The 52,252-nt window shown below is 33.4% G+C and overlaps 2 protein-coding genes and 1 long non-coding RNA gene across 3 annotated transcripts in view; 2 read left to right on the forward strand and 1 right to left on the reverse strand.

Annotated features, from left to right (window-relative positions):
- Nucleotides 1–9,811: 9,811 nt before the first annotated feature.
- On the reverse strand, nt 9,812–20,694 carry LOC115446093 (JNK-interacting protein 1). Its single transcript, XM_037444180.1, has 8 exons — nt 20,573–20,694; nt 20,164–20,396; nt 18,521–18,775; nt 18,211–18,411; nt 17,732–17,849; nt 16,436–16,598; nt 13,883–14,064; nt 9,812–13,654 (listed from the first exon to the last, which is right to left on the reverse strand). Exons 1-8 carry the CDS (start codon nt 20,692–20,694, stop codon nt 13,582–13,584), a joined length of 1,347 nt encoding a protein of 448 aa, XP_037300077.1. The 3' UTR covers nt 9,812–13,581.
- Nucleotides 20,695–20,833: 139 nt separating this feature from the next.
- LOC115446096 lies at nt 20,834–28,320 on the forward strand. The gene is made up of 2 exons (XR_003938882.1): nt 20,834–21,008; nt 27,342–28,320. It is a non-coding gene; the product is annotated as an uncharacterized LOC115446096 (long non-coding RNA).
- Nucleotides 28,321–41,818: 13,498 nt separating this feature from the next.
- The window catches only part of LOC115446095 (tryptophan 5-hydroxylase 1), an 11,991-nt gene continuing 1,557 nt past the window's right edge, over nt 41,819–52,252 (forward strand). Inside the window, exons 1-9 of the mRNA XM_030172657.2 lie at nt 41,819–42,094; nt 42,211–42,364; nt 44,641–44,806; nt 46,786–46,836; nt 47,349–47,466; nt 48,667–48,830; nt 49,363–49,489; nt 50,037–50,269; nt 51,605–51,821. Of these exons, the coding sequence (XP_030028517.1) occupies nt 41,819–42,094; nt 42,211–42,364; nt 44,641–44,806; nt 46,786–46,836; nt 47,349–47,466; nt 48,667–48,830; nt 49,363–49,489; nt 50,037–50,269; nt 51,605–51,821 (1,506 nt within the window). The remainder of the gene's footprint in view (nt 42,095–42,210; nt 42,365–44,640; nt 44,807–46,785; nt 46,837–47,348; nt 47,467–48,666; nt 48,831–49,362; nt 49,490–50,036; nt 50,270–51,604; nt 51,822–52,252) is intronic.

A 52,252-nucleotide genomic window follows, 5' to 3' on the forward strand; every position in this document is an offset into this window, starting at 1 on the left:
TATTTTCCAAAATCTACTCCATTTAAAACTAGCGAGCGTTTGTCAACAGGCGCAGTAATTTGAAGTACGAATAGTCCAATTTGCTAACGAATAGCATACATTGATTAAGTCACACGGGGCTTCATGCTCAATGTGTTAATGGTGTTTTGCTTTGTACGAGTATATAATTTTTTTTTTCTGTTGAGACGAGCAAGTCACTCCTCTGATGTTTAGCGACTCTACTGCCCAGAGATAGAAGCAATACTATCCTAACTTTGAATTAACTTCGATTATTTAGTACATTATTCGTATAATTACAGGTATAATTATTTGTCAGTAATGACCCTCAAATAATTGGCTGCAATCGAATTTCCGAGGCCGCATGTACAATTAAATACATTTTATTCCAATTTGTGCAAAGACCAATAGCAATCAAATTCGCATAAGTATTTTATGCTAAAAATTTCAAGAACTAGAACTACTATAAGTCAAGAGACACCAAATTGACTCGACCAAAATATAAATTCATCAATAATCGTCAGCAATACTTCATACAGATATAAAGCTTGTTAACTAGTGGTATTTATAAAATCATTTTTATTTGAGTGTTATTTTCGAATAAAAATCTTTTCAGAATCAACAGCTCAAAGTAAAACGCCATTTATCATTTTACCAATAACAGTTGAATAATTTTAAGGTGTCAGTTTTATCATCTCTTTTATGCATAAAATGCAACCGATTTTCAGCCTTCCTCTTTTAAAAAAATATGAATTCCTAACGTCAAAATTGCCGGCAATACTACCGGCGACAGTTACAAAGTTTTAATGTTATTCGTATCTTGCACTCAGTTTTTTCATTTACTCTTAGTTGTGCAAGCAATTCTGCTACTGAGCATGGAGGAGTAAATAAAAGAAATTAATGTTTTTAAAAGTCTTCTAGGTTAAGGTTATGTAACTTTATTTTTCTTTTTATTATTGATATCAAAATAACTAGACTTAATTACAGAATGACAACGAAATATTATTTTATCTGTCTACACATGCGTTAAAATCTTTATTTTAATTTGGAAAAAGGCAAGTGAATTTCCTTGAATAGTCGCTAAAACTTTGTTATTGTCTGCCGATGGATAAATATATTTCTAGGTTTATATCGAAAAGCATCTTCTGAGTTAATCAGTAACATGTATAAAGAAGCAGTTAAGCAGAAAAAAATAAGAAGATAAATAAATAAAATTTCGGTATAATTATTGAACAAAGTCTTGCATCCTTGTAATTATAATTAGAGTTAAAAGAGTAATTGGTGATGAAGATCGATTGATGACTAATTAACTGTATTTAATGATTTACAACTAAAACAATTAAAGTCCAAGATATTTCTTGACATGAAGATACTGAACATTTCATTAGTATCATAATGTGGGGTAGTTATCACAAATTATTAGGTTTAACGCAATCATGTTGACTAATCTAGGGTGCAAAAATGCACGAGCCAGCAGCAGAATCGATTATAAAACGCTTAGAAAGGCTCCTAGTAATCTTCTTAGTGCCGGTTTCCCTCCTAGCATGATGTCTATCGGTTATTAAATTTCGCCTTGCCTTTAAAGCGGATAGTTTGTCTCTTAGCGTTGCTATTATACGACGAACTTGTTTAATCTGTCTTATAACGTGCTTTTAGTTTTTTGTTTATTTAATAACAAATGTATTACAGAAGAAAATCGAAAAATAATACATTAATTTCAATTACAACTAGAGATAACATGGCATGGCTACGCATGATGGGATAAAGGCGTGATACTATGTAATGTAAGGTAATGTACAACTAGACTATAAAATTACTATTATTAATCTAGTCGTCTAACAGTCGTTTTGAATAAACAAATATATCCCAATCTTAAACTCCAATCCGATTTCGAGAATGAACCAATCAAAATAATTCATTTGTGAAAAACCTTTGTTCTGATTTTTTAATTTTTGAGGTAAAAGGCTATAGCAATCGTTTATTGAAAATAGCGGTTAGTCTTACAATATGGACAGATGAGCTTTTAGGCCGCAATGAGTCGCAGATTCAGGTTACTTTAACTGTTTTTATAATAGTCCGGCGGCCATTTTGGAGCTGATGATAATAATAAACATAGACATCAATAAACAATGGAAACAGTTATAAATTGGTAAGTTAAGGTATCCAGAATTAAACGGCTTTTCCATCGGAATAAAACAAAATTAGCTGTGTATGACAAAAGCCAAATTCTCACATCGTACGAAAAAGAATTGCATGCAAGTTTCACGAGCGACTTGTTTTACGTAAGCGTTGTGAAGTGTTGCTTTCGTAATGAAATGCTGATCCTGTAATTCATTTGTTACGTTTAATACAATAAAGAAGAAGTGATTATCTGTTTCTTATTTTTATATTATGATTTCCACTGTTTATCAGTGATTTCCTTATTATTAAGTAATAATATCAAATATTATAATCGATTTTTTATGAACCAATAAGTATGTTAAGTTTCTAAGCAACATACACATCACACATTTATGAATGTGAATCAAAATAAAAACATAACTTGTGCAGCTACACTGAAACTATAATCTATATTGCATAAATAAATAGGTAAAAAGTAAATTGCTTGAAATAGAAATGCCGAGGCCCGTCTTTACATTCGCATCGGCTAAGCTTAAAACGCCGAGAAAGCTTTGCAAGAATCTTTCAAGTGAATAAAGGCGAAGCGGAATATAAAATTATTCCTGCAAAAATTCATTGCCAAGGTGAATTTACAAACAGCAAGTTCCCGTTTACTCAGTTAAAGTTAAACAATGCAATATAGAAAGCGACAACTCCGTCATTTAAACAGAAATTCTCTTTCACTTTGAAAGACAAACGTGTGCCAGTAGTGCTACTAAAATTAATAACAATAAGTGACCTTGGGCCGAAAGATGAAACGCATATAATATTATTTTTAATAACTTCAAGCAGCTTAAACAAATAACCTTGTTGATGGGTTGAGGGTAGAAGAATAACTTCGGCTACCACGGTTTACATTACAAGGTTTCTCGTCACTTAAGTGTGCTTAAATAAAAACAAAACTATTTCACCAAAAGGTGTACAAGCACTTTTGTATGCATACATCGTTGTCAGTAAAATGTCCAGGAATTGTAAAACAATATCTGATATTTCGAGATAATGAATGCGGTTCTACGTCAACTTTCTGACAGACGGAATTATTACCGCATTTATTCATTCAATACAATGAATTTTCATATTTGTTTTCATAATAGTTATAAAATATTTACGGGTCCTACGTATACTAGTACAAGTGCAAAAACACAACTTTACAGGAGAGCGATTTAAACATTGTAAACTTTGTAAATTTGTCATAATTCAACAAAAATCTTTGAAATTTTTGAAATATGCTTATAAATAATATTTTACAATTTAATACACTCGAATTATCATGTCAACGAAACGAAAACATTGAATTAATGTGTAATTATTCACCGCATATTTTCATAATAGTTTCGTTTTAAAGAGTCTGTTCACTACACTGATTCATATTTTAACCTTGGCTAAGAGTGTATTAGAAGAAAAGGAAAAATTATTTATTTTACGAATTAAATAAAATTAATTAATTGTATTAAAAAGTCTGTGATTATACTAGACGGTACCGCGACTGTCTAATGAAATTAGTACTATACTTTTCAATAAAAAAAATCACATATATTATTTTTAACCTGCCACGGTCATAAAATGCAATGGTATAATGGCAGACTTCTTTATATATGTACATGATGATGATGATATATAGTACTTAATATAATGTATATAAGTACGATATTCGGAATTCATCCCTTTCTTTCGTAAGAGACGAAATTTTGCAAGTGCGCATCTGTACTTATAATTGAAGTTTTTATTGGTTTCGAAGATGATTTTGTTACTGTTGTATACCAGGTGTTCCAGTTTGGCAAATATTTATAAATACAGAAAAATTTCAACACGAAATACTCCTCGAGTAAAATCATCTACCCTCAAATTCTTGGAAATTCAACGGAATTTACTAGAAGCGACATTCATAGAATCCGCACGGTTCTGCGGATATATTCCGTATTCATACGACCGTTATAGATAGGCGTAAACATTTTGATTGCTGTCTAAGTTTCACTTTGTGTTAAATGTATACATTTGAACAAGCTGTTAACAGTTTAGCGATAAGGAAAAGCGTAAGTGTGCCGTTGCATTTTAGAACGTATTATTTTTCTGATTCGATAAAATGTAAACTCATGATCCCATCGGGTGTATATTCCAATTATAAAATATGATTACCTGATTTATAAACCCAAAATGTTACGCTTTTAGTTGCCCGCCCTGGGAATCGAATTCTAAACACTAGAGTTCACAGTTCACAGCATAATTACGCTCGAAGAAAATCGAGGATACCAAGGTTAAACTATGTAGTACAACTTTATTATTACTATGACTATAGGGAACAGGGGTTTCTGGATTCGATTTTCAGATCGAACAACGTAAGCTTTGAATGTCGTGATTTAAACATGACACCTGTGTTGCCCGGGCTTTAGTATTTGAGCCAGACAAGAGGATAGGCAGCACTGCTCTATCACGTTAAGGGAGTTACATGTATATAAGCTTGGCGTATGTGAATGCATTAGTTGCGTCTAAAATAAAAAATAAAATAAAATACTTTATTTATCACGTAGGCGAACAAAGTTGCACTTATGATACGTCAGAACAAAGAATAAGAATAATTATTATTTCTAAACAACTATTAAAATTACTTATATAACTATGGACATTTTAAATTAGGGATAAAGTTTATACAAAAGACAAGGTACAAACCGAAGTAACCAGCTCGGGCTGGCAAGTAGGGGTAATAGAAGGGTAACGCGTCGCGATCCTCACTGGCGAGGACATGAGCCCTAGCCTAGCTAACCTACCAGCCTTTCACTGGCTATCGTCGTCTGTTTAATCCTTCCCTTCTCTGTGGATAGAGGTGAGAGTTTACCCTATGTATTACTTATGAGTTTTATTCACGTATCGCTAGTTAATTATTTTAGACAAAACATTTTAATGATTCTAATATTTAACTACATGGAGATAATAATTAAAATAACATAACAAGACCGATCAAATGAATCCACTTTGTCGCAATTTCCCGCTGTTATAATACTATCGATTCTTAAGCTCGTAAGTTATTTAGTTTCAAAGCACTACTTATTTCTCAGATGGCTTTCTGAGTGACCCGGCAGGTAGGGGCATGCTCCAGGCGATTGTAGAATAAAAGTGAAAGGAAGTAGTTCAAGGCCGACTCTGAGAGCTGGAACATTGTGTAGCTCACTTTATAGTACTAAGGACAAGCTAAATGAAATCGATTTAATACTGCAACTTTAAAATAAATAAACGTAGAGTTTCGATTGCCGTAGAGTTTTATCTTGAATTGGCTTTTAGTAAATATTTATCATTTGGAACTAAGAAATAATTCACCATAAAAACATAATATTAAATAAAGTAGTAAATATTATGGAAGTAGTTAGATCATGTTTTGTTCTAGAACGATGCGTTTTCGTCCATACCTTGTAACTAACGAGAAACATTTTTTTTTTATCGGTAAACATTTTTTTCTCTGTGTGAATAGAAACTGCGTCCTCTCACTTATCAGCTTGGATATTCAATGCAATTTAAAGGCTGTCAGGAATATAAAATTGTAATATTTATGTTTTTTTTTTATATCAATTTTAAATATTCTTTTGAAGCTTTTAAACGAATCACATTGGAACGCAGTAACAAAGTTTAAATGAATTTTAAACCTGTAAAGTAAAATGAAAATCAATTTCAATCGTCATATTTACCGTTCATTTAAACATCGCACCTCTAAAAGCAAAATTCGATATTTCGGCTTATTCGCGTCAGCTCCCGATTTTAAAAATCAAACGGGAAAAAAAATGTGCAGTGAGAAATAAAATTTTATCGCACTGATCTAAAAATTTGACCCAGTTTTAAGGTAGAGTTTTGATTTCGCCGTTCAACGTGCCGGAATCGAAACTATCGGCGAACTACGTACGCGTATCTAAAAGGCAAACACCGCAAACTTCATCAGCAAAATAGCATAGGCTGGCTTTTTGATCGTTCCACTCGCGCAAAAATGTTAAAAGGAAATATGTCCTTTTCAGAAACGAATTCCACTGTCGTTTTGTGAGGTATTTGAATGGATTCGTTTTTTGAAAAGGGAACGTTTTTACACGTGTGTAGTTTTTTTTTAATAAAGAATAAAGCCACAAACTGGATTCCGGTTGTGATAAAGACAAACTTATAGGTGATAAAAGCAAAGTTACCGACTCAATTATTTCTAACTACGCAATATTTAAATATACTAATAACTACTTCATTTTCTCGTAAGTTTTTAATCCTATAATCGACATAGAACTAATATTTTGTTGATTTGTAAAATCCGCGATATTTTTTGTTATTTTATTTTTTATTCTATAGTTAAGTAACTTTTGCTCGCGGCTCAGCCCGCGTGAAAACGTTTATATTTTTAGCGCTGTATATTTTCCCGAGATAAAAAGTAGGCAGGAAAAATGTAGCTTTCTATTAGTGAAAGAAAAATCAAAATTCGTTTTGCTGAAGGTTAAAGAACGTTACAATGATATTAAGTGATAATTTTTATCACCAGCCTATAAACTCATATTTCCAAAAGAACCAGAATACGTAAACCGCTCTAAAAATAAGTAAGAGATTAAACGGACTTGTTTAGTTGGATTTAGTTAAGGCTTCTAATAATCTTACCTATCATAAGAAACGTAACACGCTATTACTTATGATTTGAGATAGAGTCGTAGTTATATACAAGTTATATACTAGTCGTCGTTGAGATGAACCCAAAAAATAATATGGCATTAATGAACGAAATAAGCGAATAATTGTGTTGTACACGAAACATTAATGTTTTTATTCTGACTCTACCACTGCAATTTACAAACAGTAAACACCATAATTAAGATATTTAACACCAGTTTCTGTTTATTGTTTATCAACTGTTCCCACGAAGTGTGCGAGGACTTAGACCTATTTCTTGTGTATTCCCGCGACACACTTCCCATAACACTGTATCTTAAGCTAAGTTTAGTCTAGCAAGTTTTCTCATTATATTGCGCACGGACTTCCAGACACGTTTACACCAGCAATGATATTTTAATAATATTGTACAAACGTATCCGTCAATCGGAGCGTGAAGAAGCAATAAAGCAAGACGATAGAACTGTGCCTACCGGTCGGAGATAGCTCTCTCTTGTCAGTTGGGATGTTTTGGGACATCTATTGACTTACCACCAGGTGTAGTTACGCCATTTCTCGTGCCTCATATATATATAAAAAAAAAAAAAAAAACTCGCCACAATGTCTGCAGAATTCGCAATTTGCACAAGACAGATTGCCGCGGCTGTTTACACGGAGAAAATCTTTTACGGAAGATAACTTCTGAAAGTTTTCTTATTAATCTAAATGTCGCTGTATATTTAAGTCAAAATAAAGCCTCATATTTTTAACCGTCTTAAAAAAAGGAGGAGGTTCTCAATTGGTCTTTTTTTGTGTTTGTTACGCGATTACTCCGCCAATTGTGGACCGCTGTTTCGATACTTTTTGGTCGAAAGGCGATACTTTTAACGTGGTCCATAGTCACCAAATCAGGATCTGATGATTGGATCCTGGAGAAATTGAGGGCAATCCTCAAATTTTATAGGCCCATACATCGTTTTTCGCAAATTTTATGAAGTAACTTAAGTATTTGCTTGTGTTATAATTTTTATTAGGCACCGACTCCAAAATTGGTAACCAGTATATACCTAGGTAATGTTAAACAAATTTTTGGTATTTAGTGCTTTTTAAAAGGCGGTTTAATTTTTTGTTACAATGTTTTTATTAGTAATCATCGAATCTTTAGTAAACAGAGAAAGTGACGTTTGTCGAGTCAAACAATATCTCATAAATTGCTGTCTTACGTTACAATATCTATTCCACGCTTAAAAAGCGGCGATAGCCTAGTTGGGTGTGGAACGGCCTGCCAAGACGAATGTCCGCAGGTTCAAATCCCAAGGGCACACACCTCTGACTTTTCAAAAATCATGTGTGTATTCTTTGTGAATTTATCGTTCGCTTTAACGGTGAAGGAAAACATCGTGAGGAAACGTGCACATCTGAGAAGTTAGCTATAGGAATATCAAAGGTGTATGAAGTCTACCAATCCCTACTAGGCCAGCATGGTGGACTAAGGCCTAATCCCTCTCAGCAGTAGAGGAGGCCCGTGCTCAGCAGCGGGCAAGTATATAATACAGGGCTGATATTATTATAATGATAATTATTATATATTCTTAGTATCAAAAAATCTATGATTTGATTATAGTATAGATGTATAGAAAATTTATAGATAAATAAATTTCTTATTAGAAAACTATGTAACATTAGGATTGTGAAGACTTTAATCACAATAATTAATAGGTATTTAATTTTAAAACTACTTTAACTCACAATTGATGTGCATTAGTAATTGACAATATTTCAAAATGTAAACGTGCCTAAAACAAAAATTATTTTAATTTTTCTACTCTGAGTTCGATTATGTATTTATAATATTTTTTAGTACTTACTTAATTTCGAAGAAAAATATTAAGAACCGAAAAATGTTTGATGACGTTGTACATAATATTATGGTTGAGTGAACTAGTTCATTGGTCCACCTTACTATCGTTTTAAAAAACTAATATAATTTGTCAATGTCAAATGTCAATATTACAATAGGTTCGTCCACAAGTACGTCACAATCTCAAAGCAGTCACAGCTGTAATTTTCAAAGAATGAGAGAGAAATAAAAAAAAAACTTTCACTTCACTTCACTTTTTTACTGAAAAACAAAGGTCATTACGTCTTGAGCCGTATATATGACGTCATTTGGTGCTTAGGTTGTTTTAGAATAAAAAAAACCAAAGTGGAAAAAAGAATGAAAATATCTGAGTTTTGAAAAAAATATATGTGTCTCTTAATTTTAGATCTAATTTCATAAAATATAAATATTTGAGTATGTCGAAAAAATTAAATGTTGTCAATTGAATAATATTTCATATTATAGGAATGTTATACGAGTGGATAATTTATCTCTAAAACGAACGTCTTTTCCAAGGCCGTTCAAAACTTTTTTATAAAACTTTATATACACCAAAGTTTGTATCAACGCCATCCGTACCACAAATAAGGAAAGTATGACATCTGGTATCCAAGGATACCAACATTATTATGTTAATGGCGGTATTTTTAAATATTGTTGGTACTGTGAATTTAGAAGTATGCATTATGACAGCCTATTTCACTATGTAATCGGGGCTGTCTTGTAATGAAAATTTCTAGGGACACGTGTTAGTGGCATCCAGGTTCATTCGTAAGATGCTAAACTCTGAAAATGCAGTATTTAAAAATACCACCATTTAGGTAATGTTGGCATAATTGTATGTCATGAAGTGCCTTCTGTGTGATATAGATGGCGTTATTCATCAATGATATAGAAGCTTTAAAAAAAATAACCCGCTAAAACTATTTGTCTTGTTTCAATGTTGGCATATTATTTTTGCATATAAAATATATTTCTGTTTAACTTTAGCTGCGGGTAAATGTAATACATTTTACATGTATTACATTTACCCGCTATGTTGCCGTTTATGTTATTAAAATTGATTATGGATTACATTATATACGTTAATAATGTATTTTAATTTGAATATTTAATAAATTATAATTATTGCATAGTTCTTGCAAGAGTAGATAAAATAAAACACTCGACTCAGTCCCAAATAATATAATAATCGTTTAATGTCTTACGCAATTTGTGTCGAATATGCTATGACATTTATTGAAAAAATAAATAATTTTCACCTATATTTTTTCATATGTGTCACAGCTCATAGCAAGATTTGTTGATATAATAGCTTCTCGACCTTTATTCAGATTATGCCGAAAACGTCTATACTATTTACAATTATAGGCCGTGTTCACATTGCAAATATCGATAAATATATCTTTGTTATTTGTCACAATAAATTAAAAAAATATATTATTATATATTATGACAAATGTCATCGCTGTTTGTCATATGTGATTGAAACACACATTTTTTTGAGATTCTGATATTGCTACAGTTGAAATATATGATAAAAAGATTTTTTATAGGTACACGTCAGTCACAAAAAATGGTAAAAGAGTCAATTTTTTTTTAACGTCTTTTATTCTACACAGAATTATTTTGATTATAAACATGTAACTATTTGTCAGGCACGTCAGCTTTAACAGGTACCAAATCCAAATCTGTAATCGATGAATTCAATATTGATAAAAAGTTTAGTTGATATATTGCCGTATTTATTAGCATTAGTTTTGAATTAAATATTTTTGATAAAGTAAAGGTTAATTTCGAACAAAGCAAATAGTTATACGGAAATTTCGTCTAAGACACGAACTAAACTTGCGATGTGAACAGACCATTTTATTATTTATTACATCAAAATATTTACAATTACAATTCATAATAGCGACATACAAATAATATTACGGTGTAGGTATGTAGTACATGACAGTAAATATTGCCGAAGCATTCAACTAAGTATAAGTATGAGGTGCTGAAGTCTGTACATTCAACTATACTATCATAGCTGATACCAATAGATTAAGCACATCGATTATAATACTTACACGGCTGGTCTCAACAGAGACTAGCCCATCCAAATCACAGCGGAAGAGGATGTAAAATTACAAAAAATCTATATTATATTTGTAATTTTATACAAAAATATAGTTCATGACAACCACGAAAATGATCTTCAGGTTAAGATTGCTTTAGTATCGCGATGTTTTTTTAATGCGTCATTGCATAATCTTCTCCAACAGGCGTAATGAGAGTAATAGTAATTTTGATTACACGAATTAATGACTTGATGTTTAAATTGAAATCGAAAAGAAATTATACCTACACCTGAAACTTAATGAGTCCATATCACAGAGTTTGAGAATCGTATAGTCATCTATATCACACGAAATATTCAAGGTTCAGAGAGTGTGATATAATTTATCAGTAACATGTATTGTTAGTGATGCCTGTGAGTTGTAGTACAAATCTCATCTAAGGGATTGGATTGTATGAAATCATAATCGATTGGAGTTATCTCTACATGTAATAGTCTTTTTAGTGTGGTTGTCCTAGATATAAAGAAATCATGGTACATTCGTGACATATTACCCTGCCTTACTTTTATATCGACACTGGTTTTATATTTAAAGTGATAGACAACCAATAACCCATAAGTCGTATCCACAAACTAAAATCCATCCAAAATGGAATGTTCATAGATTTCATATTCAAATCTAATGATTATTAAACAAATAATTAAACTAAAGTTTAAAGATTTTTAATTAATGATACAAATATATAAAGTAATCAAACTTTTACATAATGTGATCACAATGATATATTATGGAATAATTTCTAAGAATGTCGCTGGGGATAACAGAAAGTCAATCAAACTGCGCAGTGGCGTTCCAAAAAATACATGTAACATTTTAAATCGCCCAGCCGTCACATCGAGCTCAAACAGGGGCTATCACCTGGTTGCCGACGCATGCTACAAGATTATGTAATTGTTAAAGTAGTAGTATTTAACTGTTTGTTTCATATTTATTTATTTCTCGCCACTAAGCCGATAGCATCTGTGCGAAGCCTAATGGCTTTGTATAGAAGTTTAGTAGACACCATACAAACAATAATTATTTAAAGTAGTGTATAAGGAAACATTTCTGTTCATTATTATCATTGGTGCAAATTTAACGATAGCATTATCACTGTATTAAAGTTTTTTACAACCATAAATGTATTTAACAAGATATTACAAAAATCTTTTGTTTCTAAAAAAAAAACGTTGTAAATCATATTTTCGACACCAAAAGTCACACAAATGATTTTCATTTAGGACATATTATTGAATTACTTGTCACATAGTTTCCTGTCTCTATAGGTTTGATCGTGTAGATGAATTCATATTTCTCTGCGAAACAATAACTATACTTATATAATGTAAGTTTTTACTATTCTATTTTTTCTATCTGATTCTAGAACTATAGCTCCAAAAAATTTCTCCATGAGAACATGTTTTGAGAAACACAAATAACGAATTGACTCTGTTGACTATTTCTGGTACTAAGAAGAAACATGTTTAGTATTTAGACTTACATGATAGTTATTGTATACAGTACTTAGATTTTTTTTGACAGAATATTTATACATCTAGATAAATTCTGTATCGCCCAAGATTGTTTTTGTAACGCTATTTTAATAGTTTTTAATCCTACGTTACTATTAGTTCCATGAATCAAAATGTGATTATTCATCCGATTTCTGATAATTATTTGAAAATCCAATTTCTAAAACAAATATCTTTAAAAAAATGTATTCGATTTGCAATAATTATAGAACAACATTATATTTTTACATTATTTTTCGTGATTATTATAATAAGTATTCATAAAATTATAATACTTTTCTCTCGACAAGACTCAGGAGTAAAATCGCTTGAGCCATTCCGATCACCGATACTTTATATGTATTTAAAGAGTTCCCTACATCTGAAGTACTAACATTACAAGGCTCTTTATAAACGTATCACTCTAATTTTGAATTATTCGGTGTTACTATACACACAGTTGTATTAGATACATAATATTTAGAAAGGCGGTTTGCGACAATGCGGCTGATGGTGTAAGTTTGAGATTCGTGTCACAGGCGTACATTTATATTTACATACGTTACATTAAATCAATTCCTTTCTCTAACATAGTAGACATGTACAGTCAGCCACAAAAGTAGCTGAACAAATTCAATATTTTGAATAGCCTTTACACTTTTGTGTCTGTATCAACAATATTATTTTGTTCACTAACATAATTTTTACTTTATTTAAGATCAAGAAAAACGAATATTTTGATTACAGTTAATGTGCAGAAACGTCTTGAATTTTTTAATTTGTTCACCTACTTTTGTAGCTGACTGTACATACCAGATTGAAAGATACTGGCACGTATTACTATAGAAATCAATATCTTTCGTACTGCATTTCCTAAGCCGATTTGGATATGCTTAGCATTAATTAATGTAATTAATTAAATTCTATATAATCGTGCTCATGCTCAAGAACTGCTAAATGTGTTGATAATAGCATAGCAAAGAGAATTGATGATACTTCATTGCCTTAACATGACTTATAAAACTTTATCACTAACAGTTTCTTGTATCTAGATACATATTTGTCCTGAGCCAAATTTTTAATTTAAATACTCTTTCGTACTTGTATATTATATAGTTTTATAATACCTTTAAAGCTAATAATCATTAATATATTGCTGTGAATAGGAAATTCAGATACATAATGGAATTGGAAAGTAAAATATTATGGTTGTCGATTACACTAGTAACTTTTCATAAAAATTGTTGTTTATTGCCCGTTACCAGCCTGCGGCTATAACTAAAAGAAAGCCGACACCGCCGTCGAATTTAATAGTTCTGCCTGTTTATTCTATGTATATGTCCTCAATCGGGTAAGCCGTCTCGATGAATTTTTGATAGAACCTTTGAAATGCTCTCCTGAAAGAAAGGATGTCACAAAATTACATGACAGATACAATTTTATATATTCTAATGATACAAATCGCTCTGATAATTTACAAAACAAGTTTTAGCCATAGTGACCCACGGAAGCGTTCCGGGATTAGCCTGTCAATAAGACTCCACTTATCATCAGGTGCACACACTGCCTGGCATGTATAAAAATCAAATCAAAATATAACATCAAAAGATATAAGTCAGTCATACCCCACGGCTTCGGCCACAGGCCTCGTCGATTCCTGGCCTCTAAACACGTGGCAAGCGAATCTCTGCAGCGTCGGGTGCTTAGTAATGAAGCCCAGGTACCGGTGGTCGCGCGGGTGGAACGCACAGAATGATACATTCTTCAATGAGTAGAAGTAATCAATGCACGGTCCACTCCGATTTCTCTGCGGGATATTAAAACTGTCTTAATATAGGTCGACATTCAACTTTTTGTTTACATTGTAGATTACATTACATTCAAAAATAAAATATTCGAAGATCAATATGCATCTTTTTAAAAAGATAATATCCACTATATAATTTTTTTCATCGCTAAATCTAAAAAAAAAATTGAAGAATTCTGTTCACTAGTCTCTATAGCTTAACGATAAAACTAAAAGGTGACAGTATTGACTGAACAGCAAACAATAACTATTGCCTTGCCAGAACTGGTTGAGTTACTTTAGCTGGATGAATGAATCCTTACTGGCCGAATTTCGGCCACGGTGGCCAATCTCAACGGAGATCAGCCTAGGTACGCAGGATATATTATAGTGCATAAGTGTGTGCGCAATACACCGGTGCACTCTCTATTTCTTCACTCTTATAGTCCGGTGAGATGGCGATCCGACATGACCGGAGATCGATTAGGCGCAGGACCAACGGCTTTACATGTATTCCGAGGCACGGGGGTATCACACCACCAACTTCGTGACTCCGAGCTGCGACTGAGTTATTTTTAAGGTGGAAAAACCCAGTCACCATTATTTTGACTCGACCCAGTATTTGAACCCAGGACTTTTCGCGGTAGTCGTACTTGTACCATGCACAATTAAGCCACTGAGGCAGTATACTTAGTACGAGTGCTATGAGTTACTTTAGTACTGGTATATGTACAGGATCATCAAGAGGGTGTTTAATAGACGTAACATTAAATTAATTCTACACGCGAATAGAAACGTTTAAAAAATCGATCTAATTGCATTTGTTGTTTGAGGTGCCGTTTGCATTATTAATTGCTAAAACAGAGACGCCATAATTGATGTTGGTCAACAGGTCACGTCCTAGATTAAACACGTTAATTATATAATGAGTTCTTAATTTTAAGCGAATGTAAGACGTTAAAATAAAACTGCATTACGGATTTTACCGCGGTTTTTTATATTATACTTTTTTCTTGACGTTTCGAAGACTTATAATTATTTACCTATATTTAACAATATTGTATAATTGTATAATATACGCAGATATTGTAAATTAAACTTTGAAAAACCAACACTTCCGTGTCCCTATGACCAACCATATGAAAATTTTAACACAAAAATCCCGCGATGATATCCGAAAAACAGCATTTAAACAGGAATTAGGTTAAAAAGTACACCAAACATATTCCGTAATTAAGTCATATCAATAATAGATAATCTATAAATTCAAATTATGAGATAGATAATTCTTCTAAAATAGATTGGTATGGTTTTAAAGATTTCTTATTGGTTAGTTGGTATATCAATATAGTTAATTCAATATGCGCGCATCGTCTGTTTTTGGATAACTAATTATGTAATATAAAACACCTTATAAAAATCAGCAGTTGTTAATATAATAAGATAGGAATATTACAAAAAATTTACGATACGCAAAAACTTCATAATCACTTTTTGCATAACTATAAGATACATAGTTTATTTTCTCTCAAATGATTCTACGAGTACATCAATAGCTAACATTAATACATATCTCATAGACTAGGCAATTTATAAAACATGAGGCGGTAAGAAACTAGAATATTTCAAGAATATTGATTTTGTAAACAAATCGCTCGCTTCGGCGTTAACCATCATCCGGGCATCTGCTTTATGACGTGAACATAAAACGTTTGATTGATTGTTTGACTGTTTGTTACAGCTGTACGTTATTAGAAGACCAGGCTGTTTTGGCTAAAGTTTCTGACATGCTTATAATTAGCGTTGCTTGTTTTACGATGGAATATCAAGGTTTGAGGTATAAATTAAGGGAAAGTTATAAATTGTTCGAGATGATTTTTGCACATTATTTCATGCAAGCTGTATTATTAATACCTCTAATAAAGCTTCTACCTAAGTAATATTTCTTGTGAAAGTGACATGAATTTTACCATGTTACTTGCTTAGAATATGTAAAGTTTTATAAGTACTCATAATATGTCGTATTCGAAATTCTCTGATAGTATTCATTAAAGTGATCTATTCACAAGTTATCTGCTTTATAAAGTGCCTACATTGCACCGTTCCATATATAATATCATCCAAAGAAAAATCTCGGAATTTTTGTTTTACTGGATATACACACACGCTAACCGTTGTTTACCACTTTAAGAAATTACTCATTGTTTTCATATACCATAAATTTTATTTGACGTTAGGATTTTGACCTTAGTCATTGACGTTAGACGGCCGGTCGAAAAACAAAGGCAACGCCCGTGAAATGTTTACGTCGATCACATATCTATATGGAATAGGCGCAAGGGGAAATAGATTTAGTCGTCAAGAATTTAGAGTTTATTTTTCATCAACTTACGTCAGGCTTCGACCGATCTACCATACGAAGACCCTGGTCTGACACTTCTAGTATACATGGTTGCATCGTGGGCTCAGCCGCATTTTCACCAACAATCTTCTTGACTGCTTGACACACCACACCCGTTCCTTTGTGAGCTAACGTCTCTACCGACCCCATGTATCTGCAACCAAGTCGTGAATAGATTTAATAGTTGGTCACACACTGTGCATGATCAGATCGGTGGGCACCAATGTGACACTAGGAAAAAAAACATGCGCACTATCCCATCGGTAGATTATATAATTCGTCACTGTAAGTATTATTTGCTAGACTATTGTATTTATTTATTTATACATTTTTTCTAGATAAATGTATCAAGGCGGACTTAATGCCGCATGCCTTCTATATCCGTCAACTTTAGGTGACGCAGAGATGAAAAAATATAGGTAGGTGTAATAAATAATAATAATATGATAAAATAGGGAAAGAAAAAAATATACTTATCGTAAATATAAGAATTTTAACTACACGAACATACTCCATAAACATAAAAAACAAATACAATATTAATATATAAACGCAAATGTTAATATATTGAATACATTTATCTAAAATAATAGAAGACGATTAGTTTGTTAAGCAAAAGCAGTCGAACTTTAGTTAGTTACCGGAATTGAGAAGATAAGGGAGCGGTTGAAGTAGGGAATGGAATGAAAGAGAAAAGTGTAGTGAGTGCCCGCAAAGAACGGCGTTGACGTTTATATACTACTAACTTTTGCTCGTGGCTTCGCCCGCGTGTAGGAGTTTTCTGGGATAAAGTCGCACTATATATTTTTTCGGGATAGTAGCCTATAACTTTCTTATACTATCTCCATACCAAATTTTGCTTTCTTATACCACGTCTTATGTCACGTCCCGTTCCCGTGGGAGCGGGATAAAAATCCTATGTCCGTCTCCTGGTTCTAAGCTACCTCTCCACCAATTTTCAGCCAAATCGGTTTATCCGTCATTGAGTTATAAATAGTGTAACTAACACATATTTCTTTTATATATGTAGATTTATTTTTTGACATAATACAGAATAAATAAAAATAAATAATATGTTCCTTATCAGTGTTTTTTAAAGAAAGTACTAGGCTATCATCCAGCTTAGCAAATAGACCTTTTAATTGCCGTTCACAGTCAAAAAATTCCACAACCCTTGCAGAAATTATTAAAAATGAAGAGACCATTACGCTTCGTCCAACAGCGAAATAAAAGTATTAACCTTTCGCTCCAAAATCGTTTGTTATGTGACAAAACAAATTTACTTACCCTAATAAATATCGCTCCCGTTTAACTTTTGCATTAGCGGGATCAAAATCGTTATAATCCATATCCACTGCGTACGCTGAAGGGAATATGCCTTGTTGACCGGTTCTTAAATTAACGCCTGCAATAATATTAAATTAAAACAAATCTATGCTACCGTTTTAAGACTTTTGAATGCTTTGGTGAAAGAGCTTGCGATAGATATCTTATAAATTCATTGCACATAGTCACCTTTACAGGACATTCACCGACTTATTAGAATAATCATAGTCATAAGCTTCTTAAAATAATAACACAGTTAATGTTTTGTTAATTCTCAAAGTCAATCATTAAAATGTATATCATATAAAAAAGGGAAGGATCACTCACAAAAAATAACGAACCACTTTGGTTGCAATTAAGATTATCCAATTAAATAAAAAATATCCTGATCAAATTGTCTCTGATTCTGATTCTAGGACAATGAGAAAGAAAACCCGAACCTTCACACCACAAGTCATCAGCTTCCTTCTGCACGTATATCGGATCTCCTATCTCCACCTCGATCTCGTCGTGATGTCTCGGGTTGAACTTGTGCAGCCCTCTGTGAGTCGCTTCCAGCATCTCCAGCTGGCTGTGGGGTACCGTGGTCATGTTACCAGCGAAATTGATCCCACTGATACTGCAGCTTGATGACGGGGATACTGGAAATGCCGATACATTATACTAGTGTGGGTCTTTGGTGAATAAAAAATTTATGCACTTTTTAGATTTATCTATATTACAATAAAGTTTAAAGTCCAAAGAACTGACCATTTTGTTGTAACGGCGTCGGGGATAAACTCTTAGGGCCAGTGTCGATAGGGGAATGTGCTGTGCTGTGCCCACTATCTACGTCACCCAGGCTCTGTAGTCTCTCCGAGTCCGGACTCGAGTCTTCGTCGAGTAGGTATCCGCATTTGAGCACTAACAATGGCCGGCCGTGGCATCCTGGCCTTACAAGTAGACCGGTCAATGAACCCAACTCATCCGCCAATGATGTTGGCTGACCGCCGGCTAATACTGTAGCTGCAAAAACATTACAGTTTAGGATGTCTCTATCTCAATTGATAAACTTTTTATATTATAGACAAGACCACTGCCATCTTAAATGACAAACCATTTAATTTTATTTAAACATGCTAGATATAGTGAAATGCTTTTTTTTAAATGTCATAAAATTTTAAGTAAAATAGGGCCTTCGAATGTTATAATATTAAAAGCAAGTATAATTTTCAAAATCAGTTCATGAATGCTCATTTAAAATTGCATTGCGCGTGAATTGAATGATGCGTCAATTGTAAAAGCGAAATAACAATGTCGTTATTAATGAACTTTTGTCCGTTACCAAGTTACAATTTTACTTCCGTTCTATAATCCAGGGTATTTTTATATATCCAAATATTTCGGATCATGAATTCTTGAATAATCAACTATAGGTGTGGTTAAAATTTTAAATAAAAAATTATAATATTTATATTAAATTAAAATGCCTGATAAATGAAAATGAAAATTTTAAATCACAATCTATGACATTCTATTCGAAAAAATATTAACAAAGAAATTGAAAAAATAGTATTAATGTATTGGATACGTCGTAATGAGTAACTAATGAAAACAAGTACCAACAAAACTTTTTGTACAAGATATTTTATGGCTTCCAGGGAGTTTAGGAAGCCCTACAGTAGCATTTTGGGTCATGTGTTTATTAATTTTATATATGCATCATACTTGGGAATGATGAAAACATAGTGGAAAATAACTGGTCGTAGTTTATTTCCCCCAACGAATATCAGTTATTCCTTTAACTTGTTCGTTCTTAGCAAAACTTCCTTAATTTATATTTTGTGAAGGGCTTTCATAATAATTGAATTTATTATATTTTTGGATGTATAAAGACCAGGCTTTTTCTTTCAATATTGAAAGGCTCTTTTTTGTTATCTACTTGCTATGATTTTTCTCCTAGTTATTTTAATTAGCCATAACGAGTTTGTCTTATTGAGATTTTTTATTCAACTAAGTAGTTAAAGTTGTTGGATTTTTTTTTATTAACTATTAGAATCATATTTTATCTTTGCTTTGATTTTTATGAGTTATAGAAATATATATTGAAAGAAATTACCCAATATTTTTAAGGTGTTCCAAATTTGGTTTTAAAGTTGACGTAATAAATAATATTATATTAAACAAAAAAGGCATAGGTATTTGATTTGGTATTGTGTAAATTGTATTGACAAATCGCTAAAGCTCAGAACAAACAATTATAAATCATGCTAAATCATATTATGGTACTCGTTCGCACGAGCGCAGTTGCAAACATTACAAACAAACGCCAGCATCAATTTATATCGTCTGACCTTTGGTACTGTACCAATAAAAATAAACATCATTACTCATCAAATGAAATATTCACTTACATTTTTTGTTTTTTGGTATTTCGGGAAGTTTTCTCCGTCTTCTCTCGCCATTTGTGAAGGTTTGGTGGTGAGGGCTTCTTTGGGGATCTGTAGAGTCCGTTTGCGGAGGAGGTGAGTCAACAGATTCCGCAGCCGCCGGCACCTCCGCATCCCCGCATTCTCTATCCTCCTCGGGCGACCCTTCGCTCTTAGACGATGGTGAATCATCTTCTAATCCGACATTTGGCACTAACCTGAAAAACGACATGGGTATAAACCTGTTGTGTTACCGAAACCCAAACGTTCAATAATATTACGCCTACGAAATCTCGCCGCTCACGTGACAAATTAGCACCACTTGCCATATGTATCATTTTATGAGAACGGGTGTGTGACGAGGGATGTTATGGAAAGTGAAAGTTGTACTTACGAATAAAATGGTGTCGGGGCTTTTATATGTTGCGGTAATCTGTCGAATACACGGCGAAATTCCTCAAACTCGCTATCAGCCATGTCGGTACACCTGATTGTTGAATTGGAAGAATGCCGCATGCGCGACTGAGCCCCGCAACACTATCGACCGTCTCCATTGTCTTTGCGTAAAGAGGGCGCATGAACGGGGAGCGTGCGCGCGCACCCTGCAACCCCTCTGAGCAAGCGCGATGTGTCACTCACAAATACAATATGGCACAACGAATATGATGTATCAGCGGAAATTTCCCTACAAACCATAGCGGAAATGGAAATATATGAATGAATTTTATTACATAATAAGTACAAGATATTTCTAATATACTAAACGTAAATCGAGCATGAAATAGTGTCGAACAGTGGTAGTTTAAGTAGGGACGCGTTCCCTGGACAAAGTAAGTAAACTTGAAATTTTTTCAACAACCTCACTTAATTTGTTGTGAAAAATTTTATGATTGTTTAGAAATCTTAGAAAACTAAGAAATACACAAAAAGATTGAATGTTTTTTTGTGAAATAATATATAGGTATATTCGTACATCGATAAATACTCGCAACGTATAGAACATTTTTTTTTTGTTCGGGCAATGGCGGACGATTACAGTGGAATAAACTCGAACATCTGGAGTTATCTCCCAACTATAAACTTACAAGGCACCTATTGAGCTTTTTTATTTTATAACAGTCGAATGCTATAGCCATCAAAGTATGATTTTTTTTTTCAAATAACTGCGCAGTTACTGTTGTAGAGTGCCACGGCGGGGCAGTGTCGTATCGACCCAACGATTGATAGATCAGATATCATTTACCTGCCGTAGCTTGTTCGCCTCTCCTTTATTTCCAAATTGGTATTTTGACGTGCAATATTACTGCGATATCATATTTGTTATTATTATTTGTTTTTAAATTAACCGTTGACACCGTAGTATTCATCCTAAGCAAATTATTAAGATAAATTAAATGATGATAGTAATGAAAATAGATGTTGCTGAGATGATGTTATAGTCGTACAGCTGTACAATCACTACAGGGTTTTATGTTCCGTTGTAGCGGAAAAGGCGGCTTTTCTCGCGAGCTAAGCCACGTACAATATAAGTATAAAATGAAAAAATGTAAACGATGAACGAAATAAATATCAATAAAAAGTACTTCACTTTTATTTTACACGTCCTAATGCTATTACCACTACTCTAAGAAGATTCCTCGCAGCGGCAACATCAATATTTTATCAGAAATATAGTCACGCCCAAGCTATATTCACATTGAACTGGGACGCTTGGCGAAAATATTTTTTATTTGAAGATAAGTTTTGACACAATGTTGGTAGACGTAAAGATGAGTATAAGGTATCATTTATTAACGCAATGTAAATTACCCTGTATTTTCAAATTATTTTTCTGCGCTCCAGATTATAATAACTACATAGACTAGCTACATTGTACCGTTTGGTAGTTTATAGTGTAGATATTTGTCTACAATGAAAAGGTCGGATCAACCATATCACTCTTACAGAAAGCTATCGTGAAGTATGTCGCTATTTCATTTGGTATGGTAACACAGGCTTTTCCAATCTAAAACTAGTGTTTTCGAAAGAATATTGAAACAGCATATGTTGGAAAATGTCATGTGAGCCAAGAAATATGTTGATTTATCGATGCCGTATCCTTTCACTGACTACATTGACCGTAAGACCACAAAAACAGCGCAAATTGAGAAACACGGACTACCGTGTTTATTATTTCGCGATGTCTTTGTTTGGAGTCGTGTCTTCCCGCTATTGGATCTGTATTTTGAGGCATCGACTGTTGTACGTTCGCAAAATTGATGTTATAACACCAATTACATTGTAATGTAATTTCTAAGTGCGTGAATTAATTTGTTATTCTTAATGAGAAATAAAGTCTTTTAAATACTCAAACTCTCAATCTGTGTATGGTTAGCACCCGAAAGTCCATTTACTCACCAACTTTCCCTAGCACATAGATCTCGTCACACTAAAATATTACTTGATAATGTCTTTCACATTGGAATTACCGCATAGCTTTCGTTTCCCTGACATATTGCATGTTAATGTCCTTCAAATTGGAATAAAACAGACCTTACATAGTATGAACGGAGAGCAGAAATAGATATTGCCATGATACTTAAACAGACGGACTCTCACAAGAGACCTGTCATCTAATATTTGTACTAGTGGTTATGTGTGTTTTGAGTAACTACACATAACGCAAAAGCTGGCATTTTGTTGTGGGATTGAGCCAGATGAATAATGGAGTTCCATTTTACGCCTATTATGCAAATATCTGCATCGTTGACGCTTATTTGTTTTTCTTAATTATGTCTAATGAGCTCGTTATTGTTCTCTTTTTTTCTTGTTTCACATAAAAGAAAAACGATAAAATATTTTTTAATTACTAAACTTTATGCAACTCTGTAGTTTTCTAGTCCCTTTTCAATATTTTTAAAAGATGATCGCGGTGTGAAATTATACATTTTATCAAGTCGCTTTAGATTTACAGTTTGTTCTATAATGCAACACTTTAAAATCACTCTTCACTTTTATCTCCTAAATCGCCACATACTCTTCTGTACAAACCATGACCTCGACCAAAGCCATACGCTCAGCGCAAACAGTCAACAGGCCATTCGAGTTGAATTAAGAACCATTGAATTTCTACCACAACTACTATTCAATGGTACTAGCACGGTTGAACGATTTTCGGCCCATAAAGTCCTTACTACAGCTATAAGTGCACTAAAAATCCCATAGCAAAAATCCACTCACCGACATAACCAAACTCGCCACTGCAATCACGTATGTTATTAAATCCTGAAATTTTAATATTTTATCAGAAATTTAAAAATCTTACTAATACTTGTTACTGCCGTAATTTAAAATTATTTTTGTAATCATCCCATAATTAAAATTAAAACATAGTCAGCCCTCTGACAATAATTGTTACACAAATTGAGTCATCCCTGTGACTTGCAACAGTCATCCTCATGATCTTCACACGCGCACACACGTACGTCTGCGACTATTGTGATGATCATCCCTGTGACCAACATACACATATCATCTCAGGGACTATGTCCTCAGAGAGGGTCATCTCACTTACTATGTACTCAGAGGTCATCTCACTTACTATGTACTCAGAGAAGGTCATCCTCACTTACTATGTACTCAGAAAATTTCATCCTAGTCACTATGTTGACAGTCATCCCTTTTTCTAACACATACACACATACGCGTCATCTCTGTAACAAATAAAGTAATTTTTCTACGACTTAATGCTAAACAGAATACAATGCAAAAAAGTCTTAACTAAACGGATATCAATGCTGTTGACGATCTGCAGAAATCTTCCCTCGGAGGCGGCTCTAGAACTGCACTGCACACCGTCCCACCAAAATTTGATTGCTGTATGTGATTGCAAATCCCTGCAAAAAGAAAAAAAGCAACAGCATTGTATACCTCAGCCATTAGGACCTTAGATTATGCTGCACTACTCCTATGACTATTGCAGTTATTCTTTTTTACCATCAGTAATAAAGCTACAATGAATATTACTGATTTTATAACTCTCTCAAGATAATGGTACGGTATAGTACCATTATCTTGAGAGAGTTATATAGAGAGTAAATAAAATAAAATAAAATAAAATAGTAAACCCACCGAACGTAACGGCGATCACAGTGGCGATATACCTGGCTATTACAGAAATGTATTTAGTACCAATAATTTAAGCGATAACAGCAAGATGCAACAGTATTATACTATAAAAATGTAAAATTGAGGCACCGACCATAAACTAGATCGCCAATGTGAACCGATTATAGTCTCGCCATAGACACCTTGTCCACACCTCAGGTCCACATACAGATTATACAGTAACTAACAGCTACTTATGCCAATAAAATCAAAATTCTAGGTAGTTATCAACTCCACCTTCTTTCAGGAATCATTGAAGTTATTTTTATGTTACCCGCCACTACATTTCATACTCATTGTTCTTACAAATTATTCTTTCATGATTCCAAGCTTTGTTCTTTTAATAATCTAGAATTTGTTGGAAATAAAAACCACTGCTCATACAAAAAGTGGAGTGTCCTTTAAGTACAAAAATTAAAACACTACGATATGCAGAGATTGCTGCTATGAACTTCTTGGTCATATACCCTACTTGCCAACGCAAGTTTGGCGCAAGTCTCTCAAGAACTTCTCTAGACGTCGCTTAGACTTTCCGACGAAGACACCGATACATTGGACATGGTACTTAAACCACAAACACCAAAGATTGTTCTCGAAGGTGTATTTCAGTTTGAAGGAACAGATTATTAAAGTTAGATACTGTTCTAAACTCAGTTTAAACTTGCAACTACAAAGTGTAGCGTCTTGTAGTAGAACAGTAATTGTTTCACTCGGTTGACAGAGTTCGATACTAATTTTCACAGTGCGCGTGGGCTGCACACTGTATGTGTGTATTTTATCTCACCTACTGTACTTGCTGTAAGTATCTATATAGGCGTTTCCACTCTGATAGCATAAACGCCACCTTCTATAAATAAAGTTAGAAATCCGTGTGGAACACAAAACATAGTGAATAGAGGAAATATTTCTTCTGTCCTAAATTGGTGTATTCTGTAATAATATATTTCAGTCTATGATCATTAACGTTAGTATCATAATAAGTGAGAATATGCAATGTATGAATTTTACATTACATACTTCGATAAAAATTATTGCTAATAGAAATATCTCTAGCACTGGCAAACGAATTGTAGACTCAAGTCAATTATTATTTAGAGAAAAAATGGATTCACTTTCTAGCGCAAATATATGCTACGATTCGCCAAAGAAAGATTAAAAAAGCTTTTATTTAACAAACACACGCCTTTTGTCCCCGAAGGAAAGCAAAGGCGAATCAGGTGCGCTTACTTTCTGCCATGTGTATTCCATCCTAGGATGTGATAGGGGCGAACCTATTGCCACATAGAGCACAAATTCTAGACTACACTAATATTGAGTAGAAAAATCCAATATACTTTGCCTGAACCGGGGGTTATACCTGAGACCTCAATACTGCAGTCGTAGAATACAATTACACTGCTACTAGTAGGTTGACCTACTTAATAGGTCGAAACTGGTCGACGATTCCGACTACTTTTTGTATACGTGAGTAAAACCGTGTTGTTTTTGACTAATTTAATATGTCTCGCGTAAGTTTTAATAATATTAGTCTTATTTAACTTTACTTTTATTAATAAAATGGCGGTCCCAATTTATTTAGGAATCAAACGTACCGGATGAATGCAAATAAAATGCGTATCAACTAGGTATATTAAATCCTAAGTACCTTGTGAACCCAAAGAGAATTGCAACTAGACAACATAGAAATGTACATAAAAACATATCGCGCTGAAAGCTTTAAACATGATGAAAATTTGTTGCGAGTTGTGTAAAATATTTTTAACTAAATGACAATAAAAATTAGCTTCAATACCAAACCATGCAACGTAATAATATTTATATACGCTGCTAAATTTATGGTTAAACATTTTACTAATTTCATTCATTTGTCATCGGCATATCAAAGATTCGCATAATTATTATATATTTCGTACACAAAATATGTCGTATAAAATATTATCTTGACCCAATATTCCGTACAATATTGTTTCATTATGCACATGCAAGAAGAATAAAATGATAGGTGTAATAATGGATGACATTCTATTTGTAAAATATTGTAGCCGAATTTTTTTAATGCCCTAGATGTTTCCATTAATCACCGCATTTTTTAGAATTCCGTACCTCAAAAGGAAAAACCGGAACCCTTATAGGGAACACTTTGTTGTCCGTCCGTCTGTCAAAACCCTTGTTCTCAGGAACGCGTGTAGGTATTTAGCTGAAATTTATATCAAATATCCTTGGAGCTATGAAAAAATCAAACTTCTAAGCCAACGAAGTATAAAGATACGGCCGGCCGAAGCTCGCAAGGCAATTAAAACCTAAAAGGTACTTCCCGTGAATTCAGAATCTTAAAATTTGGTACGAAGCAACGTCTTATAGTACCTACAGAGTACAGATAAAAAATTGCGAAAACCGCAAGTTTTTAGTTACATCACATAATAAAAATATTTTTAATAATTTTAAAATTACTAACACTTTCCTCGTGAACGCGTAGAGGTATTAAATTGAAATTCATATCAAATACTCAGGTCTAATACAATAAAATAATACCTTTAAGCTATAATAAAATCAAACTTCTATGTCAACGCAATCAAAATAAAGAGCAATTTAAGCCACATATTTTCAAACTCGCAACTACTCGCGAAGGAGTCAAAACCTAAAGGGTACTTCCAGTAGACCTAGAATCTTGAAATTTGGCATGAAGCAGTGTTTTATAGCACATATCAAGGAAAAATTCCGAAAGCCTAATTTTTTTAGACCTTTGTCTTAAATTTGTGTCCCTCCAGCTTTCCATATTGTAATGTTATGGATTTCATCAATAAGAATACCATAACTATGACTCGCTTGTCTTGATGGGTGAACTTATACTTACCCTCGGTGCGCGAGTCCGACTCGCAATTGGCCGTTTTGTTATTTTTTTTTACCTGAATGACGATACATTTAAATGAGTGGTTATCGCTAGTGTAGTCGCTAAGCACTCGCACCACCTAGTGATACAATAATAACAACAATATAACTACAGAATGTGTTTCCAGGGCATTTGCGAGGAGCATTTAGCGGCCATTCGGAGTTAACCCTTCTACACTCTGAGCATCGAAGTTCTTAACATTGCGCAAAAGACGCGCAGAAGTCTTAACATCAGAGTTGAAGACCGACCTCTATGGTCTTCTCTACGCTCAAGAATATCTCGGACCAGGATTCCATAAATATTCCTAAAGTTTCTTGAAAATTAAATACTCGAATAAGTATGAAAAAATTGACTTAGCCGTTTGGCAAAAAAATATTAAAACGTAAAGTTAGTTAAACTGTTATCGATGAATTGGGACTTTTCAATATCGTTATTTAACGGCAGATTATTCGTGGTGACGTTTTATTTATTCAGAATATATTATACATAAAACACATTTGTATAATCTGAATGAATGTTATTACAAAACGCAAGCTTTTAATATACGTCCTTCTTCAGTGTAGTTGAGAGTCCTGTTTACTCACCCGTATAGGTATACTATTTATGTTATTACAATCCGCAAACCTTTGATCGTTTGATCAAACGTAATATTTAATTTATTTGAAATATAAAATGTAAATTGTAAGATAGTATAGTTTAAAGCGGACAATACGAACACATTTAAGCTCTCAAAAAATTGGGCCAACGAATGCGCCGCGGTGACGTATCTAAAATCATCGATTAGAGCGCTATATGTATCAACACGTGCTTTCGATTTAATTTGTTAGGCATTCGAATTTGAAAATAGAAACTCTAAATATTTATAAAATAGTGTTGAGAGTTGGGATAAAATTACGAGGATTTGAATCGTCTCCGTGGGTTTGTTGTATCCACTACGATTAGTAAAACTAGAGTAATAAAATTGGTTTAGAATAATTAGTACTACCGGTCAGCCGAAACTAACTGAGCAATGTTCAAAATTGTATATTTTGCACATTTGGCATACAGAGTACCAAACACAAGTTTGTCTACATCTACGAAAACCATACCTATTACCCAAAACAAAATGAAAGCTAGCTTGTAGAACTATGTAGCTACGTATTGAATTTAAAATGATCGCGAGCAAATCAAAGCAAACAACGAGTCTGCCAAGCAAGGCTTTTACTGAGAATCTGGAACGGTGGTATGGATCATTTAGATTTTAACGTGTTTACTTTTTTCTGGTTTATACTAATATTAAAACGAGTCAATACACGCATTATGAAATCATAAGACTTAGCCAAATCCACCGATCCTTTAACAATTGGAATATATTGAGTCTACGAGAGAATTAAAGGTGTCGCTTCGTGCCACTTCAGGTTAAAACTGTTGTTGAAAAAAAAAAACTTTTTTTTCTACAACGTACCTATATAATATATTTACAGTCGCAGAAAATGTACACAAATGGAAAATAACAACGCGTTTCTCATTTTATCAAATGTATATAATTTTCAATTATAATTTCCGTTGGAAATTTTAAAATTTGTGTTTATGAAATGTTTCCAACATTTCAATTTTGAACCTGTACCCTGAAACCCACTTAATAATAATATGTTCACACACACCTTCTACGTACAATACCCCTACACCTACACCCTATTTAATGACATTATATAATATACGAAAATACTCTTTCCTGAAAAATGTTGTTTGATAGGTAATAAATAAAATATTTATATATACTTAGTTATTTAACAATTTCTTATTAAATTTAAATTTAATATTTGTTTGCGACATGGTAACGACTGCATGTAGTCATTTACTATGTTAACCGAAATGTAGACAATTTTTAAAAATCTATATTAAGTTTCTGAGTACCTCACCATTACATTGAAACTTAACTAGTATTAAAATTCATTGGAAGGAGAGAATTTATTTGTGCGCGTGGAACACTAACAGAGTTATATTATTTTAGGTTCATGAGAGCGAAGCGTGAAGTGGCGATAGCCTAGGAAGTTGTGAAACGGAGTGTCGGAACAAATGTCCGCAGGTTGAAATCCCCAAATGTACACACCTCTGATTTTTATAAAATGATCTGTGTATTCTTTGTAAATTATCACTTACTTTAATGGCGAAGGAAAACATCGGGAAATAACCTACAAACATTACAAGAATTTTATAAAAAAACTGAGGGTGTGTGAAGTCAACCAATCCACACTAAGCTAGCGTAGTGGACTAAGGCCTAATCTCCCTCAGTAGCAGAGGAGGTCCCCGTCCAGCAGTGGGATAGAATATAATGCAGGGCTGATATTATTGTTATTAGGTTTACGAGAGGAGTCCACACAGCACGTCTGGTGGCAGCACACCCAATTCTGAACGTGGTGTGTCGCCCAGAGCTATGCTGCCAATTATAATTATTTGTTCTAAATCATACGGTAGTTTATGAGATTGCAGTGTTATATTAATTCATTATTATCATAAATAAAAACAATATGAAATAATTATCAAATTATATTATAATGTATGTTTTTACTGTTAGAATGTATAAAGTTTACGCAACATTTGTTGTGTGAACATTTTGATGTAAACAAAAGTGTTACCAACGTTTAGTTTAGTGTACTGTTTGAAATTTAAGGTATCATGAATAAAATATTAATATGTAGCGAATTTTTTTTTTTCACTTTGTTCAATATACTGTCTACACTTTCCTCATTCATAATTCATGTATGCATGCCAATTGAATGAAGAGTTATAATGAAGTTTAATTTTTAAGCGAAACTGGAACATGTTTTATCTCGTTTCTCCATTTATTCTCAATAAAAAATATAAAAAAATATTCGATATTCTTAGATAATTTTTGACACAATGCGAGCAGAAGTAAAGAGGCGAAACAAACGTCCAAACGTTCAAAATAATTTAATAAATAAAACCACAGTCAAAAGTATGTACTTACTATAGGTATAAAACCACATCCTTTTGTTTTTTTGGAATTGTTTGGAAGAACTATACTACCGTAGACATTTGTCTACAGTAAAAAGGCTAGATGAACCATATATATCTTACAGAAAGTCATCGTGTCGCAATTATATTTGGTATGGTAACACCAATTTCTTCCAATCTGTGTACGGTAAGCACCCGAAAGTCTATTTTCTCCCCAACCCTCCCTGTTCCACACTTCTATACTAAAAGGTCGGCTGGTATACCCGATTGTTTAGACACGAATGTTGAATTGTCTGTCTGAACGCGATAAAGTCAAAAAGAACCTTAGGGATTTAGATGGAGTTTAAGAGAGCTTGAGGCCTTGGGAACGTCATAGGCCACGTTGCGTCTTGGAAAACTCTTTCATGCGCGCAAAGCCGCGAGCAAAAGTTGGTTATGTTTATGTACCTAAATTGTAGGCCTACGAAAAGTACATGAATGAGTGGGAAAAGTACTTCAAAATGATTGTATGTAATTTTTGAGTCAATACCTTATTTACATAATTACCCCACATGCTGTGGTGTAATTCCAGATATCAATGATCAATGCCTTTGTGTTTTGATGATAATTAGATTTTGTTCTAAATTTTATCTTCATTAATCACGAGAACATAAGATTGGTTAGTTTGAGTAAACCCTGAACAATAAATAAATTTCGTTGTATACCACTTCTCCCTTAGGTGTGCACAAATACCCCATTCTCTATTAATTATTAATACTGTCAAAAATGCTTAACGCCTTTCTCTTCGTCATCAATGTATTTTTTTTTGTCATTTAGTCACAAAGCGGTATTACAAACTGAATCTAAACTATGAAAAGTAATTACAAAGTTTGAGAAAGTTCATCATAGTTGCTTTAGTAAATAAACGAAGTTGTGATTTCTTATTAGAGAATGTTAGAAGTTTATCCAAGCTGTCTTTATCAAATATTTATTTAAATTAACAATAGAATGTTCACGGGAATAATTAATTGAATAACTGCGGTAAATGGCATATTTATAAAATTGGATAAAAATAATTTAAATGGACAACATATTTTTATAATATTTATTCACGTTTCTCAAATACCTTCTTCCCAAATAATCAGGGGACCGGAAGTCTGTCGGTAGACAGTTTTAGCTATAAGTCGGTGAGCTTTTCACCACCACAACCAGACCTGGTTTTAATGCGCTAAAAGCAAGTTTTGTTTGCTATTATGCTTAACCTATATAATAATATATTATAGTACTCTTATATAGATACTTCCGTAGTATGGTTTTACTCAAACTATCGTCAATAAAGTCCACGACGCGGTAGGTGATTCATGCCGGTTTTGAATATCCAGAAAGACAATGACGAGTTCAGAAATATGTGCTTGAAAATGAAAAATTTTTAGAAATGTGTCTAAGTCTTTAATTCCTATAACATTTTGAAATTAATGCTCTGTAAAACCTTCATCATCATTTGTATTTAAAATAATATCTGCACCTCAAACTGACAGTAAATTAAACGCAGTCTAAAAATAATGAAAATTCATCACAAGTGTAGTTAAGATTGAAGTTCTACTGAAGATGAGAGATTTAATCGTAAAAGTACCTATATAAGACCCTCGGATGTTAAGAAAAGCGTTCATTAGGACGAAAAATATTGTGCAGATAGTAGATACACTTATCCCAAAAATTATTCAAGTAAAAATAAAATCTGATCTTACTCAAGACCTGTGGTCTTTTCTATTACAGGAACATTAAACAAGATTCGGTTCCGCAGTTACAATAACTTTTCACAAATAACACATAAACTTTAGCATTTTACTAACGTAAACTACAAACGATCGGTAGTCGACCGATTCGCATGGACAACCACGTCGTTAATAATTCTTCAGCAGTTCCGATGACTAAAAGGGATGATAAATATTTATAGGTCTACGTACCGCAGCAAAATTTCAATAACACTAATTGCTACTTATTCCGTAAGAAATTGGTGTCGAATTTCACGCTTTAGAAGTCTTTGGAAGTGACTGGAATATTAAAATAAATTCAAATTTAGAATTATAAGTATCGTTTATTTACCGAATATTATTACCACTACATAATACAGTTTTTATTTCTCAACGAAATATTTATATATTTCTTTCTTTAACAGGTTATGCTCAGCAAATACATATTGGTTCAAATAGAAAAAATATTTAATTTTAGATAGCCCATTTATCGAGGAAGGCTATAGGCTTATATAACATCACATTATGACCAATAACAGCGGAGCATTAACGAAAAATATTGCAAAAACGGAGAAAAATTCTTCCTTTTAAGAGCCACTGTTGATGTTGTGTGCTCCATAAACGGAGTTGGCGTTCCGAACATTCACTGTGTTCAACTGAATTGAACTGCAATCCATTCAAACTTTATTATGGTCATTATTGACAGCTTATGATTGTGTACGAAGTGGCGCTCATGATATAAAAACTCGAGTCTAAGTGTAAACCTGGATTTGAATAAACAATATTAGTCAAATAAGTAAAATTAGTTGTTCAAGTGAATAAATAGGTTATAATAGTGTAGTACTTGCCATTTTAGTTCAGATTTTGAATAGATATTTTATATGGACGTTCGTGGTTAAAGAATATCAATACGTCAATGCAAAGACGTTATTGGTTAAAGTTAATCAACAATCAAGTATGACGGAATAGCTCCTTTTAAAAAGTTATAAAAATATATTACAAAACAACTCTGCCGCATATGTCTGTCTGAACGTGATAAACTCAAAACCAACCCAATTGAATTCGATCAAATTTGATATGGAGATAGTTTAAGACCCTGAGAAGGACATATACTACTTTCTATCTTGGGAAAAACCTGTCACTAGGCGAGAAGTCGTCAAACTAAATGAATCGGATTTTATGTTTCCGTGCTTCTGGAAATGAACATTATTCGAAATACGGAATTAAAATAAGTTGTTTTTAATGTAAACGGAGCAATACCAGCTTTGTATTTTAATTCGATATTACTACAAATATTTACGTTCAATTAATGTTCTTACTTTGGACGTAGGCGATACTCCATGGCAATAAATACAAAGGTCAAAGATGTTTCACAACAAAACGCCAAGATGTTTGACAAAAAATGGGTGCTATTAATATGCAAACAAATGGAATCGGGATTACAAGTGTGCGGGTGTGTCGACGGTATGGGGCCTTGCGTCAATATCAGCCAGAGAGGCTTACTGTGTTGACTCTTCTCTCTGGACGTGCTCAGGGCGCGGCGCGCGGGATGAGTGGTTTCCGACCATCGCAAATAACCAATTCCGAATCGTGTCAATGTACTGTTGTATATTTGGATTTATTACAACTGTTAATTATGTATTCTCTGAAAAGGTAATGAAATAAATAGTTCGAAACAAGTTTTGAACATTTCTGTTTTAGAAATGTTCTTATTTGCATTGCATTACATACTTGACATAAATTAAATAACTATAGTCAAACATTTTTGTTATTAATTGACAATGTTTATCATAATAGCTTTTGTCACAGGGTATAAAGCCGGTAAGCATAACAAAATAATGATAATATAATTATAGAGCCAATTTGTTTGTTACCGAATTTTTTTCCGCGCTTAGGACCCATTCCGGATAAGTAGTTTACGGGGTTTATTTAGACTTTTTAATGAAACTGTTTTTATATTCGCATTACTATTTTAAAGGATTATTTCTATATGCATATTATAAATCCGGGGTCACAAAGATTTAAACCAAATAAAAAACTCTAAGGTATCTTATCAGAATATTCACAAGGTGTTACTGATGGCTAAGCGCAATTTTTCCAAAATTCTAGTTTTGTATACTACTTTTTCTTATTATTCCAATTTAGACCATTATAAAAATTAAAATAAACACTCGGTCTCATCGTTGCTAAGCCGTTCTCAGGGCTGCACAGAACACATAAACTACACGCGGATCAATGGGCGAGTATCAGTACATGCAGACAATCCCGGGAAACCGTGCCACACCCGGATTCTCGTCTGACTAAGCGCCTTTTATCTTTGGACAGGGCATCCCTACGCATAGTCGTAGGTACCATTGCTGGACATTGCCCACTAAACAAACATTTATATGTTCTAGGTATGACCGACAGCCCCTATGTAGGGGATGCATGTTGCCCGACGAAACAGCTTACCACGTTATCCTGGAATGTGAAGGAGTAGCTGCGAAATGGGCAAAAATCCTCGATTCGCCGGGGTCACTCCGAGAAGCCTGTGGAGACACCAGGAGGATCCTGCCCTTCTGGAAGGAGTTAGGCTGGCTTGCTTTGTAGCCGGCATGCACGTCACGCACAATGGCCCGACTTTTTTACGGGCTAAGTGCGGAAAAAGGAGCCCATAACCATAACCAAGCCGTTCTCAGTTGTTGTAAAAAAAACTCAAGACTGAAGTCATAATTTATGCGTATGTAATCAATCTCAATCAGTGCGATATGTTTCATAGTCTGTTTTAACACCATGACTGCGCAGTAAGTCACACCGCACGCTGCCGTCTACCTGGTATATTAAAAATGTTAATTCGCATAAAAATAATGGGAAATTCTGTCCAGAATTTTACTCAGAATAGATGGAGTACGTGAGCTAATGTGTTAATAAAAATAATATTAATTATTCTCATTAATGTTATTTGTGTGGATTTTTTCTACATGAAAATAGTTTTCTATTTACATAGTATGGTCCTCTAATCTGCTGATTTCAACTACACTATGTTAAATGACAATATTATACTGTATCAAAAGTTTTACATGTCAAGAAATAGGAAATAAATTGTATCTTTACAGGAATAAATATAAAGCATTTTCAGTTACCACCCACATTGTGTGCTACACGTAACAATATCTAATACGTAGCTGGTAGAAATATTAAACTGTGTATTGTCAATGAAATGGTAATAAAAACATATCACATAAAATGATTGCATAAGACACAATTAAAAATAAAATCTTATTAACAAAAAAAAATACATTTAATGGTGTATTTACTGGTGGTAGGATATAATATATCCGCCCAGATAGTGAGCACCGTACAAGGTGTTAAAACCCGGTATAAGTGTGTCGCGCTCCGGTATCAGCATCTGTGGTTCCACAGGCCGGCATAATTGTATCGACGGTCGAGGGGTAATCATCTCTCGTCAGTCGACATTCTATTAAACCCCACTCCACCTACCATCAGGGCCAGTTGGTTCACTTTGCCTCGCTTGTATAAAAAAGGTGCATAACGAACAAAGATAAAAAGTTATTTTTAATTTTATTTAGATACCAAATATAAAGTTAATACACATATTATTTAAAGTTTAATTTGTTGTGGTTTAAAAGTCGTTTTTATTTTCAATTTTTGTTTGTTACTGAGCACATCTGTTTAGCACAAAATCGTGCAGGTGTGATGTTATGTTGTGGAATGGTGTTAAGAAACCAAAGATATATGATTCCAGCCACGAGGTTATTAGCTGTTAGTGAAAAGTTTAATTGTCTATCTCTAAAGATCTTAATTAGATCCTAATATTATTATTGTACACTAAAATCTTTCCTGAAGAAATATACATTTAAATAATGAAAACCGTATTCAAATCAGTTAGTGGTTTTTACAAGTTTTAACATAAAAACATGATATACATACGTATAGAATACAAAACCTCCATTTTTAAATCGGTTAAAAATATCACAAATATGTGAAAGGATGCTCGAAAAACGCTTAATAATATCATTTTTTTTCCTTGCGCTACGTTTTCTTATACAACTAAACTTTGTAATGATCAAGACGTTTTCCCAGGAGCACCATACAGAACGGCAGGGTATCTACTACATAGATCTCGTTACCCTGAGACATTAGATGATGACATCCTTCCCATTGGAATTATTCCATAGTACTCGTCACTTTGAGATATTAGATGTTTATGTCTTTTAAACTAGAATAAAACAGTCCTAACACAATATTATTATGATGATATAGACAGACGCCGTCGCAAGATACCTATTATTTATTTATTAACTCTTTGTACACATGGTATACAGGCGGACTTAATGCCATGGGCATTCTCACCCAGTCAACCTTGGGGTGGTGTAGAGAGGACGGAGGTAGGTGTATAATAAAAGAAGTATTATGTAATAGTTTTAGAAATAATTGTAATATACGTATGCTTTGAGTAGTTAACGAAGTTTTATAGCTAGCCCTATGGTATAGAATTGAGCCAGGTGAATATTAAATATTATTTGATTGTAACATTTATTAGTAGTATAGGTAGTGGTGAGAATTTCACGTCAGGTAGGTCATTCTCAACCACAGTGGTGAAGGGTACATAGAACCTGATTGCTGCCGGCTTGAGTCTTGTTATTTGTGTAATTTCTAATTATTAGATTAATGCACATTAGTACCTAAGTAAGTATATGTTGTGTCGGGTTCTCTTTCTCAAAATTTCACCTTTCGCCACTGCTGGACCATCCATATAATATTGTGTACGTCACTAAAAAAATATATATATCTGATTATTAGATATCGAATTGAACTCTTTACTTCGGCGCCATGACGGTACTGTAAAATCAATCAATACGGGGTAACTAGAACAAAGTCTTAGCTTCATTAATGTTTACCGACCTAGTATAATGAGGATTCCGAAGTAGGGCAATCTGTCAATAATTTATACCTACAGTATTTACAGGTATAGATTTATTTGTAAAACTTGAGAATTGGAAGGTGTTTGTTACTGAAACTCAAACCATCAGAAATTTCTCACAGGCCCCTGGCATGTAAATATAATAATATGTCTAGGAAACTGCCGATATAGTTGTACGTAACCTCTTCGAATTTCAGTAGAGAGTATGTTTCTGACGACATTTTTTAAAATTGACTACCAATTATGGATCTAATTGCCGCCAGCAGCATTTTCGGACAGATACGACCCAGTGATCTCAAAACGTATTCCCTCCTAAAAGGCCGGCACCTTATCTCTATGCCCCCTGTGTTGCAGATCTTCATGGACGGGAGTGATCACTTACCATCAGGTAAATTGTATGCTCGTTTGCCTTTTAAAACGTATAGTATGTTCATTATGGAGTGGAATGTTCAGAACACAACTATTATGTCAGGATTCATGGGAAACCCCCTTGTCACTCATGACCTTGAAAGCTAACCCATAACTAACGTTCAAACTACTTAACAGTTAAATGAACACTGAACTATACTACTCTTGCTCCGTAGCGAGCTAAACACTAATCCAACTTACGCTACAACTGATTTAAGATTGGTTTTCCGTGATTGTTATTTTAAAGTACGCTTATACTTGTACGTATATAAAAAAGTATATATTCTAACACCGATATTAAGATTGTTATAAACGATATATCCGATATACATAATAAATTCATGCCTTACATCAGGGGTAGGCAGAGACGTAACTGGAGCACCAACTTTTCGCTAACTTATCCCGTCCAGTGCTGTAATAGAGAGCAACCCTATCGCCATATCGGGCACAAATTTTAATCTTGTGCATTAAAGCGTATATATGCGGGTTAGATTGGAAACGTTTTTTCAAATTATATCTATTTTGCTGTGACAATTCAAAGTTTAGACTTTGAATAGACTTACTCATCGATTTTTTTAAGTATGTTAGGTATAATAATTCATTAACTGTAATTAAAAAAAAACATATCACTACCAAAATTGTAAGAATAATATGTACCAGAATCACCGCTTTTATTCGTGCTGTCAGATGGACTAATGCAAATAAGATTAACTAGTCGAGAAGGCATTTGACTTCTGCTCTTCATAAATATAATATAAGGCAATTTCGACCTGGCGTTGCTCCAAATTACTGAAGACCCAATTTTGAACGTAATAATTAAACTATAGTTAAAACATCATCGCTAAGAGACGAATAATGTTTAATGACCCAGCAGTTGCTTCAGCACTCTTAATGTACTCTGAATAAAACAATTTACTATTTTGTAAGCGACGTTTCAAGTTTTCCAAAGCGTATTTTTAGTTATTGGTTAAATTGCAGTTAATTCAGGCCTATTATGAAGAATATTTATATTGTTGTCACTTATTCAATTTGTTTGATTGTTTCTAAAAGCTTCTTTTTTATTATTTAAATCCTTTATTCACATAAAAGAAAATCGATGTAATATTTTTAAACTATGAAAGTATAGACACCTAAATAAGGTGTCTAATCGCTTTCCAGAAGTTTAAAATTTATGCTCGCCCTGTGAAAATAATAAAATCTAGTCGCTCACTGTGCATTTACTCAGTTTGTCATACAAAATATTACTACAATATCACCTTTACGTACCTCGTTAAGTGACATATATATTTTTTTTGAAACACAGTTTTACATTACTTTTGATTTGTATATTGTGATTGTATGCGAATAAATACCGTATAAACAAAGTGAATGATTGGGATTCAAGCGCTTGTAAATTGAAATAAATATGAAACGTTTGCGAATCAAAGATGCGCCCAGCGGAGTCTCCAAGGAAATCGAATTAAAAGCTACGCTTGACGCCGCTGAGACTTGCGTTTAAACTGTATTGAAAGATACGTCATGATTTATTCGATTTGTGAATCTGAAAACTGTATTATGAACTGAATATTGGTCGGTAAATTATTTATTTAGCTATGTTAGTGACGCTAGTCAGATGAGTAGCTTAATTTAGGCTAGTGTAGCCCTTCCCTAGCCCTAGTGTGGTAAATTGTGAAGTTAGTGACGCTGGTTATTCGAACCTATGTTAGAAGTAAACGCACCAGTCAACGGATTTCAATAACATTATTATTAACTAAACCTTTTCCTAGAATAGTGCACAGTTTATTTTTTTTCCGCACACGCATGGCATTCACTGGAGTTTATGCGCAAGCAATAGATATATTGTGTATAGATATATATAGGTTTGTGCGGGAGACACATTTATAGAAGTACTGAATTTGGTTAAGTTTAGTTTATTATACCCCACAATAACACCCATACACTGTGATAAAGAATACAAGTCTCGATTTAAGAATAATGAATGCCTAACGCTACATATTACATACTAAATACGGGACTAAAATACAAAGAAAATGTTAAAAATAAAAATATTAAAAATTTTAAAACAATAAAACCCTACTGATAAAATGTGCTTATATTAATAACGTTTATGAGGTCAATGACTATTTAGATTCCTAAACATTGTGAAAAGGGGTTGAAAATTAATTCTTCTGCCTAACGAGGCATGAATGACATTAGATAATGTTGCGTTGGCCAGCTTCTATGATAGTCGTGTCACGATGACACGGGGCGGTATCTAACTTCTGACATTTTAAATCAAATATTTGAAATTAGAATATTTTAGAATTTATATTGAGATTTGACATAACATAATAACATACAATAAGTTTATATTCATGGAACTTTGCTAATACATATCCACATTTTTAAATATTACCAAGTTCTGTCACTGTGAAGTGGCAGTGGGCTGGCCATATCTGTCGTAGGACTGATGGCCGCTGGAGCAGACGAGTCCTAGAGTGGAGACCGCGTCTCGGTAAGCGTAGCGTAGGACGACCTCCGACCCGCTGGTCCGACGATATTCGTAGGATCGCCGGTGGACGCTGGATGAGGAGAGCGGAGGACCGAACAGCGTGGCGCGCTTTAGGGGAGGCCTATGTTCAGCAGTGGACAGCTGTAGGCTGATGATGATGATGATGATGAAGTTCTGTCACTCTCATCAAGTATGCTACCAGGCGTTAATTGTGGGACGAGAATAGAACCCATACATTTTCGTTGTTGGCATTTTAGTTGATACTGCGTTATATATTACTTATCAGTATTTATTTTGATCTTTACTCACACAAATTTCAATAATACAACGGTCACATAATATTCGCTAGAGCAAAAAAGAAACAGTGTAACAGCAGAAATTCTTTATACTCAGCTTAGTTTCAAACAATTATCTTGAACTACGCAACATCTCTCGATTTTCTAAAAGGTTATACCAGCGCGTAAATAAATGCCAGACTCTAGATAATGAATGATAGGGGATGCTCTTTTCACTAAACAATGGTAATAAATACAGCGAGTGAATCGTTTAACACTGTTACAGTGGTCGAAGGACCTACCTCCCGACTCACTCTAGCAGAAATCGCTGTGTGAGTGACCAATGTGCGCAGATTTGATTTGAGCGTTTACACCGACTTGTGTTTTAAGAAATACTTTAGTGCATTGTTATAATACAATACAATAAAAAACTCTATTGAATACACACGAAAAACAAATATAAAAGGCCACAAAATAAATATTACTATTAAAACAAAAGTATGATGCACAATAGGCGGTCTTATCGCTTGAAAGCGTTTGTTAATGTTTTTTTAGGTATTAGATTGCCCGATTCCTTTTTGGTACTCTATAACAAACTACGTTTTAGTAAAAGCTTATTTACCTAGGATAATACTAAAAGCATATTTAAAAACTATGGAAAATTCAGGACGATTGTGGTAAGGTTTACGATATCCCATAAACATTTCTAACATGGAGCACTTTATTATACTGGTCACCCTGTTATGAGACTTTACATCTTTTAAAGCTCACTTATTACCCTCATTATAAGGTATTTTAAGCGAAACACGACAGTGCTTGTTAAGAGTAGCATTGCTAGGTTTTCATAATGTCGCTTGGCAACAAAAATTTATAAGGGTGGTATTTAGGTAACTAACCACCTAGTCAATTGTAGTAAATTTACCAAAAGAATACACACACATACCTATTATTGTTTGATCAATTTTAACTAATGATATCTTATGTTTACGCCAATGTTAGACAATAGACATTAAACTATTTTTCTGATTTTATCGCGGGTTTTTTAAATTAATGTTCTCCAGAAGTTTCGGTCATTTACTTAAATTTGAATCTGAAAGACCGGCTACCAGACTTCAAGTCATTGTGAGCGCATTCTGCGTAGATCAGACTATAAATATAAACGATACAAAATTTTGTACAATTGTAAAGTGTAGGTCGATATTGTAACTTTGACTTTTCCGACGACCTCTCACTCGTGAACATGAAGGCTGCAAAGTCTTCGAAACGTCGGAAAAACAATTAAAATATAAAAAACCGCGATGATATTCGTAAAATTGTTTTACTTCAACATTTTTAATAATCTTAAACTTATATAAAAATGAAACATAATTTAATGTTATGCAAAAATATCACGTTTGTATTTTCTTGATGTTACTAGTTATGACAATAAGTTCTACTCTATAATGATGACAAAAAGACATGTATACCATCTTTACGTTATTAGAAAATAACAAAAGCATAAAATAATATAAAGAAAATAAAAGTGAAAATGCGTCCTAACGGTGTGAAAAGTGAACGTTCCCAAGTTACTGTGAACACTTGATTCAGCCAATCAAATATACCCACCCTCCGGCATTCGCCCGCCCCTCTTCTCTTTATAAAGCGAACGGCGGCTGGATAAGGGCGCAGTGTGTTCTTGGCTGCACTAACGCATCTTGGAATATCATCCCATCTTCCCGAAATCAGTCAATCAATCACATAAGCCGTTTCATACATTTGGTTCCTCGAAAACCACAATTTTTAAGATTGAATTCAGTCTTCAACTTTTCAGACACAATGAGTGGTTCCGGTAAAGGTCTTCTCGGACTTTGGTTATATCGAAATGGATCCGATTGGCAAGTAAAGAATGATTCGCCCCATCATCCCAAACTTGGGGAGTTGGCCGCAGCGCGCCAACAGGCTCAAACTCATGTTGAGAGCGAGAGGATTTCAATGGTATTTACATTGAAGAACCAAGTTGGTGGATTAGTTCGGGCTCTCACTGTATTCCAAGATTTGGGTATCAATGTTCTGCATATTGAATCGCGGAAATCTATGACTGAAGTAGCTTCTGTAAGTTCGAAGTTAGATGACTTTATTTTTTTACATAATATTAAATTTTTAAGTCAATATTATGTCCTGACAGTGGTTACCTTTAGTCATTTTAAAATATTCCATAATTTGACCAGTCCGACATCCTCGTGGACGTCGAATGTGACCCCCAACGAATGGAACAACTGAAGAGAATGCTCAAGCGCGAAGTCCAGGATTTTGAAGTGGTCCCGCCGCAGGTGCAAGACGAGTTTCCACCTCCAACACCACTTTCGGCTGCTGCTAGTTTCGGTACGTAAACTATACTTTGCATGCCATATTGAAAAGAAAAGTCAGTTAAAACTAATTGCTTTAAGAACCGACTGCTTCCATTTATCGAAGAAAGACAAAATTACTTTAATGGGCCAAAATATATTATGTGTTAAAAGAATTGCTTAGAACATTACTGTTAATAATATATACTTCTAAATATGTAATATCTACTATCATTTCATAAGTAAAAAATATTCAGACCGGGCTAACAACAAATAATAACTGTTGTCCTTAGAGAAAGCTCTATGGAAATGAAGTCCGTCATGCTTTGGCGCATTCTATCATGTACACAGCTACTAACTGGATACTCAAAATATGTGTTATGGATTGTGATTAGACGTAAAACAGTATAAAAACACCGTAAGGACCTAATAGTTGGTTATAACGTCAATTACCAGTTACATGAGAGATAACTGAAAAATCAATAAACTTGCAATAGCAAGAAATTAAAATCATTACTTGCTTACACAAGTCTCAACAATAAAATAACTTTTAAAAGGAAGGAAAGTTCTGCGTAGAGCAATTAAAAATTACGTTGGTCCCGACAAAATCATATATAATTTTTACCGAAATGTAACTTCTTCACTTTTATAAAAGAATTATTAATTCTTTCTTTTACTTTTAAACTTCTGAAGTGAAATCGTCGCTTACTTTGTATTTTATTGACACAAGTAATAAGAAAACTTTATCGGTATGCAAAGATTTGTAGGCATTTCATTTAAAATGTTTTAGTGAAATTTCCTTATTCTAGCTGAAGAGAATTACGTATTGATAATATTTTTCCACGCAATTGCATTTGATATAGTTGCTTTGGTGTAGCGTGTTTTAATTAATTAGCGTCGAAGCAACGCGCTATGATATTAATGTATTTTAAAGTCTATTAAGGACCAATTAATTTTTACGACCCATTTACTTTAATCAGTGCTCTCAGTGGAGAGCACAATACAAGCATCTCATGAGGCATAGTTAATTATAAATCATAGGAAATTATAGAAAATTTAGGAAAAAAATATACGGACACTATTTCTCCACTGAAAGTAGTGACTTCCAGTGACGAAGGGGATTAAACAGAATGTTAGAGCTCCTAAGTAATACACATCTGGCGATGTTTCCTTTCATTAACTTCCTATAAAAAAAATTTGGACTACAAACTTTTTAACCGACTTCAAAAAATATATTATTTACTATATAAACATTTTTAAGGATGCGGTTTTCACAAAAAACTAACGTTCCGATTTGGATGGAGTGCTCATTAGTTAATTAAACATTTTTTAGAGAAGCATTAACTTTTATATAACAGATTCAGATCTCATAAAGATCTTTATGATTATTCTTTAATAACCATTAGTGCATTCCAAAAAGTACTGATAAAGTAATAACTAAAATTGTATTAATACATCGAAATAAAACTAATTTTCGGTTTCTAACGCGGTTTTTTTACATTATGATTTTCTTTCGACTTTTCGACGACTGAAGACTTTGCAGACTTCATGCTCACAGGTTGGACTCGATCTACGACTCAGGCTTCAGAAATTCCTATATGAATTTCATGAACTATGAAAATACTAATATCATAAGTGTAATCGCTTGACTTCGCGCAAGAATATTGTTTGTCGTTCACTTAAAGATTCTACTACAATACCGTTTTGTTATGGAGAACATTTCCCTTACACCCTGTATATCTGTCTCTCTCTTCCTTTATTCGCTTTTTCTGTATAACCGTTTTATCATAATAATGTAAAAGTTTGTGAAGATGTTTGTTAGAAGTAAAGGCATAACTTTGTATGGCTTTAGATGTATGTAACTTGGCCGACAGATTAATCAAGTTCAACAATCATAATTTTAGTTTACAACTTATCCAGAAAAATACAAATATCGGTTTTCGCATCGTAAACTTCTACTTGCATATTGTAAATGTTTTACTATTGGTTTTACGTTTGGTTATAGAGAGTGGTTCCCATACAACCATCTACTTTCATAGGAAAAAATATTACATGTTATTGTTATTATAACAAAGTGAACCGAAGTGTTTACACTTAATTCCGAAGTCTACGATAAACAACTTAACAACGGTTATTTAATTAAGATATCATAAGATTCAAAGACGCATTACAATTGAAGAACTAACAGTAAGGATCGCATATTACAACTCAACTCACATCTCATTAACAACGGACAAAGGAATATCCGTCTCAAATTCATACAGCATATAGCAAACATATTTTCTATTTCCGAATTCAATTTTATTTCCGTAGACTTCGGCGAGATGCCGTGGTTCCCTCGTAAGATATCGGACTTGGACCGTGCTCAAAACGTTTTGATGTACGGATCGGAACTGGACGCCGATCATCCTGGCTTCAAAGATCCGATTTATCGCAAACGACGAGAGCAATTTGCCGTTATCGCCAACAACTACAAATAGTGAGTTTTTACTAGTTTGTTTCACGGTTGATTTTTCAATCATCAGATAAATTTTTAAGTAAATAAAAAATAAACGTTTTAAAAAAAGGAGCAGTCGTAAATAAAATTTTATAGCAAATATTTAACCAGGTTACACTAAAATTGAACATAAATTTAAATTTTTATCTGACGATTAAAAATCGGCCCACAACAAACATTTTTTGTGTTTGACTATTTAGTGTTTTAGATGAATTAATTTAATTAACATAGTATTAATTTTCTTATTCAGAATAGAGCGAAGACAAGTAGGAATAGTAAAACACGAATACTTTCGTTAATCACTATTATTGTACAAGTAATTACTTAATACGATTATTACATTTATGAAATCTTCGGACAGTGACAGTCACAGTTTATATATTTAACAATGTGTAGGTCGGTCAAAAACAAAGCCAAATATGAAAAGGATATTTAAATAAAAAATTAAGTTAGTATCAGGATTCCAGAGCGAAGACCTTCGTCATTAACAAGCAAAACATTTTTGTATTAAATTAAAATGTAATTAATAATGCTTCTTAAAAAAGGTTCTCTGACTTTGCATTTACAAAAGGTATTTACACGAGTTTACTTTGGTACCCACCCTTAAATAATGACCCCTTTTTGGTGCAAGCTTTATAAGCTAATTGAAGGCTTCAATATCAATGAATTTTTAATAAATTATTGGACTTTGAAGTTTTTTATATCTTGCTAGATAATTCGTCGTATACCCTTAACTCCTTGGGCCGGGATTACCCTGGACACTGCTCGAACATCTTGATTTATTTTCTTCTTCTTAATTTTATTTTATTTCATATATACTTGGTAGTGATATTTCTTCTTACATGTATTTTTTCTATATGTCTTCCATATTATTTTTTTTTCATCTTAAATCTTCATTTTTCGTTCTTCCTATGTATTTTCTTCCTTGAATAGTTTCATATTTCAATCTTCATTTAATTTATATTTATTTCTTGATGATGTCTATTTTTAGTGTTCATTATCTTCTTTATCTTATTGTTATTTTTTACCTTCTTCCATCTTCATTAAAGTATAGTTTTAATATTTAATTTAATTTCACTGCACGTCACGCGACTGGCAGGGTAGCCATGTAATGGAAGGATGGATATATATTATGTTGAGACGTGTCGATTGTTTCAGGTTCTTTATTGGACTGCTATCCTTATACTAACTTAATACTATATATTATATAGCTTATGTACTTAGTAAACACACTACAAAGTTTTTTTTTTATATCTTACACTACACTAGTATTACGACTATAAAAGAAAATATATTATTATGCAATAAAATTCCTCGAAGGATTTTTCTTACAAATTAAAAGTGGCGTATATATTAAAGCACATGGAAATATTAAAATACACCATTAAAGAAAACTGAATTATTACAATATCCTTATACGTTGTTTTGCTTCATTTTACATTATGTTTGGTGACTAAGATTTCCAGAGGCCCACCCAGACCTCTTTCGTTTATAATTCATATTATTTTCCTTTGAGACCCAAAGATAACCCATAATGCGTTGCAGCTCTACAACTACTCTTGGTTAGTATAGAATAAAAAATACATAGCATATAGCTTGTTTTATATAGTTTGCGGTCTACACAAAAGTATGAAAAAATATCTCAGCTGTGCAATTAAACCAAGCTTAGTTTTCTGTACAATCCGCATTGTTCTTTCATAATTATGGAAGATCACGACCGATGAATATCACACCCAAGGTAAACTACTTGTACGTTTTGACAGAAAAAGTTAAAGAGAAGAATATGAAATCTAATGTTCTTTGCATTGTTATATGTTCGGAAATTATATTGCGGAATTTCGAAATTTTAGGCACTGTTAATATGCAATTTTTTAAGATCACTTTGTCGCATTTTAAATAGTTGCCTAGTTTTAATACCTATTTGGTAATCATAAGATTTAAATTTGACTGTATTGTTTTAGTGGCCAGCCAATACCTAAAGTCCAATACACGGAATCTGAGATTAAAACATGGTAAGTTTTGAGTTGTTTTAGAAATACATTTCGATTGAACATAAAAGCAGGTTATGCGAAATAAAACGAGTGGGCATCAGCGAAATCTTTATAAAAGTCTATTTCCCCTGAAAATATTGCTTTTGCGAACGAGCGCACTGAACGTTACTCAATCAGCGACAATTATGCGGATTTTTGAATAAGTCTATTTTTAGTCATATTTTATTTCAAAAAATGTCATAGTAACATATTTTTCAACACAGGGAAATTTTTGCCAATTATGTTATTGAATAAAATATCTATATGTTTTCAGAGCCTTACCTTCCAAATAAATGATATTAATTAGTGTTTAACTAACCACTGTTTAATCACTTCTCTAATTCAAAACACAGGACTGACAACCTTATTAATTACTGATTAACGTTGTTTATTAATATCATTTGTTGCTTCCTTCATCAATCATTTGATATCGATCCGATGGCGATTATATCAATTTAATGACTTAAAAGTTCCGCATAATATTTGACCTACAGGGGAGTCGTGTTCCACGAACTCCACGTGTTATACCAGAAGCATGCTTGCCCCGAATACTTAGAAAACTGGCCCCAGCTTGTAAAATACTGCGGCTATAGGGAAGACAACCTACCTCAGGTAATAATGTAATTGTTTGATTATCCTCTCTAATTTTACGTAGACTAGTAAACTTAATTGTAGATAATCTATACCTACTAATTTACTCTAATGACTTTTCGACCAGATAAAAGTTATAATAATACTCTGATTATAATAGGTAAGCAGTTTTATGTATCAAGCGGTATTTTTTTTTTAATAACTTTATGTAACGATGGAAAAATCTGTTCTCAAACAACCTGTAGAAAATTTTATAACGGAGTTTACAAACTGTTATCTTTACAGACAATTCTGTTTATGTTATTCGTATCGACGAACTCATGCCTGATGAAAATAATATCTGATTTATTTCAACCTCTGCATAAGTTCTCTTTTAAAACAGAGCATGATTACTTAAAACCGCGATAGTTATCATTTATGCACCTGTCTTGTGTATCTATGCACCACCCTTAGGTTGACTGGAATGCCTACGGCATTAAGTCCACCTGTGTTCAATTGACTTGTATATATCTATTTATTTTATTTTCAAATGATTGCCTAAAAAATACTTAAATATGAATAGATAAAGTAAAGGGTATTAACTGGTGATAGGCCTGCGGAGGTACCACCGCAATGTCTATATCTGTCGCCAAGCAGCAGTGTGTAATTACTGTTGTGTTCCGGTTTAAAGGAAATTGTAGCTAGTGTAACTACTGGACATAATAAGACATAACATCACCCGTCTCAGGATGGCAACCGCAGTAGAATACCAAACAATACTTTGTAATTCGAGGTGTCAGATGATGTTTCTACTGTTTATGGGCGATCATATCGGTTACTATCATTCAAATGGCAAACTCGCCCCGTCATTCAAAGCAATAAAAAATTCAAACCTCTAAAACGTGCATATCTTAATAGTATGATAGAAGATAATATATAACAGGTTAAAATGTGTATACCTAAAATGCAGATAGCTATGCTAACGAAATATACTGCGCTAAATACGAATCGAATACGAATAATAATAAGTATGATTACGGACAATCCCTATTTTTAAAAAATATATAATCATCTATTAAGGATTTCAAACGTCTCGCAAAACGTTGCAATTTATGGCGGTCATATTTAACATAACCATTGAAATTTATACGAGTTTTACGATCATACGGCCGAGCCTCTTGGCGTTCTGCCAACAGTTGCAAAAAATGGTCAGACAACTTATGGAATTAAGATAATTTACAGCTGGAAGATGTCAGTGTTTTCTTGAAGCGTAAGACAGGATTCCAACTGAGACCTGTCGCTGGCTATCTGTCACCGAGGGACTTTTTGTCGGGCCTCGCCTTCAGAGTGTTTCATTGCACCCAATACATACGGCATCCATTCAATCCCTTCTACACTCCTGAACCGTAAGTACAAAGTTTTAATTGTATATATCCGGGCCCTTTGTTTTGTTTGTTTTATTTATAACTGTTTTATAATAATGTAAAAGTTTGTGAAGATGTTTGTTAGAAGTATCTAAAGGTAGAACCTAGTATTTACTATATTTTAACTTACTACCTATTAATAATGCTGTGCCTACATATTAAAGGTACCAAACAAAGTGCAACCATTGTTTTTTAATAGTACTTAAGGCATATTATGTTGTTTGTATTCAATAATGTAGATCAAATAAATAAAAAATAACGTAGTATAGATCTGGATGACATTTGGCCGACAGTTTCATCAAATTTGGAATAACAAGCATAATTATAGGTTACAACTTCAGTCTCTTCTTCTATCAGAAGACAGGTTTCGTATCGTATTAACTTACAAAGGCACGGCCCGGTAGCTAAATCGATTTAGAAAAACAGATAAACCTTCTAAATTACGCAGAATTAAAACCCTTAATTTATTTAAAATGTTACATATATTTGTCAATGAAACCACTATTAAATGCAGGGATTGCTGCCACGAACTTCTTGGACATATGCCCCTACTTGCCAATGCAAGTTTTGCGCAGTTCTCTCAAGAACTTGGCTTGGCATCGTTGGGGGCTTCAGACGAAGACATCGATAAATTAGCTACGGTACGTAATCCAAGTGTTTCCAAAGATTGTTCTCGAAGGTGTATTCATGTTCGAAGGAACAGATTATCAAAGTTAGACACTGTTCTAAACACAGTATAAACTTGCAACTACAAAGTGAAGCCTCTTATGCTAGAACAGTAATTGTTTCCCTCAGTTGACGGAGTTTGATACTAATTTACACGACACGCGTGGGATGCACACTATACGTGTATTCAATCTCACCTACTGAACTTACTGTAAGTATACATATATGTAGGCATGTAGATCCTGATTGCATAGACCTCACCGTCTATAAACAAAGTTAGCAATCTCTGTAGAGCACAATACATGATGAATAGAGGAAATATTTCCTCCCTCCTAAATTGGCGCATTGTGTGCTCCAATAATAAATTTCACTGTATAATCATTAACTGTGCTATCAGAATACGTAAGTATATTACATCAATTCGTTACGTTTGATCAAATTCTTATTACACTCTTAGGACATCATTTAAATGTTAGTGTAAATACATCATAACCTAATGTATTCCTGCATCTTTTATTTCAGCTATATTTCTTTACGGTAGAGTTTGGCCTGTGCCGCCAACCTGATGGGTCATTCAGGGTATACGGAGCTGGTCTACTGTCTTCTATAGCTGAATTGCAGCATGCACTTACCACTCCGGAGAAGATCAAGCGCTTCGATCCCGATGTCACGGTCAATGAGAAATGTCTAATCACATCCTATCAGAACGCTTATTACTACACTGACTCGTTTGAAGAAGCCAAGGAGAAAATGAGGTGCGTGCCAAGAAATAACACTTTATCATCATAGTTTTTACGTCAATTGAATAGTATATTACACGAATGCTGGATTTAAATACCTGAAGGATAGATATTAAACCTCAAGCAGAAATGGTTTTGTGAACATGGAACAGGCCTAATTTCTGGTTGGCATTTTTGATTATTTCACGTTACATTTACCTATACATTCATTATTAATTTTAAGCCGCTTTATTGAAGAATGAATTGTAGTTAAAGAAATGGCATAGCTTCTGAAATAAGAATTGTTAGTCTTTTAACAAGCTTTGGGTTATTCTACTTAAAAAAAAAATACAAAAGCGTTAAAATTGAAATGTTTAACTTCAGTCACAAAAGGATATCTACCGCGAATATTAACTTTTATTACTAGACATATCCTTATTTATTATAATTATCTGACGACTACCCGTCCAAAGGTTTGTAATACCTTAGTAGATATATTACGCTATTCTATTCACTAAATAATGGCTTCGAAAAAGTATAACCGTTATCTTTACCTTAGTTAATGTAATAAATCAAATTCATAAGATTATTGCCCACTATTTATCATTTGTATAATATACTTTGATATTAATTGCTAATACAACTCTAACGCTGGCAAACAAATTGTAGACGTAAGTCATTTATATACATTAGAAGCAGAGATAAAATGGATTGACTTTCTAGCGCAAATATATGCTGGGGTTCGCCGAAGAAAGGTTGAAGATTTTAATAAAATGGCCGTCCGAATGGATTCAGGAATTGAACGTACCTACTGAATGCAAATAAAATGTGTATCAACTAGATATATTGAATCCTAAGTAGCTTGTGAACCCAAAGAGAATTACAATTAGACAACATAGGAATATACCAAACAATATATCGCGCTGATAACTTTAAACATGTTTAAAATTTGTTGCGAAGCGTATTTTCAGGAAATTGATTTTCAAGTTGTTGCATTTACTTCGACTCGGTCAATTCAAGAACTAATATTATAGTTTTGACGTCAATTAAATAAAGAGCACTGCGAAGTGTTATAAATTTCTGTCTTATTAAATAATATATAGAAGTACATTGATTTACAACTGTAATTAATGAGTTTTGTGGCCATATATATTTTGATATCCCGGTAAACATCATGAACAGATAAAATAAATAGTGGATACGATGATAGATGTAATAATGGAAGATAATTACATTTGATTTCAATACCGTATATTAATTACAGCATTTTTAAAATTTAATGACATAAATGAGTGGTTATCGCCAGTAAAGTCATTGAGTACCAGCAACATGCAGTAATAACAAGAATATAACTACACAATCTGTTTCCAGGGCATTTGCGGAGAGCATTCAGCGGCCATTCGGAGTCCGATACAACCCCTACACTCAGAGTGTTGAAGTCCTTAGCAACGCGCAGAAAATTACCGCCTTAGTGTCAGAGTTGAGGGGCGACATCTGCATTGTCTCCTCTGCCCTCAAGAAGATCTCGGCCCAAGATTCCACTGTTGATGTTGAGACGATTGCCAATATGCTGCACACTGGTTTTCAGGTGAGAGTAAAAAGAAATTCATATCGTATGAAAAATGTAATAGCACACTTAAATTTTCGGATAAACTGAAAGTATTATAAATGTACACGTGAGGTATTTTTAAATTGAAAAATACTGAAAGTGAAACATTGCACTCAGCCGTTTAGCTGAAAAATACTAAAATGTAAAGTTAAACCGTGTGTGACGAATTGGCACCGCTTTCACGTTTTCATTATAGATATATAACGGCAAAATATCTGTGGTGACGGTTTTATTTGAAGTTGGAATATTGACATAAAATATTTTTTGCATAATCTGAATTACTTGCCGTATCGTTTACGTCAATGTTATCAAAAAACAAGCTTTTAAAACACCTCCCTACTTAGTGAGGTTGGCAGTCGTGTTTACATAACCATGTCATGACATGTAGGTACACTGTTTATATTATTACA

This window comes from Manduca sexta, chromosome 27 (assembly GCF_014839805.1).
Source record: "Manduca sexta isolate Smith_Timp_Sample1 chromosome 27, JHU_Msex_v1.0, whole genome shotgun sequence".
NCBI classification, from domain to species: Eukaryota; Metazoa; Arthropoda; class Insecta; order Lepidoptera; family Sphingidae; genus Manduca; species Manduca sexta.

Coding starts and splice junctions, on each gene's coding strand:
- LOC115446093 (XM_037444180.1), bottom strand. CDS start 20,694: ATGCGGCATTCTTCCAATTCAACAATCAGGTGTACCGACATGGCTGAT. Junction 14,065..16,435: donor TAGATCGGTCGAAGCCTGAC/GTAAGTTGATGA, acceptor AATATCCCGCAG/AGAAATCGGAGTGGACCGTG. Junction 13,655..13,882: donor CCTGTGGCCGAAGCCGTGGG/GTATGACTGACT, acceptor CCTTTCTTTCAG/GAGAGCATTTCAAAGGTTCT.